The 72,089-nt window shown below is 42.9% G+C and overlaps 1 protein-coding gene and 1 non-coding gene across 2 annotated transcripts; one reads left to right on the top strand and one right to left on the bottom strand.

Annotated features, from left to right (window-relative positions):
- Positions 1 to 12,588: 12,588 nt before the first annotated feature.
- On the bottom strand, positions 12,589 to 50,717 carry Nampt (nicotinamide phosphoribosyltransferase). Its single transcript, XM_032907624.1, has 11 exons — positions 50,419 to 50,717; positions 40,434 to 40,590; positions 37,500 to 37,603; positions 35,664 to 35,792; positions 27,624 to 27,782; positions 26,798 to 26,934; positions 22,046 to 22,271; positions 20,555 to 20,674; positions 18,312 to 18,452; positions 17,041 to 17,175; positions 12,589 to 15,522 (listed from the first exon to the last, which is right to left on the bottom strand). Exons 1-11 carry the CDS (start codon positions 50,473 to 50,475, stop codon positions 15,412 to 15,414), a joined length of 1,476 nt encoding a protein of 491 aa, XP_032763515.1. The 5' UTR covers positions 50,476 to 50,717; the 3' UTR covers positions 12,589 to 15,411.
- An 11,322-nt stretch (positions 50,718 to 62,039) lies between these two features.
- LOC116906434 lies at positions 62,040 to 62,183 on the top strand. Its single transcript, XR_004388694.1, has one exon. It is a non-coding gene; the product is annotated as a small nucleolar RNA SNORA48 (small nucleolar RNA).
- The last annotated feature ends 9,906 nt before the right edge of the window (positions 62,184 to 72,089 follow it).

Genomic DNA, 72,089 nt, shown 5'->3' with positions numbered 1-72,089 from the left:
ATTTGCTTGGAAAGTTGTTTTCCAGCCTTTCACTCTGAGGTAGTGTCTGTCTTTGTCTCTGAGGTGTGTTTCCTGTAGGCAGCAGAATGCACGGTCCTCATTGCATATCCAGTTTGTTAATCTATGTCTTTTTATTGGGGAGTTGAGACCATTGATGTTCAGAGATATTAAGGAATAGTGATTGTTGCTGCCTGTTATATTCGTATTTGGATGTGAGATGTTTGTGTGCTTTTCTTCTCTGTTTTGTTGCCAAGATGATTAGTTTCTTGCTTTTTCTAGGGTGTAGCTTGCCTCCTTGTGTTGGGCTTTACTATTTATTATCCTTTGTAGGGCTAGATTTGTAGAATGATATTGTGTAAATTTGGTTTTGTCATGGAATATCTTGGTTTCTCCATCTATGTTAATTGAGAGTTTTGCAAGATACAGTAACCTGGGCTGGCATTTGTGTTCTCTTAGGGTCTGTATGACATCTGTCCAGGATCTTCTGGCTTTCATAGTCTCTGGTGAGAAGTCTCGTGTGATTCTGGTAGGTCTGCCTTTATATGTTACTTGACCTTTTTCCCTTACTGCTTTTAATATTCTTTCTTTGTTTTATGCATTTGGTGTTTTGACTATTATGTGATGGGAAGAGTTTCTTTTCTGGTCCAATCTATTTGGAGTTCTGTAGGCTTCTCGTATGTGTATCTCTTTCTTTAAGTTAGGGAAGTTTTCTTCTATGATTTTGTTGAAGATATTTACTGGTCCTTTGAGCTGGGAGTCTTCACTCTCTTCTATACCTATTATCCTTAGGTTTTATCTTCTCATTGAGTCCTGGATTTCCTGTATGTTTTGGACCAGTAGCTTTTTCCGTTTTACATTATCTTTGACAGTTGTGTTGATGATTTCTATGGAATCTTCTGCTCCTGAGATTCTCTCTTCTATCTCTTGTATTCTGTTGGTGATGCTTGTATCTACGGCTCCTTGTCTCTTCCTTTGTTTTTCTATATCCAAGATTGTCTCCCTTTGTGCTTTCTTTATTGCTTCTATTTCCATTTATAATTCCTTCACCTGTTTGATTGTGTTTTCCTAGAATTCTTTCAGGGATTTTTCTGATTCCTTTCTATAGCCTTCTACTTGTTTATTTATGTTTTCATGCATTTCTCTAAGGGAGTTCTTTATGTCTTTCTTGAAGTCCTCCATCATCATGATCAAATGTGATTTAAAATCAGGATCTTGCTTTTCTAGTATGTTTGGATATTCAGTGTTTGCTTTGGTGGGAGAATTGGGCTCCGATGATGCCATGTATTCTTGATTTCTGTTGCTTGGGTTCCTGTGCTTGCCTTTCGTTATCAGGTTGTCTGTGGTGTTACCTTGTTCTGCTATTTCTGACAGTGGTTAGACCGTCCTATAGGCCTGTGTGTCAGGAGTGCTGTAGACCTGTTTTCCTCTTTTCTTTCAGCCAATTATGGGAACACAGTGTTCTGCTTTCAGACGTGTAGTCTTTCCTGTCTACTGGTCTTCAGCTCTTCCTGTGGGCGTGTGTCCCGAGTCCACTAGGCAGGTCACTTGGAGCAGAAAAGTTGGTCTTAGCTGTGGTCCCAGGCTTGAAGTTGCTCCTAGGCGCCTGCGTTTGAGCTCTCCATGAGGGCGGCAACCAGAATGGCCTGCCCCGCCTTTCCCCGGGTCCCTGTGCACAGGGGTCCCAGATGGCGATAGGTCTTTTCCTCTGGAGTCCGAAATGTGGTTAGAGTGTAGTCTCTTCTGGCTTCCAAGGCGTGTCTGCCCCTCTGAAGGTTTAGTTCTCCCTCCCACGGGATTTGGGTGCAGGGACCTGTTGACAGGGTCCCTTCAGATCTGGGCGGTGTCTGGATTGCAGGGGACCTGCTGCTTGAGTGCCCCTATCTTCCTGTTCCCTGAGGCCCTATACAGTTTCCTCTTGGGCCAGGGATGTGGGCAGCGGTGGGCAGTATTGGTGGTCTCTCCCACCCTGCAGTCTCAGGAGTGCCCACCTGTCTGGGTGGTGAGCTCTCTCTCCCACTGGGTTTGGGAGCAGGGGGCTGTGGTAGGTCTCTGGATTTTTAAAACGTTTGTTTCTGTACTGTAGAAGTCAAAGGCTCTCCTGTGGCCAGTGGGCTGACTATAGCCATATCCTAGTTCTTGGTTCTCTGTGTAAAGAAGCAGAGGAATGATGGGTACTTCTGCAGACATCTTGGCCTCCTGTGATACAGCAATTACATGGTGTCAAATATCTTCTTCAAAACAATATGAGAGATTGTTAAATAAAATCAATGAGCTTGATATCAGCAAGATTAATTAAAAATCAAATATTTTAAACATTAATATAAAGTCTTGGTATATTAAAACTCTTTTATATATAGCATCTTGTCTTTATATAATGGTGATTTGACTTCTTTTCCTGTTTATCTCCTTCACTTGACTTTACTGCTCTAGCTAAAACTTCAAGGGCTATGTTGTAGAGGAGAGGAGAATGAGTATCCATGTCTTGTTCCTCATTCTGGCGGAAATACTGTTTTTCTAGGCCAGCAGGATGCTGACCGTGAGCTTGTGGTACATTGTCTTTGTTATGTTGAGGCTTGTCTCCTGCATCCCTAGACTTGCCAGGACTTTGTTCTCATGGTGGATTATATTTATTGATGTATGAACACTGAGCCATCTTTAGCAGCAGACTTTTTGTAAAGTTAGAAGATTCTCACGGCCTCGGGGATCTAGAGAGGTACTTAGGATCTCCCAGGCAGCAAGAGCTTGAGGGGTGGTCAGTGGGAGTCTCGGATCTCAGCCTTAGAGGGGGATGGATAGGGTTTGTAGCACTCGGATCTCTGCCTGATAAAGTGGAACCGAAGAGGGAGGCTGATGGAAGTCGTGAGATAGCTAGTCTTCAGACAGGTCTTGGGGCTGACCACATGAGCCCAGTGTCCCTACCTAGCAGGGGTTGAGGGAATGCCAGAGGGCAGTGGGAGGTGTGCGATCCACAGGCATGTTGAAGGAGTATGTAAAGACATATTTTTAATCAAGTTTCTAGAGTTACCATCATTTACAGAGAGCATATAAGGCATGGGTCATTTAACAACCACGGGAAGCAATCAACATGCTTGAGACTGTGAGAGTGTTCCCAAGAGAAGGGGCAGCTCTTTCACCACCATGAGTGCAGTGGCAGAGGAGGAAAGGACATGGGTACAGGGAACCCATGTGGTAGGTCAGACATAAGAGACATGCAGAGCCACTGCAACTTATAATCCCATTTGAACACTGGTTCTAAGGAGATTTTCCCACCCTCCACCCCCAGAAAAAGAAAAAAGAAAGAAAGAAAATGTATTAGTTACTTTTCTGTTGCTGTTCTAAAACACCACGGACAAGGCAACTCATAAAAGACAACAATTAATTGGGGCTCACAGTTCCAGAGGCAGAGCAAAGGCATAGCAGTAGGAATAGCTGAGAGCTCACACCCCAGTCCACAAGCAGAACGCTAACTTTTTAAAGCAGAGAGAGCAAACTTTTAAAGGCACAAGTCTTTTGGAACTTCAAAACCTACCCTTGTGACATACTTCCTTCAACAAGGTCACACTTCCTAAATCACCCCCAAACAGCCACCAACTGGGGACCAATTATTTAAATGCCATATATATATGGAGGGCATTTCATTCCAAGCACTTCAGAAAATAAGGGAAATGCATGTACAAATTAGATACTTGATATTAAAATTATAGTCTTTGGTGTGTGTCTTAGTTTGGGTTTCCATTGCTGAGAACAGACACCATGACCAAGGCAACTCTTATAAAGGAAAACATTTAATTGGGGCTGGTTTACAGATTCAGAGGTTCAGTCCATTATAATCAAGGCGGAAGCATGGCAGCATCCAGGCAGATGTGGTGCAGGAGGAGCTGAGAGTTCTACATCTTCATCTGAAGGCTGTTAAGAGAGGACTGACTCTGGCTAGACTTGAGCATATATGTGAGACCTCAAAGCCAACCCCCACAGTGACACATTTCCTCTAACAAGGCTACACCTCCTCCAATAAGGCCACACCTCCTAATAGTGCCACGCCCCATGGGCAAAGCATATGCAAACCACCACAGTGTGACAAACAATGAAATTAAGGTTTCATTTAGAATAGAATATCTTACCACAAGAATCAGCTAATACTTAAAAATAAAAACCTTGCCAGGCATGGTGGCACATGACTTTAATTCCAGGACTTGAGAAGCAGAGACAGGTGGATCTCTGATTTTGAGGCCAGCCGAGTCTACAGAGTGAGTTCCGAGACAGTGAGGGCTGCACAGAGAAACCCTGTCTCAGGAAAAAACAAGCAAAAACAAAACAATGAAAAACTTTAGTTCTCGCCAACTTGCCTGAGGAAATATGCTACCAGACGGATGAGTGACTTAGGTTTTCAATCTGTGAAAAGCCAAGGGAATAAAACCTAGCACAACAGAACAAAAAAAGTCCGTGCAGGAAGATGCCCAGAAAATGACTTCATAGTGATCTAATTCCTTTAGTTTTCTTACACAGGGACAAAAGTACTGGTTCAAATAAGTCATCTGCTCTTCCTGGCTAGCATGCCTCTGAGCAAATGGAACCGAAGGCAGCTTTTCTCTGAAGAACTTAGCAGTACAAACCTCTCTCTTAGACAGAAACTCTCAAGCATAACCTCTCCAGTTCTCTCCAGACATATTTCCTAGGTTGGGACCTAGGTAAAATATTAATGCCTAGGTAAAAGGTTGAGGCCTAGGTTAACAGTTACCTGGCTAGCCTGCCATTATAAGGAAACTTTCTCATGTTTCTGCTGTTCTAAGAAACTTTTTAATGCCAAGGTTGATTTCATATTCTGTTATAGCTTGTGCCCTTGGGAACCAATCACGATAGAAGTGAGTAGAACTGCTTTGTATAGTTACCCACAATAGCTTGGACCTGAGCCAATCACCCAACAGCACTTCCTGCACCTATGCATAAGCTTTTATGGTATTTGCCTCTATAAGCTGCCCCTAGGATGGACCCCAGCATAAGAGAAACACCTGCATCAATATAAGAAACTATTTGGAATAAGACTTCCATTTTGAGTTCCTGAGACCTCTCTAGAAATGGACACACTACTTGGTGGAAAGAGATATATGTATGTGGGTAACTGACATTCTGGTTGGCAAGTTAAGACATGAATGTTAGACAAGTCAAATCCTGGTAGACCAGAGAAGATGTGGATATTAGACAAGGCAAGTTCCCTGCCACAGTTGAATACCCAACCAATGGGGGGCAGGAAAAATGTACAACAAAGACATGCTCCCAGGGAAATCCCCCTATCCCTAAATCCTGATTGGTGAAATAACTTGACACAGATGTTTGTGGACTTTGGGCTTAAAAACCCCAGGTCTTAACTCTGCGTCTTGGTTCAGTTCCGGGATCTGTACCATGGCCCTGGTTGACCAGTCCTGTGGCATTAGCTCGATAAACTATCCCTATCTGACTGAGATCAGAGTTCACATGGTCTGTGAGGCAATTTTTGGACCCCAACAGTTTTGTCTATCTCTGTTTTGCAATCTTTAAGTAAATCCGGATCGGATGTGATGCTGACTGGATAGCCCAGCAGTAGTCACATGACTTCACGCATTCGACCTCAGAGGGCACAGTCCAATAGAGCTTGTGTGAGGCTGTCAGCATTGCCAGGAAGTGAGTATGGCAGCTTCCCCAAGCTCAGGACCTGAGTGAGTCCTCTGAGTTTCCCTGCAGTTCTCAGACACCAGAATGTCCCTGAGGGAGGGAAGCTTGTGAGGAAGCCACTGGCTGGTTCTTCTTATGCAGATGGCTTTGCTCTGAGTCCAGGCAGACTGGTTAAGATGCCCTTTCCCCACAAGCTCAGATGAACCAGGGACAGTCTGGTCCATTTTGCCCTCTTTGCCCATTTGGCCATCCTATGGTTCTATTTTCTGTCCTTGCTCAATGCTGTGGCCATCAACTGCCTGAGATGTGGCCTGAGAGAGACCAATCAAACCATCATATTGCCTCCTTCCAAACTGTCCAAGTCAGCAGCCAAAGAAACTAAAAATAACTGGAAATGCTTTGGCTAGTCTGTCTCAAGGGAGTGAGTCAGCTGAGGCTCCAGGAAAGGAAACATGGAGCCTGACAGTCAAGAAAGGCAGTTGCCTGCTCCCTGAAAGCTGTGTATGACTTTAGCAGAAGAGTAATAAACACGGACCCACCTATACATTCACGACTGTGTGATAATATGCAGACACAGCATGCAGTGGCCAGGAATCTCATATTACAGCAGAACCAAAGTGACATGTGTCTGTAGGTTCACAAACATGTTTCCTGGAAGGGACCTTCTGGAGGACTCATATCTGGACTGAGGTGCTATATGTGGAAAGACAGTGAGGAGGATGTTCTGTTTTGATCACGAGACCACAGGAGGCAGGCTAGGAGTCAAACAGCCCTTCCTGACAAAGCCTTTTCTAGGACAATAGGAGGAAATGTCAGTCTGGAATCTCCCTCAACATGCAGATGAATGGCTGACCAGTTGTTCTTCGTTGTTGTTGTTGTTGTTTTAAAAACCCGTTTTTGGCTTGATGAAATGAGGACTTGGGGTGTACCAGGCAGAACTGGAGAATGAATCATGCTGACAGTGCTAGATGGGGAGCCGTGGTGTGAGCAGAGTTGTGGACAATGGCCTCCTCCGTCCTACGGCAGCTGTGTGCTCTGTACGCCAGGCCCCGCTTCCACCCCGGACACACATTCTTCTTTTTTTCCCCCATTTTTATTAAATTGGGTATTTCTTATTTCCATTTCCCTTTCCTGGTTTCCTGTCCATCAGCCCCCTGATCCTTCCCCTTCTATAAGGGTGTTCCTCTCCCCATCCACCACCATTACCATCCCCCCCACAATCCCCTATATTGGGGGTCCAACCTTGGCAGGACCAAGGGCTTCCCCTTCCACTGGTGCCCAACAAGGCTACTGCCTGCTACCTCTGCAGCCAGAGCAGGGCACACGGTCTACCCTAGTGGGCAGAACCAGGCAGGGGCTGACCCAAGAAACAGTTCCAGCCAATGAGTCTGTCTCTTGGCTTAATGGCCCAGAAATCATCAACTATTCACAATGTCTGTTACATGTACAGATACAGTTTTCCAAAATTTTTTATAATTTTTTTCTGTCCTTTATTTCCAAACCACTTGAGAGGAATGAGGAGTCTCTACCTCCTCCCCTCCCTGTCCCGTCTCCTGCAGTCTCTACACACAAAGGACAAATTTCAGTTGTTTCGTTTGTTGCCTGTCCCCGCCCCACTCCCAAGGTGGGCAAGTAGCCCCAGACGATAGCAAGCCCTGCTCACCCACCACCAGTAATCAGACATTCCTCATTCCGGAAGAGGCCCTGGCATGCCACTTGCAATCGAGTTGTTCTGTTTTGCTTGATACTAAAAGCAATAGTTTTTTTTGATATTTTAGAGAATAAAAGTAACTCAGAAAAATCTAGATTGTTTTTAATACATGTAAATATTATGATATAACCGCCTTAGAGTCATTGTGTGCAAAACGCAGGAAAGGATGTGTTTGCACTAGCCGGTAACTCTGCGGTCTGGAAACCACTCGAGCTGTCTTTCTCAGTTAAGGAATCCTGCTCTTTGCTTCCTGTAGGAAAAACACAGTGGCCTTTCCATCCACAGACGGGCTAGGGTGATGACAGGTTTTATGAGCCTCAGAGGATCGTTCTTGGACATCTTGTGCTGAGCCTTGTTCCCTAAGCACAGCAGATAACACTGCTAACACAGGGGCAGATAGCCTTAGTCCCAGGGGTGAAGTCCTGCATCAGTGCCTGGGAAGCGGTACATACAGAACAGCGGTTCTCAAGCAGGTGTCGCAGCAAGTCCTCCCCACTGTCATATTCTGGCATGCATCAGAACTTCAGGAGTAAATGTGTGTGGTTCAGAGAAACCCACAGGTAATCTGATCATCCCCTTCCACCTATCAGTGAGAGACTAATATACTGAGACCCCACACAAGGGCAGAAAATGAACGTGCGAAGCATGAGAACCTAGAAGAACGGTGAAGATCAGGTGCTGTTTCTCAGAACACATCTTTTCCTGCATTAACTACCCTCTGACATTTCCGAGCATGGCTCATCTGAGAAGAGAGAGCATTGTCTGTCTAAGCTTTATTTTCCCCAAGGCTTGGTAAATAAGCCACAAAGCCTGGTGTTGGAATGCTCCGTTCCTTTTGGGCGCCACACTTTGCTGGCACACTGCTCTGGGGATGAGTTACGTCAGCAACCCCCGGACACATGAGCTTTTTGACCACAGGAAAAGTACAGCTATGACTGCCGCCAAGAGTTCCTTTAAAGATGTTTCCAACTCTGTTTCGGATGTGGCTTTCGTAAATGGCAAATAGATTTTTAAGATTTGTAATGGGTTTAGGATAATATGGTCCACATTACATATATTAAATCTGTGATTAATCTTGCTTATTTGGCTAATTGTTCCACTTGCTTTTCTTTCTCATTTGTTTTTAAAAAACATATATACATTTGGCCCTTTTCCTGTTAGTCTGAAAGCAATATGCTTATTTCCATGTCTACCTGGTCAATATGTACTTGTTCTTTATGTTCTAAACTGGACCAGTAGCTTTGGCCGCGCTTCCTGAGAACTGAAGCACTTCAGAATACCTCTAACCCTTCCTACTTTGCTTCTGATTTATGCTAGTTTATTTAAATTCAGGACACACTGCTATTCACTATTGTTTGACATAGTGTCTGCTGGGTTTAGGGTGTGCTCTCACTGCCCTCCCCTCCTCTCCCTGCTCCCTTAGAATTTTCTGAAATGGTGGCATGCAGAATTTCAGCTTTTGGCGTTGAAACAGAACTCAGTTTATCCTTATTCTTGAAACTGTTTTAGTGGGAACAAGGGTTATCTAAAGAATGACTTCCCTCTCAATGGCACTTACTGCATCTGCTGAGGGAGTCAAGATCTCGTTCCTTAGAACATACTTTGTCTTGGCTTTCCCCAACATTTCTATGAGCAGGTATATGAAATAAAGAGTTTCTACATTTCTGCATGCTAATCATTGTTTTACTCAGATCTGTGCACCCCATCCTGTGCCCTTCAAAGACAGCCTCTGCCCTTCCAGGCGCCCACTTTCACTTGTCTGGATGTAACTTTATTTTGCTGAAGATTTTTGAGATTTAACCTTTCCCAAGTTCAGATGAATCCTGAAGCCTTGTGAAAAACAAGGTATGGACTTTCAAGGCACGACCTCGCTCTGTATCCCATGCTGGCCCACTTTGTGATTCTACCTCAACCTTCACTAAGACATTTTCCCAGATGTATACAATGTACTTTTGATCCTGTTCAGCCATTACTATCCTCCTCCTGTTGGTCCCACTCCGCATCGTGTTGTATGTAAACAGCCTTCCCTCTGCATTCACACCTTAAAAAAGATTCTGTAAATGAGAAAGAACTTTCCTTATCTGTCCAAGCTGGATCTATCTTACTTCTCATAACACTTTCCGGTTACATCCATCTTCCTGCTTGATGCCTGTTGAGCTTTATGGCTGAATCACAAGCCACAGTGTATGCATACATACCACACCTGTTGTGACAGAACACCCAAGGTCATTCCATAACTGAGCTACTGTAAACTGTGCAGCAATAAACAGAAGTGTGCGAGTACCTTTTAATAAAGATGGTGACTTTGATTATATACCTGACTGGTATATAAAATAAAAAATCATGTGTAAAACTCCCACACTGCCTTGCACAGTGGCAGCATTAACTTATATTTCCTCCATCAGACTCCCCTCTCTCTGCCTCTCCCCCAGCCATCTGTTAATGAATCTTTGATAGTAACCATTCTTACTGGGATGAGACAGACTCTCACCGTGGCTCCATTTTGTATTTCCCCGATGGCTGAGAACCCTGACCTTCCCCCCATGCATTTACTTACTGGCGATTTCCACTTCTTTTGAAACGTCTGTTCAGTTCTTACTCTGGGAAGTTATGTTCTTGTTTATTATGTGAGCTCTTTGTATATTCTGGATACAACTCCTGTTAAGTGAATATCAGAGAGCTCCCGTCTGTGGGTCCCGTGCAACCCACGCTTTCTCTTGAGCTCTCAAGCCCTACTTAATGGCTGTGCCCACATCGTCTAGTGTTCCATTTCTACTCTCTCATGGAGGCCTTCACTAGTTTATTTCTACACAGGATGGGAAATATCATCCCAATTTCATTTTTCTACACTTGGGCATCCCATCCCCCAGTGCAATTTGTTGAAGGGAGGCTGTCTTTTCTTCACTGTAGAATCAAGTACTGCATGGATTTATTTCTGGACTTTCAACTTTGTCCCATTAATCTGCTGTGTCAGTATGTCTGCCTGTGTATGTATGTCTTCCTGTATGTATGGTTTGTGTATGTGTGTGTGTGTGTGTATGTATGTATGTATGTATGTATGTATGGTTTGTGTATGTGCCATCCTATTTTTTGCTGAAGTCTTAAGTTTTTAAAGTTTATCTTTTACTCTTCTTCCTGTTTCTAGAACATTCTTAAAACCAATGTTGGGTCTTTTTCAGTTCGTTTGCTTTTTAAAAAAACTTCTAAATTCCACTTCTTCCTAAGCTGAACAATTCCTTCAGATCCACGCTCCAAGTCATCGGTCTCTTCTGTAGCATCTGCATTTGAAAATTCTCCTTCTATCAACCCTCTTTTCAAATATTACATCACTTAAAATCTCATTCCTGGCATGTTTCTTTTTTTTTTTTTTTTTTTTTTTTTTTTAATTTTAAACAACATACCAGTCTGTCATAACTGTGTCTGAGGCTCCTGCTCTTTTGGTCATGGTGTTTTGAGCCTACTCTGTGAGCTCCTTATATTTTTTAGAACATTACTTTTACAACTCATGAGGTTATGCTTTTATTTCTACCATCACATAAGGGATTCTGCCCATCTAGTTCAGCCTGTGTTCCTAGACTGGTGTTCTCAAATGTGATTTGGACATTTGGACTCCAATGGCAGCTTAAGCTTATCCATCCATCCATCATCCATCCATCATCCATCCATCCATCCATCATCCATCCATCCATCCATCCATCCATCCATCCATCCATCCATCCATCCATATTCTCTGAGAATAAGCAGCTTTCCTTGGAGTGCCTCAGGGGCTGAAGGGTCTACTGGCTCATCTTCATCCTGAAGAGTAGGGGGCCTGCTTTAAAGCAGTATCATCTCTGTCTATCATATCCATCCTGGCCCTCAAGACTGAGTTCACAGTCCCCATTTTGGTGAACATCCCTAGGCAAAAGTGCCTTTGTTGTTGGATAACCTTTCACCCATACTTAGATTTTACCTGGTAATTTTCTTCCAGTTGAGTACTCAGAAAATCATGCAAAGCTTGGTGCAGCTTACTTACCTGCAGACAGGCCAGGTGAGTCTTCCTACCTTTGGGCAGACTTCTTTCCTTTCTGAAAGGGTTTCACTGGGTAGCCTTCCTGCTTCGCCTTTCTAGTGCTGAGACTCTAATGCACACTTCTGCTTCTGGATTTCGTTTTCAACTCTTGAGCGTGAGTTCCACCCTTAATGGCTATGACCTGAGGTACGCTGTCAGTGAAATCAGGAAATCTCAGAGTCTGTAAATTGTGTTTATTCACAAATAGGATTTTTTTATGAGAGTCCACAGCTTTCATCAAACCCCCACAGCTTTCATCAAACCCCAAGCTTGTGGCTTGAGAGAAGTTAAGACCTGCCGACATAATTCGAGTCTTAGTCTTCACCGGTATGCTCATGAAGCAACCATTTCAGGAGCTTAAGAATCTCTAACTGTGCCTGGGGCTTCTGACTATCCGGACTGGCTGGTTATCCAGGTGATGTCACAGGCACCTGCAAGCTTACTCAGTGCTTTCTGAGTGCTGAGGATTTGGGTCCCTAGGTTTGTTCAACAAGCCCTTTTACCTACTATCTTTTTACCTATCTCCCAAGGTAGCACTTTGGCATGGCTGTACTGACTTCCTTTCTCTTTAGTTGACGCTGAACAGTATCCTTTGCTTGCTTATGTCCTGCAGTCAACCTTCAAGGGTTCACCTCACAGGCCCTTCTTCATTGGCTTGATATTCCTTTTCTAGAAATGTAGATTAGTGGATTGTCTCACCTTTTTGGTAGCATGAAAACAATGGTGACTACTACCTAATGAATGGGTTCCAGTAAGACTATCTACAAACCAGATGGTGGGCTGGACTTGGCCGCAGTGGAGCTGGGTGTTGGCAACTAGAGCGGTCTCCTCCTGTGCGCCCCCAGTGTACACCCACACACCCACACACACACACACCCACACACACACACACACACACACACACACACACACACACACACACACACACAGTACACATGCCTGGAGGCCCTTCTGTATCCAGATACCTATTTATTCTCTGCATTTAAATGTCCCAAGTACCCTTAAGCCTGTTATTATCCTGGCGCTCTCAGTAGACAGGACTGCCATCCAGAACTGCTGAAGGCGGAAAACGGGAGCCATCACCACGCACGCCCTCCTCCCTCATCCTCCGACTCTTTGGAGATAGATAACCTGGAAGAGGTAGGTCTGAAAATGGCATTTGACACACACAGTCAAATTTAACATTTCACTAACAGAACTAAACTTTATTTCCATGTTTGTTACATGTTTGTCTTGGATGCTGAGTACATATTAGAATTGACGTAACATACAACCTGGGAGAAAGTCTGATATTCTCCACTGAATGAGTTAAAAAGGAATGTAAAACTACAAAATACTAGTTTACGTGTGAGTTCTAAGGTATGATTAATACAACAACAAACATCTTGCTATTTTTCTCTAATTTTCCGAGGTGGATTTCACTATAAAAGCTTTTTTCATTTCAAGAAAGAAAGGGCTACTCATAAAAAATCTTTAAATATAGGGTACAAATTAGTCTCAACACAAAATTCTACTGCCTACTTAAAAGTTATGAATTGAGGGGACTAATGTCAACTGCAAATCTAGTGTCTGAAAGGTTAGTCTAATCTAAGGATGACACGCAAATACAACTCCATTTGCCATTTATGTTAACCACTTGGTACTCAGAACGGGGTGGCCAGACACTGCTTAGTGACAGAGATCCAACATGAATCTGTTCCAAGGGGACCAGAGCCAAGAGGGATGACTCATTCTATCTCTGGACCCACACTGTACACAAACGGAAACTACTAGTTTACACTACATGTTTCAAGACAAAATTGGCATGTGTAGCTGGTGGAATTCACGTAACACGTGACACCAATGAGTTTTGTGTAGTACTCTACGAGCCTTTGTGAAGCAGTACCTGTCCTTTCTGGGAGGAGACACAAGGGTCTATAGCTCAGGCTGGTTTTGAACGTAACCTCCTGTGTATATACTCTCAAGTACTGACTACGCTTACACGCACTCAGGACAGGTCTTTGCAGTACTACTATTCTTAGGTACATTTACTTTTGAGCCAGGTAGTATGGGATAGCCTAAAATTTGCTGTGTACTCAAGGATGATGTTGGTTTTTGATCTTTCTGTGTCCCCTCATTTCTGGGATTATAGGCATGTAGTACACCATGACAACACTACTCAAGTTCCAATTTTTTTAAACTCAGCTTAAATATGTTTTTTTCCATGTATTACAGAATTAAGTAGTTACTATAAATGGGTAATGCTTACTGTTCTAAGCTTTAGGATCACCTGCAAACCTCTCTAATTCACCTCATGTTTCCTCAGGAAATTGTTTTACATGATTTATGGCTTTTAATATTCTATCTTAATGGCAAGTTGTTAAAACTTTTCTAAATTCAGTGTTCTAGTATCAGATTCTTAAATGAGAAAGAACAAGAGAAACTCCATAAAATTCAACTTCCTCCCTTCCCAGAAAAACCAACATCTGTCTTAAAATGCCAAAGCACGTTCCTTTTCTTAGAACACGGGCTAGTGAGCTCTCTGTGACTGTGTTTCGTGAACATTCCAGGCTCTGAGGACTATTCGGTCTCTATTGCAACTACTCAATTTCTGCCACTGAAGTGAGAAGCAGCCTTAGACAGTGTGTAACTAAAAATGAAGAAGCAGTGTGAAGTCGGCCTGCAGGAGAGGCTGGCCAACCCTGGCTTAGAACTGTGTAGTGTCACCTACAAGTGACCAAGGAGTCACCTCAGAGACTTGTGTCTTGCTGAGTGCAATGGCTGACTCGGGACCTAGCAGTAAATCAGTATAAGCACCCTGAGGACGAGTGCTTTAGCTAAGTCTCTGCACTGAGAAAGATTCCTCCTCTCAGAATCATGCTCTCCACTGGGGAAGACAACATCGAGAACTTGCTTTAGTTACCGAGGGTTCAATCTAAAATTAATAAATGATGTCCGTACAGTTTAATATCCAATTTAATTTTTTAAAAAACTTAATGAAAATATAACAGAATCAAAACATTTAAAATAAGTACACTCACTACCCACTCCAGCAGTTCATTTAAGTCATACCAACTATAGAATATGAAAAATAAATTCAGAAGTGTAATTACTTTAAAATACACTGCTTCCACTTTCAATATTTTACATTTATGTATATATTCTATAGTGGAAGCAGAAATTCTCTCTAAAAACATTATCTTCTTAAAATCTTGAGGTGCATATTAGAGCCACAGGCAATATCCGACATATAAAATCGCAGAACAGGCCTTCGGGATTTGGCATCACTGGTACAATACAATGACCAGGCTACAGAACTGTACAATGCCTAAACATCGCGGAAGAACCATTATTCTCTTCAGTGGACAATGATTACTGCATATTCTACAAGGGCAGTGATGTTAGTAATTCTGTTGGGTATATGTCCTGACATAATTTCCAAATGTACAACAACACAAACAACTCTGTTAAGGCCATGTTTTATTTGCTGATTAATGGACAAAAGGCAATGTAATTTATTTCAAGTATTTTCTTGAAAGTCTGTGCTCATAAAAATCATGAAAAGTTGGAAACAGACTGTTAAATCACGGAAACTTTAAATATATCTTACACAATCTCGTTTGTACAAAAATACAAGTTAAATATAAACATAAAGCAGGCATGGTAATTTATGCAAATCTGTTTTATGTGATCATAGTTATATAGAAAAGTTTCTTGGTTCTGTTACTTGTGAAAAGATCAACACCGGATTGAGTTACTATCTATTAGCAAAGGCCCTAAGAAGCTTACTTAGCATTAATCTTGTACATGGTTATAAGTGTTTTCTAATTTGAGATCATCTAAACACTGGGAAAAATAAAAAGGGCAGTATGTCCATAAACCAACAAATAACCTGGCTGCAGTGTATCATAAACAAACCCACACATCTGTACAATGACTGTTAGTACACACGCACAGGCGCACACATACGCGCACGTATGTACACACACACTGCACACACAACCACCCGCTCACACAAAGCCTAGTGAGGCGCCACGTCCTGCTCCATGTTCAGCTGTGCATTTTTTCTGACTTCGTCAAATGAGTAGCTTTTTGTCACCTTCCCATTCTTGAAAACCGTATGGAGAAGATCCTGCAGAATGTAAATTTTGTTATTAAAAAGACCTCATCTACTAAATATTCGAATCATGCTTTGACCAATTTACTTAAGAGGTCAAATACACAAAGCTGTCGGGGTGTCAGCTTATACAGTGACATTATAATAAACACTCTTACACTGGTTTGCTTAAAGAGAGAAGCAAAACACCAGATGCCTATCTTTTCTACTGCTGAGGAAACAAACACGTTTGCTGGGAGAACTGCAAGAGTCCTGGTAACTATTACTCGGGGCCTGGCCAAGAGCCTCACTTTTGCTTACACCTGTCAATCTAAAGTTTAATAAATTGTTAGCCATTACATTTTGGCCTTAAAAACGGATAAAATCTAAAAACCCAACCCAAAACAGAAACACAGGTGTTGATTTTGGTCTCCTTTATAGTGCCCGAGTCACATAAAGACTGTAATTAGAGTCACAGGCAACTATCAACAGAGGGGGAGGACTCACTTCCCTAAGGCCCTGTACAGTCTAGCTTCTATAGGAAAATTCCACTTTAATTCATCTTAATTTTCTTCTAGTACACACGATGTTAGCTGGCATCTTGTGTGCTCCGAATTAGTGTTCTAGATGTAGCATTTTCTTTTCTAAGTTTCAATATAAACTACCGGAAAATCCTGGGTCTATGTGCTAACCAAACGTGTAGCCGAGCACAGAGGCGAGGTCAAGCTTGTGACTGGACACTGTCAATCACTGCTTCCTCAGTCTCAACTGGCTTTGCTTCATTTGAGATGATCCAGTACAGCAGAGCCTTGGTAGCTCCAACTGCTTTGGGAAATGAAGAACCGCTGGTGGGTTATACGAAGAGATTTAATTCTAAAAGCCTGTATACCAGTTCACATGGTCCTCATAGGATTATTTTATCCCAGCCCCCCCAAATCTTAAAAGACAGAATGAAATAAAAGTAACTGTTGTAAGCAGTCAGATTTGCACAGTATTAAAGCATCATATTAGCAGTAAATGTGTACTTGTGAGTTTTTCCTCTCAAACTGAAGCCCTTCCTCTCATCTATTGGCTTAGAGATCAGTGAAGTGAATCTATGCTGAAAACCGTCCGATCACATGGCCTACGTCAGCACACACTGCATGCTCTTCCCAGCGGGGTTACCCAGAATCAGAAAGCTCAGTTGTGTAATCTGAGTGACCCACTCCATTTCTATGATGCTAAGACAATTTGCTTTCTCGCTTTCCTTCAAAATGTCTGGAATTTGGCTAGTTTGTCTATTATGAAATTACAATGTTTTACTGTAATACAGATAGTTATGTGAAGTCCAAAGGCAACATCTAATATCATTCTTTGCTTCTCCAGAATTTAGTCACTGCTGACAGTAAGATTAAGATCAAATACACAGAAGTCCATTAAAGGCCATCACTATCTATCATGCTGGTCACTGGGGGAAAAACTCTTAAACAGTTTGAAAGAATTACACAAAAACCCCTTTTCTTAATTCGTAAAGCCAGCTCACTGGTTTACAAACCCCAGTAAACCGATACTCACATGGCCATATTCTTCAAGGTCTCCTTTTCCTTCTTCAAGGGTGACAAAGGTCCCTGCTGGTGTCCTATGTAAAGACAGCCGGCCCTTTTTCGACCTTTTGTTGGGATCAGCAACTGGGTCCTTAAAGACATTAACCTGAGAAACCCAAGTTAAGAGAAAAATGATCAATCATCTCCCACTGAGTATCTCTAAAGACATGTATACAGCTCAATGCCAGAGCTCTCGCCTGCACACTTAAGGCCTTAGGTTGGACCACTGGCTAGACAAGTGCTTTTTGGTTTTAAAGTGTACTATATATACAAGTTTTAAGTCTGTAGTGTTGAATGTGTAACTACGTCAGTCTGCAACTGGCTTTGAGAAACAACTCATCAGCCTGTCTCCTTCAAGAGTCATGCTGGGGAAACCCAAATCCTCGCTGTCTTTTATAGTACAATTTAGAGAAATTGATGGAGTTGCCCTTACCTAACAAACGTGTTTACAAACTAGAGAGAACTAGGGTGTTTAAGATAAAGACACTCTTGTTGTATAACCTTCCTCCTTCATTACTTCTTACCTTTATCTCAGTAAGAGGCTCAGAGGGCGGGAGCTGGCCTAACATGAATGAGGCAATGTACACCAGCAGTGGACGAGCAAGAAGACAGACAGGACGCTCCAAACGAAGGTGGACACAGCACACAGGGCCTCTTCAGGGTTTATTTATAATTACTGTTTACGTGTGTAAAGGTGGTCAGAGCACAACTCTGGAGCTGGTTTTCTCTTCCACCTCTAGGTGGGTTCTGGGAATTGAACTTGTATGGGAGGAAGAGCCTTTGTCTGCTGAGCCATGGATTCTGCTCTGTTCCTCAGGGCTCTTACTTTCCCTAACCCCCACTCTACAGACTCCTCACTCAGCCTCTAAGAGGCAAAGAAGGATGAAAGGGGAGGCTGCCCTGCTACACTACGGCCACTAAACATGACCCTTGGAACAGGGTCTTGACAGGGACATACTTGATCGTCTTAGTACGTCATGGCCAGGTGAGCTGACCATCTTAATCTTAGCCAAATAGAAGGAACTTCTTCATACAAAGGCACGCACAATACACTGAACACCCTTTCCTTGAAATGGTTCAGTTTAGTGGCTCCTATGTCTATCTCTTGATACTAGCTGACACCTTTCTTCTGTTTCTAAGATAGGTAGCGAGAGCCCAGCAGCACACTGCCCTCTGACTTCGGCACTCACGTCCTCTTCCTAGATACACGAAAGAAAGGAGAAGAAAAGCTGAAGGACCTACCCCAAGGCCATTGGTTACAACATAGCTGCACTTGAAGGAGCAATTCAAGAGGTCTCTGGTTAACTTCTGGAGCAAAGCACCACCAGAGCCGAAGGAGACGTTCTCAATACTCCACTTTTTCTGTTTCATTCCCTCGACAATCTACAAGATCAAAAACAAAGACGATGGAGGTTATTTTCAAAGGATAATATTCTGAAACTACTACAGCTGTTTTGTATCATTCAATACTTAAAACTTAGAGGCCTAGGCAGATAATAGAACACGTTTTCTTTCTAAAATCCCAGTCAAGATGAGAAAAGCAGGGTGAATGGAAGGAGGGATTTCACCTGTAGTAGCCACTGTGGTTGGGATGCGGGAGTGAAGAGGCCTAACACTTAAGGATTTGTAAGCTCTCTTTCCTGGCCACCTCAAAAATCACTGCCCAATGCCGTAAACAAGGCCAAAATATTTGCCCCAAATTACCACACACTAGGGATTTGTAATCATCACAGATGAGTCAGTGCACTGTGTCACTATGTGTGACCATCAGAAGCCACAGGTAAGTTTGAAGGCTCAAACTTATCTTTTCTCTTGATTTTCAACATTGTAAAAGGAATGGAAATACCACATAGCATTACGTGTTACTAACAGAACACCAAGAAGCGCAATCATTTTTAAAATTTCAACCATCTATTTTTTTTGTGTGGGTGCTTTTAAACTGATTTTACCTTAATTCTTACGGGAAAACAAACAGTTTATTTTACTAAAGTGGTGATTCCTTTAGCTTTTATACAAGTTAGGTCTATGTCTATTGATTACTGCATGCTGTGGAAGGCATGGAGATCGTCCTGCTCACAGATAAGCAGTAAGGGAACCAGGCACGCAAGCACACAGGGCTGTCTCTTCAAGGGAGCGAGTACATCCGCTGATTTCTGCCCAGAAGGCTGGGAGCAGAAGGTTCATAGCCTAGTGACCTCTGCACTTCCTGAAGGGCTAAGACCACACCGGATCCTTCCCCAGACTGGTATAAACTCAACAATCTACAGCACTGAGGAAAACCTACAGATCCCATCTTTATGGAAGAGGTCACAGGGGCTTTACAGAGAGTCTTAAGCTTTATTGTACACACAAGATTGAGTTAGTATCACCAGAAAAAATTCCCCCAAATTGTGTTGTATTTAAATAAGGCCTAAAATACTCAGAGTCAGACTCTGAATCAACAACTCCTGAGTTGTATTGAACTGAACTTGCTTCTTGTCTCCTGAGTTACTGTAAGCTGTGGTGGTCACAAATTCTACCCTACTCCCCCCACCCCTAAACCCAAAGGTATCCAAGGCCCCGAAACACAGAGTTTTCACTGAGATGACTGTGAAAGAAGTGAATTTCAATACAAAAGAAATGCAAGTACAAGAGAAAAGGGAGAAGACTGTTTTCCGCAGAGGCAGGAGGAGAGTAAATGGCTTCACTCACCACCCTGTGTACAGACCTGAAAAGGAGAACTTAATTTCACATCACTGTATGCCAGCTAAAGTTTCTCCACTCAAAGTTATAAAAAGTCAAAATACACCCACAAAGAAATCAGAAGGAAAAAAAAAAAAATCAAAGGGAGTAAATGGGAAAATTATTGCTCTTATTTCATTGCCCATTTTCGTATTTCATACAGAACTTCCATACATATTTATTTACTATTTAGGCTGGCTCAGGAGCCCTTAGGATTTAGTTATGTTAATATCATTCACACGAGTTTGGCTCCAGTGTGTACGCGCTTTTCACATGTTAGGTATTTATGTATGTTCTTAGCATTTATATCAAAGTTGTAATTCCGCACAGGACCCAGGGAATTGCTTGCAATGGGTAGGTCTTCACACCTTAATCAATGTGATCAAAATACCACCCCACCAGCTCATACACCAACCTGATCTGATAATCCCTCCTTGGGACTCTGTTCCCAAGTGAACCTAGCTGGGCTCTGTCATTCTACCAATGAGCACCGATTCTCATACACACTCTGGGCTCTTCAAACCTAAGCCTGCCTTTCTTCCTGTTTAGAATCCTGTCAGAAGGGAGCTAGTGAGGCCTGGAGAAACGCTTTGGCTGCCATTTCAGCATTTTAAGCTATTATTTCTAAACTAAGTACTACACCAAAAGTACTTACCATCATAAATACTTTAAATAAGACTCACAATTGCATTTAAATCTTAATGGGCTGTTTATGAATATAAAAGAGCTGTCTCAGGAATGTGAACTTTCTTATTGAGACCTACCTCCTGTAGAGTATTGATATCCACTCCGTCTCCTTGAATGACTCTAAGGTAAGGTGGCAGCAACTTGTAGCCTTTGGAGTTCTCAGAGACAGGGAACTTCTTGCCTAATATATCTAAGACCTGTGTGAGACAATCACATGCCATAAGTAACTAAAACTGGGGCGCGCTACTGGTTGCTCCCTGAGCTAAAAAAGAATTTTTCCTTGTTAAACAATTTTGAGAAGTAAAAAATTCAATTACATAGTCTTAAACCACATATAAAATTATAAAAAGTTTGTTTCCAATACCTTTTAACCATATTAGAAACAGGTGTGCTCTCTCCTAGTTCAGTTAATTTATGTCCTTGAAGTCGCACCAAACGTGCTTGCTTTCCTTTACATCTTTCAAATGACCAGATTCAAGAAAAAAAAATCCATACTATGAAACCGACGCATATTTAAAGAAGAATGTAGGACCTATTCTGCTCGGTGTATGTGTCTGACACTTGGTCACAATGCTGAGAGAAATGCAACCGTCACATTAAGAAGGATCAAAGTGTATATAACATGTAGTTGCCCAAGGCTTCGGCTCCCAGTGCTAACCTATGTATTACTCCAGCCACTCTGTCCAACACTGCTGCTGAGATGGCACAGCAGCCCAAATGCGACAGAGTTTAACTTGTTCAGGAAAACGTGGTCAGACACAACCCTTAAGACGATAACTCCTCCAAGATCCCAATGAAAAAGTCCATGTGAATGGCTTTCTTTATTCTCAGAACTATCATCACAGAGATGTTTGTCAACAGTGAAACACTTCAGGCCAAGGTATTGAGATGGGGCTGTTTACAGAATAAAAAAGACGTCCTGTAATCTATGTTCCCACTTCCTACAAGTGAACAGTGAGCTGGGCAGTCTCACTGGATGCTAGGACTCCATTTCCATGTTTCTCAACCTTGGCAGAGCAGGTCATTTCCTCCTTTACAACCAACAGGGTTTGTTTTTGATAAGATTGAAGCAAACACTGGTGCAAAGCAGCACACAGCAGTTCTCTAGTAGAAGGCATCAATGAACTCCTGCTGTGACAAATACTTGTAAAAAAGGCAAATCAGGCCCTGAACACCAAAAAGGCCTTCCTCTGCTTATTAAGAAGTGGTGTTATCTCCAGTCAGACATGACTTGAAAAGCAAGTTTGGATTATCTGTATTCCTTATTACCCTGAACACGTGCTTCTATCCTAACTACCTCAAAGCTGTAACAATGACTTCTAAGAAATGGACCAAGCCTCGAGTAGTCTGAAGGCACATAAGGAGCATTAAGCAGTCCTCAGCTGTCTACGTGACAATACATAAATAAGCCTTGACATCCTTTCTCTGCAGTGCATGTGTGACCGTGTGCAAATCTACTATGGCCCCTCTCTGAGGGAGACTTTCCCAGAGTGCCCTGGAATGGTGTGTGTACATGAGCAGTGAAGTAGCTGCAGCCAGCCATCCTAACAATGTGCGTGACAACACACCTTCAGGACAGTGTCGAGCGGATTTCCAGAATCAGGTCTGATGATCAGTGGTGCCTCTGTACTTCTCGACACTATCAGGTGTCTCAGGTCTTCACCCCATATTTTCTCACACGCGTTATAGATGTCATAGCTATCGCTGACCACAGACACAGGCACTGAGGAGAACTGCGTTACTATGTGTTCAAACGCATCTTTTTCATGGTCTTTCCCCCACGCTGTTATGGTACTAGAAGACAAAACGAAGAGACAGACTTACTAAGGTGGACACATGACCCATCTCTGCAGCATCACTAAGCACCTGCTCACTATACCACATCTTCAGTGTTGCAGGGAAAGGGATCCAGTTTAACAAGTGGACATCAGAAAGCAAACGAATTGTTGGGCCAAACCACTCCTTGGCCAATTTGTTTTTACCTCTACAAGTTGATTATATTCAGTTTAGTAGTTATTATTACTTAGCACTAAAATCAATAGTTATCCAATAATAAACTGGTTTTTGTTTCAGTATTCCTCAATCTACTCAGTCAGTGAGCTAAAGAAGTGCGTGCAGCCAGCCTTCCATACTTCCATATCTCATGTTAAAAAGGGAGAAAACATACTTCCGTTTTTGCTTGGCAACTCTAGCACTCGGTTTTTTTTTTTAATGAATTTCTGAAACTGTACAACATATCTGCCTTTTTTACCTTGCAAAATCTTTTATCATAGTATATACAGTCAAATAACTATAACTATACCTGTTATATCTTCAGTAACAGGCAGCGATGTAATTTACCCATAGGTTCTTTACTTATTGGTATGTGATCAAGGGACAGGAATCTTAACAGTTAGTTTGAACATAATGTAATTTAAGATAGAAAGCAAACTGTAAAAGTTTCTACTAGGAAACCATATTTTGTTCATCCTCTAAGTTGATTTTCTCAGCCACTCCTTGATGAGGATAGAAAGCCAACTACAGACCTAACTATATTCATTTAACTCAGAAGTTGCTATTTTATATTCTTCTTTTTATCCTAAAGGGCTAACTAAGGTAAATACCTTTTTCCTGTCCATGGCTGTTAGGAGTAGCTGGTGTGCACTTGAGGACTGTAAGCCTACACTCACTGAAACGGAGAAAGGCCTGTATGTACGAAACAAGGCATAATGAATGCTCTTCTTACAAACCAGGAGCCGTCTCACGGCTCTCCTTCACAGTGTCTGCCTGCTAGAGGAAAGATACAGATAAGAAGCCCACTTTCATCAGAACTGCTTCTGTCCTAGAGAGGACATTTAAGTCAGAGAATTTGGCTCAGTGATCACCAACCCTGGAGAGATTCACAATGCGAGAATCAACTCCTACAGTCACTGCTTATGCGGCTCAAACCGACTGCCTCAGTCTCAACAAGACTGCTATGCCTGCTGCCCGGCCAGTCCCAGTCTTCAGGAGGAGCTGGGGATTTCTTCATGTCCCTGCTGCTCTCCTGTCTCCTTCATCTACTCAGGAACCTGGCTCTGTTACAGACTGAAACTCTTTATCTTCTCCACAGACGTGCTGTGTGGACAGCACTCCTATGATCACAGCCCTGAGAATAATGGCATTTCCCCAGACTCCAGTCATCAGATTAGGCTGACACCTTCCAGAATCCGAGGGGAGAAGGTGAGGAACTGAGTCACTTTTTATTTCCAGAGTCAAACTCTCTAAGGAAGTATTTACAACAGCAGTAATGCTTTAGAGCTATTTTAGATGTTAGCATTTATTCTAACGGCCTTCTGTTGGGAAACAGTAGCTTCTCCTTGTGTGGTTGAATAGAGGACTGGGAGAGAGATAAATTATTTGCCTAAGGCTACTCACTGTGTCAGCTGTTAAGTCAAGCAGGCTTTTAGTCAAACACAGGATCATAAAACACACCAGACTTCCACCCTGTGCATGCACACAGTGTCCTTTTCATTTAGCCCAGAACCCTAGAGACTCTCCTTGTCTTTAGACTCGTGGTATACTCATGTGCTTATTCCTTCAAAACTTATTTAGTTGACAGCCTACTATGTGATTACTATATTAAAAATATAAAAGACATGGGTACAGACTAATAAAAACACAAATAACTTTCATCAGCTAACACTCATACTCAAGGTGCCTTCTTATATAGCAGTGTCCTTAATGTTAGCTGACTATTCTGTATCACAATTCAAATAATCTATTTTAGCAATTGTATCATGTTTATCAACTTCTTTGCATTCATTTAACCACCTAGCTGCAAACCCAACATCCTTAGGACAGTTTCCTACGCTACTTCCTAGAAAGCCTAGCTTCCGGTTTTCCTGCTATCCTGCTATCCACATGACCCACAATCGATCTCTAACATATCATTTGCTCAGAACTTCGGATCTACTTTTTGAAAATGTCTAATTAATAGTAAGCTAGAACTGAATATAGTCACAGCACTTTGGAAATGGAGGCAGGAAATTTGGGAGCTCAAGTGAAGGAAATTTGGGAGCTCAAGTGACATAACAAGTTCAAGGCCAGCCTGGGCTACAGGAATCTGCATTCAAAAACAAAAAGACAGACATGCATGATATGCAGAGTTAACACTCAACATGAAGGTGCTTAATAATAACTAGCCCTAACCCGACTTTCAATTACTTTTAACATACCTGTTTCAGCCCTTAGTCTCTAGAGCACGCATACACTCGATCATAATGCTTGGTAGACAGTAAACATGAAAAAGTATTACTCTCAAAATGTTTAACCAGATTTTATTATTCCCTTATAAAGTCAAGATTATTGTCCCTATAAAAGCTTTTTTGATCTAGCCAATAAATATGACCCCTTTTCAACTTGTTTGAGACTGCTACACTCTAATTGTGCTTCTTTAAATAAAAATGCTTAGCAAACAGAGCCGACTGCTACTAGTGTACTATTTTTATCAGGAGGGTCAGCTCTGGATCTTTCTGACTCTTGCAGCTCCAAGCAGACTGCCTTGTACACGAAGGCTGGGGAGTTAGTGTCTCAGTGATGAAGCTCAGACCCAGACCTACACAGAATGTTAAGCACTCCTGAACGACTACAGTGAAGGAAGCGAAGAACCAGAGCCACATACTCCCTATTGATGGCGTTTACTTCCCGTGAAGGGAAACTCTAGATAAGACTGAGACTGGTGCGACCTGGACTGTAATTTCCTAGTACACCTTCAGTTTAGTAAGAGCAAACAAGCAAGCACGAGAGAACAAGAACTTCTTTTTAAATTATGACTATTAAAATGGCTTTCTATCTGGAATTGAAGATAACAGTTTCCTGGGCAGAGATGGGTGAGATCACATAGAGAAGCAGGGAAAGTAATCAGTACTTACTGCATTCCCAGCTTAATGAAGAAAAATCTACCTGCCTATGCAGTGTAGCAAATGAAAAGCCATTCCTTAAAATAAAACCAATACACTCCTGGGCACATACCCAAAAGATGCTCCAACATATAACAAGGACACATGCTCCACTATGTTCATAGCAGCCTTATTTATAATAGCCAGAAGCTGGAAAGAACCCAGATGTTTTCAACAGAGGAATGGATACAGAAAATGTGATACATTTACACAATGGAGTACTACTCAGCTATAAAAACAATGACTCCATGAAATTCATAGGCAAATGGATGGAACTAGAAAATATCCTGAGTAAGGTAACCCAATCACACAAAAACACACATGGTATGCACTCACTGATAAGTGGATATCAGCTGAAAAGCTCGAATTACCCAAGATACAATCCACAGACCACATGAAGCTCAAGAAGGAAAACTGAAGTATGGATACTTCAGATCTTCTTAGAAAAAGAAACAAAATACAGGAGGAAATACAGGGACAAAGTGTGACTGAAGAAAAGGCCATCCAGAGACTGCCCTACCTGGGGATCCATCCCATATACAGACACTAAACCCAGACACTATTGCTGATGCCAAGAAGTGCTTGCTGACAGGAGCCTGATATAGCTGTCTCCTGAGAGGCTCTGCTAGAGCATGACAAATACAGAGGCAGATGCTAGCAGCCAACCACTGGACTGAGAATGAGGTCCCGAATGGAGGAGTTAGAGAAAGGACTGAAGGGGTTTGCAACACCATAGGAAGAACAACAATATCAACCAACCAGATACCTCAGAGCTCCCAGGGACTAAACCACCAACCAAAGAGTACACATGGAGCCACCCATGGCTCCAATCCATGTAGCAGAGGATGGCATTGTCTGACATCAATATGAGGAGAGGTCCTTGGTCCTGTGAGGGCTCGATGCCCCATTGTAGGAGAATGCCAGGGCAGGGAGGCAGGAGGTAGTGGGTGGGGGAGCACCCTCATGGAGGTAGGGGGAGAGGGGATGAGATAGGGAGTTTTTGGAGGGGAAGCTGGGAAAGAGGATAACATTTGAAATGTAAAAAGAAAATATCCAATAAAAATAAATAAATGAATACATAAAAATAAAATAAGACCAATATGGCAACTGTTAAGTGTTAGGAAGTCTCCAATGCTTTTATAAGAAAAGTTTGGAAATCCTCGTCCTGCTGGACACTAATCTTTGTAAAAAGTGTGCGTATCCAATTTGTACGTCCATGAAAGTTTATTTAGCATCTGGCTCTGTTGTTAGGTAAGCTGTTGCTGAGTTACAAATAACAAGTTCAAACAAGTTTTAGAAAGCAATTCTGTTTGTAGGGCCAGAGATAGAACCCTGGGCCTTGTGCATGTAAGGCAAGTGTTTAAATAGCAAACACAAGGATGAGAACAAACTCAATTTTACCTGTGCTCTGCCGCTGGAACAGAATAGCCTGGAACAGGATCTTTTGTCCCATAGTATTTTTTAATTAGAGCAATTCCCGCCACAGTATCTGTTCCTTTGAAGTTAACCAAATGAGCAGATGCCCCTATGCCGGCAGTCTGGAAGATCAACCACGAACAGAAATTCAGAAGAGGAACGTAACACTCCATTTGCCTCATCCCACCTCTGGGCCTCATCCCAGTGTCTTTACCCTGGAGCTGTGCTGTTCTGCATCAGCATCTGCTGCCTGTCTGTCTACCCCTCCGTCTAACATCAGAGCTGGAACGTGTGCTGAGAGGTCTATCCCATGTACTGGGAACAGGATGACACACAATAGATACTCAAGTTATCTGTTGCTATGTCCCCAGAATTGCAAGAAATGGCCTACTTAAAAGCAAGTCCCATCTCTGTGATAATTCTAGAAGTTGAGAGTGGCCTCTCACTGCAGTGGTTTAGATAAGAATGGTCCGTATAGGCTCAGAGAGTTGAACACTGGGTCTCCGATTGGTGGTGCTGATCGGGCAGGTTAAGGAGGTACAGCCTTCTGGAGGAAGTGCATCACTGCAGGAGGCTTCAAGGATTTCAAGCCTCATGGCATCTCCAGTTTTCTCACTCTGCTTCACGCTTGTATTTGAAGCCATAAGCTCTTGGCTTCCTGTCCTGCTGTTACACCTCCTGCCGCCACAGGCTCTCCTGCCTTCCCTCCATCTGTTGCTTTTGGTTATGGTGCTTCCCCATAGCAACAGAAGTGAGTAATACACCACTGACAATCCACACTGTAGCCTACGAGGCTCAGCCAGTTCCTTACCTCTTGTGAAGAGACTCCTCTGTAGCCAAAGTCATGTAACTTATATTCCAGACCGTCTAAGTTACCAGAAGTTTCTAACAAATATTTGGCCAGGATTTTCTTCTGCTCTCTTGAATTTGTGGCCACTGTAATTGGATACCAGGACTGGACAAGAATAGTCTGTAATGAAAAATAACCACATTATTACCATAAAATATTGGGTTCCTTCTAGGGAAATCATAGTTTTCTTAGAAGAAACATCCTGTACATCTTGACTCTTAGAAACTTCAGTAGGCTCTCTGAGGCAATAGATAGGATGTGCACTACAGAAATAGTCCACCACTACAGATGGAGTCCACCTGAGGAGTTAGGATGTGCACTACAGATGGGGTTCACCTGAGGAGATAGGATGTGCACTACAGATGGAGTCCACCTGAGTAGTTAGATAAGATGTGCACTACAGATGGAGTCCACCTGAGGAGATAGATAGGATGTGCACTACAGATGGAGTCTACTTGAGGAGTTAGGATGTGCACTACAGATGGAGTCCACCTGAGGAGATAGGAAGGGCGCGACAGATAGAGAGAACCTGACGACAGAGATAGGATGTGCACTACAGATGGAGATGGAGTTCACCTGAGGAGACCTGAGATAGGGATGTGCACTACAGATGGAGTCCACCTGAGGAGAGATAGGATGTGCACTACAGATGGAGTCCACCTGAGGAGATAGATAGGATGTGCACTACAGATGGAGTCCACCTGAGGAGATAGATAGGATATGCACTACAGATGGAGTCCACCTGAGGAGTTAGGGATGCACTACAGATGGAGTCCACACTACTGATGGAGACCTGAGGAGATAGAGATAGATGTGCACTACAGATGGAGTCACCTGAGGAGATAGGAGGATGCACTACAGATGGAGTCCACCTGAGGAGATAGATAGGATATGCACTACAGATGGAGTCCACCTGAGGAGAGATAGGATGTGCACTACAGATGGAGTCCACCTGAGGAGTTAGGATGTGCACTACAGATGGAGTCCACCTGAGGAGTTAGGATGTGCACTACAGATGGAGTCCACCTGAGGAGTTAGGATGTGCACTACAGATGGAGTCCACCTGAGGAGTTAGGATGTGCACTACAGATGGAGTCCACCTGAGGAGATAGATAGGATGTGCACTACAGATGGAGTCCACCTGAGGAGTTAGAATGTGCACTACAGATGGAGTCCACCTGAGGAGATTGGGATGTGCACTACAGATGGAGTCCACCTTGAGGGAGATAGATAGGATGTCCACTCTGAGGAGATAGGACTACAGATGGAGTCCACTTGAGGAGATAGAGGATGTGCACTACAGATGGAGTCCACCTGAGGAGTTAGGATGTGCACTACAGATGGAGTCCACCTGAGGAGATAGAGAGGATGTGCACTACAGATGGAGTCCACCTGAGGAGTTAGGATGTGCACTACAGATGGAGTCCACCTGAGGAGTTAGGATGTGCACTACAGATGGAGTCCACCTGAGGAGATAGATAGGATGTGCACTACAGATGGAGTCCACCTGAGGAGATAGATAGGATGTGCACTACAGATGGAGTCCACCTGAGGAGATAGGATGTGCACTACAGATGGAGTCCACCTGAGGAGTTAGGATGTGCACTACAGATGGAGTCCACCTGAGGAGTTAGGATGTGCACTACAGATGGAGTCCACCCGAGGAGATAGATAGGATGTGCACTACAGATGGAGTCCACCTGAGGAGTTAGGATGTGCACTACAGATGGAGGAGTGTGCACCTGGAGTCCACCTGAGGAGTTAGGATGTGCACTACAGATGGAGTCCACCTGAGGAGATTAGGATGTGCACTACAGATGGAGTCCACCTGAGGAGTTGGATGTGCACTACAGATGGAGTCCACCTGAGGAGATAGATAGGATGTGCACTACAGATGGAGTCCACCTGAGGAGTTAGATAGGATGTGCACTACAGATGGAGTCCACCTGAGGAGATAGATAGGATGTGCACTACAGATGGAGTCCACCTGAGGAGATAGATAGGATGTGCACTACAGATGGAGTCTATCGCTCACTATAAGCAGAGATTCACACTGTCCTAAGTCTCTAATGCTTGTTCTGATTCCTTTACTTGTGTGGACCTGCACCAAACAGCCCACAAAGCAGCTCTGACTTATGCACTAAACTCTACTAAGTAATTACTTAAAGTAGTCACGCCTTTACTCCTTTAGACTGATTTGATTCTAGTCGGGCTACTGATATTCAAGAATTCTACTTAGAGACCCATGCTTACCTTTTACCAAAGCTTGTTATAAGAAAGTTGTGTGAAGTATTTATGTGAGGAAGTGTTAGAATTGTTAGGTTCTTACTGAACTATTCTTTATTTCACTTTTTTCTTGACTGCCGGTAAACTAACTCCAAATTCAGGCTGATATGTAACCACTGGAATCACACTAGTGAATTTGGCTTGGGAATTTATTAGACTTCATTCTGGAATGATAAATTTCCATTTTAATGTTCTAAGCCTGATAGTATACTGTCAGATGCAGCTTCCAATCTACTTTAGAAAAAGTTAGAAGATATTACTAAAATGGTAATGAGTACTGAGCTGGATGAAAAAGATAATTCATTTCTGATTTAAATTTTATAAACCAAACTTACTAAAAATAAGCTAAGTGATCAGTAAATAAAACAAGTAGAAAGAGATCATCTTAGACGTGAAAATCTGCTCATCTAAGTGGGGAAAAAACTACTGTGGCTTTACAGACTCCTGTGGTTGAATCAACATGGTCCTCTGTGATTGTTTGCATATGCCTGTCCCAGGGAGGGATACTATTAGAAAGTGGCCTTGTTGGAGGAAGTGTGTCACTAGACCCTCCTCCTAGCTGCCTGAGGATGTTCAGTTTGTTCCTGGCTTCCTTTGGGTGAAGATGTAGAGCTCAGCTCCTCCTGCACCATGCCTGCCTGGATGCTGCCATGCTCCCACCTTGATGATAATGGACTGAACCTCTGAACCTGTAAGCCAGCCCCAATTAAATGTTGTCCTTTATAAAACTTACATTGGTCATGGTGTCTGTTCACAGCAATAAAACCCTAACTAAGACACCCTCCAAGCTCTTCTCATTTGAAGCTCTAGTCCTCAGTCCTTGATTCAGGGCTATATACGTCATCATGTCTATCTCTTTGTCTCTGTCTGTCCATCTGTCCATCTCTCCCTCCCTTCCCCAGGCCTGTCTGCCTGAGAGGCTGCCTGGCTTAGCTGAATGCAGGTGTTAAATCCAAGGAACATCTGTGGATCATGAAACCACATGGAACAGAAGTTGTGTAAAACTACTAATTCTGGGAATAGTTTGCTAGACAGCAAAGCTGATGCAACTCTCACCTCTGACCCATCTGCTTTCAGAACTGCTCTTCTGATCCCATTACCAATCATGATCTTTTTAACTCCAAGTGCTAGCCTCTGTGACCTGTGCTTCATACTGTCACAGGATATCATTCTATTGTGAGCTTTAGGCAGGTTCTATCATTCTTCACTCTTATGTTAGGTATGACTGCCCCTGTCAAGCCCAATACCTGTAGCCATTTTGTTCCATGCCTGCCAACTATTTCATATTGTTGTTGTAACATGACTGCCAGTCATTGACACAGAGAAGTGTCTTGGCCTAAAGCAAGGGTGCCCTGACCACATACCCTGTTTTATTCTGTATGACTGTTCTATGAGGTTTGCTAATCCTGAAAAATTCCACAAAGCTTTATGTAAGACCTATCAAATCAAAGGACAGTATGAACCATTATGTCTAAATATCTTGAGTCAGGGCTGACCACCAGGCAGCACTTCCTACACCTACGCGTGAGCTCACTCCGGTTTCTGTGGCTGACACTGATGAATACTACTAATGAGCCAGAAAGTTATGATTATAATGCTCATGCTCCGTTATCTCAGTGTTCTGAAATTCCTGGTCACCACCCACCACCGCCCCTTACCAGTCAGCTTAAAGGTCAGCTGAGAGCACTGTAAGCCAACTGCTCCCCTCCTTGCCCTGTAAACTTGTGAACCTGTTTTTTCCTATAAAAAGCTTACTCAGAGGGGGTTGGGGATTTAGCTCAGTGGTAGAGCGGGCCCTGGGTTCGGTCCCCAGCTCCGAGAGAGAAAAAAAAAAAAAGCTTACTCAGAGTAGACTTGGACCACATTTAGGCTTCCGAGTCCTTTCTGAGTTCCTGAACATTCAGGATCAAGGTGTGTGTTCAATAAACTAATTTTGTTTAACCGAGATCAGTGTTTGTATGGTTTTTGAGTGGCGGCTCTTGAATACCAACATTTATTAGTTGGTTATTTTCAACTAAGACAGAATCTCGCTGTGTTGTCTTGGCCTTGAGTCTGTTATGTCCCCGCTTCTGCCACCACATCTAGCTTCTCACAAGGTTTAATTCCCATTTGCCTGCTTTCTACGAGGTATGGGAAGGAATGACAATTCAAATGGACGGAAGTCTCCGATCCTGGCATTTTACCACCGTAAACATTCCTCTCCCTGAAGCTTTCATTTCACACCGCAGCCTTTGCTGAACCATGTCCCTCAGCTCTGCCACCCCCTACTTCTATGATTCCTAGGACAGAATTACCCACTCTTCTACTACTAACTCAGCAGATATGTTCCACGGTATTCATGTTCATGGTTAGCTAATGAGCAGCAACTCTCCAGTAAAGGACCTTAATAAGGCATAGCTTACTCTAATTTTTGTGCCAAGCATTGTGTTGAATGATAGATAAATATTTAGTTTACTTGTTGAATCAAATTCAATCAGCTCTACATTTGTTTGTTTTCCTGTAGTGTTGTGATGTAGTCCTGGCTGGTCTTGAACTCACAGGCCTGAGTGCTGGGATCAAAGGCACACCTGGCTCACCTCTCTGTTTTAATTAAGCTCAGTAGTCAGTTCTCTCCAGGAGTATGACAGAGATAAATAAAACACAACCTGAAAAACTCTGGCTGTGTTATACCACAGAAGACTGACCTCACCCCTGAAAGGAGAGAAATTACTATCATATAGTGCTCCTACACAACACCAACAAAAGCAGCTAACACTAAACACCCCTCTTGGGGTTGGGTATTTAGTTCAGTGGTAGAGCGCTTGCCTAGGAAGCGCAAGGCCCTGGGTTCGGTCCCCAGCTCCGAAAAAAAAGAAAAGAAAAGAAAAGAAAAGAAAAGAGAAAAAAAAACCCACCCCTCTTTATAAGACACTGTAGGGAAGAGGCCAAGGGGGGCCGAGGAAGGCTAATCCAAGGTCTACTAAGTAGGCAGGCCTTGATGGCAACTTCTCCAAACAGCAACATCCCCACACAGATCAAGACTGTTTCTGGAAGAAAACTGACAACTCTGCTCTCATAAGCGCTTATTACAGTAGGCAGGCCTTGATGGCAACTTCTCCAAACAGCAACATCCCCACACAGATCAAGACTGTTTCTGGAAGAAAACCGACAACTCTGCTCTCATAAGCGCTTATTACAATGTCACAGAACTGAAATAGTGTGGCTGTTCTATCTGCTCGCCTGGCAGGCCTCAGTCTCTCCTATCTTTGAAATGGCATTTTATGTGTCATCTTTTTAAAATCGCCTTTTAGCAGCAGAAAGATTTCACTCTGGTTTTTCAGTCAGAAGGGAGTCTATGGTCTCATGTGTTTGTTCCTCAGCCCCTGTGTATGCCTGAGGCGGCCTGCAGAGCTCCTGGCCTCTCTTAAACTCAGCTGGAAGTCTGGTTGGAAAGGACTAAGGCTTCTCCTGGCACCAAAGCTCATGCAGGTGAGTAGCAGTCAATGAGGTTACTCATTACTTCAGACACACACTCCAAAACGGGACCGAACCATGTTGGTGTCATCTCAAATCTTTTAAAGGAAGAACATGCTCAAGTTTATAAGTAGTGTTGCCGTGTCTGGCAACGGACTTTAAGTACACGGTGGGAAGGGAACTGAGGACTGGTGAGAGTAGGGATGGTTTCTTCAAAGACACAGTGACTGTGCATTTATGTTTAGCAATGTGTGTATGTGCCTTTTCAGAGGCAACGGTGGGGGCTGGCTGCCCTCTTCCCTCCTCTGTCCTGCTCCCTTGAGGAGATAGATGGACACTTCTCTTTTGAAGTCTGCCTATCTGATTTTTGGTGAGGCTGACTGCCAGCAAGCTCCAGCAATTTCCCTGTCCGTCCCCCACCCTTTCCGAACACAGCCTTGGCAGCTTCCTGTGTGACTGCTGGACAATGGGATTTAGATTCTCACACTGGCGCAGCAGCAAATACTCTTACTCCTGGGCCATCTTCATAGCCTCACATATTGAATAATCTTTATTAAAATTGGTATTTACCAAAGGAGGGAGAGGAATTATGTATTGCTAACCACCATTCTAAGCTGCCTGATAGATTTTTTCTTCACGTTGAGGTTTCTGAGTAAAATCCACCAAATAGTCCCTCTCAGAAAATGGCAAAGAAAAGCTCTAAAGGGCAAGGAGAACTATTCAGTCCCCCCCTTTTTCCCCCATTCATCTTCCAAGGATGTGGAGTGTGTGTGTGCATGCAGGCTCCTAAGCTTCATGTTGGGAGTCATCCAGGATTGCTATTCCAGCTCATTCACTGAGACCAGGGTCTCTCAAAAAAACCTGGAGTTAGTCTCCTGGCCAACTTGCTCTGCGGATTCCCTGTGTGTGCCTTCCAAGGTTGACATGACAGGTGGGCTCTCAATCCCACCTAGCATCCACCTAGCATTTGCACAGGTTCTTGCTAGCTGGACTCCCATGTTTTATGACTGTCAGACGACCACTTTAACCACTAAGCCCCTTCAACTCGCATTTCTCTAAGCCTTGTCTGCCTTTTGGGAAGTCCACCTACTCATAGCACTGATGGGACCACTCGGCAGCAAACTGAAAGTGATCCATGTGCTCGGTTGGGTTTGGAGACGAAATGCTAGTTTGACTGCACTAGCTGAGACAGTGTGGTTAGGAATCATTCTACTACAAGTTGGGGGTACAGCTCAGTGCAACATGTATGTGGTTAGCATGTATGTGGTTAGCATGTACGAGGTCCTGTGCTCCGGTTCCATCTCTGGTACCACCAAAACCAAATCCCCCAAACCTTTCTCCTACTTTTGTTGTTTTATAGTTATAGCCTGCCATTAGTTGATGGGCCATCAAGAGTATAACAACATTTTAAATTCTCTGTCAACTTAGTAAAATATATTTTAAACATATTCTTGGGTCTTAGTTTTTCAGAATCTTACATTATGCAGCGTAACAAATTACTTTCATGGATACTGAAATGCTGATGTTAACTCTGTAAGGAACATCTATCGCCCCAACCTCCCCACCCGCTGAGCAGCTCAGACTGCATATATGCCCCTCTCTTGGATTTAGAAATTAAACAGTATGAACACAGAACCACGTCTATATTTAGAAGTTGAAAACATCTCCAAGAGAAAAAGACGTGAGTGAATGAACTGACTCGAATTGGAATATAATGGCCAGCAGAGGTCTGTAGTTATTAAACACGAACTTGGGCACTTTCTATTTTTCTCTAAGCTAATATACATGGAGAATGACAAGGAACTGGCGGGCCTGGTGTAGCCGCTGCTCATGTGGCAGAGGGAGGAGCACCGTCAACTCAAGGCCTGCCTTAATTGTGACTTAAGGGAACTTAGTGAAACCTTGCAGGAGATGTAGTTTACTGGGAGTCGCCTAGTGCACACTGCGCCCTGGATTCCAGCCCTAGCAGTGCCAAAAGAAACACACAAATTTGTAAGCAGATGTTAACTGAGCTTTCGGTAACCGCTATCAGCCATCTGATTTAGACAGAATCTCTGAAGATCAGATTCCATTAAAGGACCTAAGTGTCGTTCAGTGCTAAGGAAGCTTGAGACAGGAGTTAACGGTAGATTTCAGCTTTACTAGCAGTAGCAACTCGGCATACTCCTAGTCCAAAGATCTCTTACCTTCAGTCTCACACACGAAGCCAACAACCAAACCGAACCCCAGCCCCCCCACCCCCCAAGCACAAACTCTGCTTACCTCAATCCAGTTGGTGAGCCAGTAGCACTCTGGGTCTGTGTTTTCCACTGTGAACAGCACGTTCCCTCTGGGGATGACAGAGCCCTCAGGAACAGCCTTTACTTCAATTGGGAGATGACCGTCATATTTCTGGCATGAGACAACAATACATTCATTCATTCAACAGGCGATATTCAGTTGCCTGTTGTATTGAGGTTTTTTTTTTTTTTTTACATTTTATGGAAACTAAATTTTGGCACTGCAGAAAGTATAGATGTTGTTAAATCATTAGCAATAATCTAGTTAGTGAGTGTATCCCGTAGCTTCTAAAGTGAGTTAAAATGTTTAACAACTTAGGCTGCAATCCAGATCTTTAAATTCATGCTGTTTCTGCTAAGAACACCTACCATTTACGATCAACAATGGATCAAAACAGCATTCCCCCCGACTTGTTCAGAAAAGTGAGAATATGTTCACTCTAACATACTCTAAAATATGCTATAAAACAACTTGCTTGACATAGGTTCTTTGCATAGATGAAAAAAGAAGGAAAGATTACAGACTAGTGTTAGAGAACACATACATTAGAGGAAGTCACTAACTATAGAAGAATTTTAAGGAAGCTTATCTATTCTCTGGCAAACTTTTGAACCATAAAGACCCTGACATTCAATGCCTACGTCTAAGTTATAGTCCCCTGTTTGGGAAGGATCAGGAGGTGTGTCACGGGGTGGGCATTTTCTCTGCCTGGTGGAGAAGGATGTAAGTAAGCTCTTAGCCCCTGCTCTATCAGTTCCCTACTATGATGGTCATACACTCAACTTTTGAAACTGTATGCTGTGATAAACTCTACTGTAAGTTGCCTTGGTCATGGTGTCTTAGCACAACAATAGAAAAATACCTAGGCCATTGTCCCCTTTGCATCCTTTCTAGAGCTGAAAGCTTTAGTTAATCCTTGTATAGAAGGCAAGAGTTTATGTGATTCAAGCTGCTTGGCACATCCTGGTTTATCTCAAACTCATCTGCAAGACCTTGGGGAGTCATTTAACAGCTCTAGACTTGACTGTAAATTGAGCCAGACTAGATTATGTCTAGTGAACCCTAAGACTTCCTGCATGCATAATCAAGACTGGCCACTAGAAATTACAGACTCATCTCTGCATGCTATCTTTAGAGACCCTCCCTAGAAGGGAGTGAGGGCAAACGAAGTTAGCTCAGCTGGCACCCTTACTTTGATAAAGGTTCTGACTTTATCAAAGACCAACAGGTACCTCACTTTAGCATAAAACTCACTTTACTACAAGCTACAAGTATTTCCAATACTATGGGTTTGCTCTGCTGTGCAGCATATTCTAATTTTAGTGTAGTGTAGTAATACTGAAAACACTAGGCTAAGACTTGCTCTTATAATTAGTTCAATTCCTAGTGTTGGAACTCCAGGACATTACGGTAAAGTGAAGAACAAACATCAACTCCAAGAAGCCACAGCAAACGATTCTGACTACTCGGTGAGAGACAGTTCCCAGAATTAAGTTGTAATAATTTACAGCATCTATTCTGAAACTTCCAAGTAACCATACCCTTTAAAAATTATTGGTCTATTCCCACTTCTAAGGTATGTTTTCCAGAAGTCATACAGCATATCACTTAAACTACTATAAACTAACAGTTAATGATCCACACAACAGGAGAGAACCAAATGTTACTTATAGATTTTGGTAAGTATATCTAAAAATAACCATTATATTGATATCATCAACGAAAACCTTTAGTTGAATTTTCTATTCAAATTCCATGGCAAGAAATTTTTGATTAAACCAACACCAAAAACAGATAAACACTGATGGCCATTTTTACCTCAAGGATGTAGTTCCATCCTCTTTCATTAAAGACATCATCTTGGAAATGTTCTCTGTACACTTCTTTGGCCTCCTGGATTTTCTCTTTGGTCACTACTTTACCTGGAAGCATACAAAGGTCATGTTTATGTTCTGAGTTGCTGAGTCACCACAGCAACGTTTAACTCTCTCACCCTGTTCATGACTAAAAGGCACAGGCAGGATGAAACCACTCCACAGGTCACCAGCAGAAAAGGAACCTGTCCTTCTAGGAGTTCACCCTAAGCATAAGCGCTCATCTATTTTAAAAGCACAGGAGCAGTCAAGCATAGCGACTCAGGCTCATAAGTGAAGTACGCAGGAAGCCAAGGCAGGAGGACCATGAATTCTGAAGCCAGCTTGGGTTACTTGGTGAGATTATGTCTTGAAAAACTAAAACAAACAAGCAAGAACAAAAAACTGCTTATGTAGTATCAAAACAAAATAAACAATGCTTTTAGAGATCCTTAAACTTAAGAAAAGCAATAGCTTATTTTCTGAACTTTGTTCAGAGATGTCTCTGGGGCTGGGAAATCAGTAATTTTCGCAATTTGTGAATTTCTACCCACTCTTCTTTTTAACTAGAGTTTCCGTCTGTACGACAAGGATAGGGGTGCAGTAGCTGCTTCCAGGACAGTGAGAAGAAATACATGGCTTAAGACACACAGCTACTTAGAACACATTGCCCTATAGCAATTCCTTAAAGTACGGATAGGGATGGGACACTAACGGGTAGGTAGGTGGTTCTATAAAGATCTGACAACAGTAAAAGCTTCTGAGTGTACAAGCACCAAAAGTTAACTCTAACCAAACGTACTGAGGTCAAGGTGGATTTGGCAGTGTTCACCTGTGTTGGATCATGCAGCTTCATCCAGTGGGGTCTGAACACACACATGTGCACCTCGCAGTGTGCATGCTGTCACACCATACAAGGTCAATAAATGTTGCCTGAAATATCTTGCTCAGCTTTGAAACAAACTGCAATATTTTTACTGTATATACAAATTCTCTGTTCTTACAGAAACACAACGGTTCAAGCACAGAAAATAGACTTTTAGTGTTTTCCTATTGCCTCTTCTAAGTATGTAGTTTAAGCTAGTGAATGTTTATACTGTATTGTGTTACAGTGTTTGATTTTAAAACTGCTGTTTAAGTTGCTGATCTGAGAGGGCTGGAGAGGTGGTTCAGTGGTTAAGGGCACTGACTGCTCTTCCAGAGGTCCTGAGTTCAAATCCCAGCAACCACATGGTAGCTCACAGCCATCTGTAATGAGATCTGATGCCCTCTTCTGGTGTGTCTGAAGACAGCTACAGTGTTCTCATATATGATAAATAAATAGATGAATATTAAAAAAAAAGTTGCTGATCTGAGTTTCATAAAAAATTCTTTATGCATTTCGCTTGGGATTAGGATGGAACTCACATCAATTTATAAAATGGCCCTAAACACACTTCTGTCACTTGTACTACATATTTATATGATGTGGCAGTCTTAGTACTGGTGATTAGAAAATCAAAATATTGACTTTAAAAAATGTTGAAGATTCCCTATATTCTTCAGTATCAACTATTCAGCTAAGATTGAATTCTTTAGGTAAAAATAAGCACAGATACATTAGTGTTTAGTTCTTAATAAAGGGTAACATTAGATGTGTTATGAAGTTTTTGTTTTGTTTTCAATCAGCTAATGCTTGCGTTGTATATGTTTCATATACTTACATATTCAGGATTGTGTAAACATTCCTTGGGTTAAGAAGGAACTGCCAGTGGAGGAAGTTTAAGAAGCAGCACTCTAACGTAGGCAACTAAGGTAGCGCCTGTGCACATGCATATGTGCATGTGTATGTGTGTGTCTGTGTACACATGCAAAGTAGGCAATGAATGGAGCACAAGTACACGTGTGCAGAGCAGGCAATCGATGCAGTATGTGTGCATGTGTGTATTCACAGTAGGCAATGAATGCAGCACACGTATGAATACTACTTACATATAATAACTCACGAAGTTACGGAATTGAATAAAAATGTGTGACCTATCTTAATCTGTACTCAATTAAAATTATTTTATTTCAGAAAGTTCTAGATGGGTAAGGTCTTGGGATCTGATTCTCTGCCTAGAAACTCCATTACACAATATGCTGTAAATGGCCTCGACAGACAAACAACCCACCCTGAAAATTACTTGGGGGATTTTTCTGTTTTAAAATGCACTTAGAAATAAACCCACTATTATAAATAGTTTTGAAAAAATGAAACTTTAGGGTATATCTGAAGCAATATAAAAATATTCTAGTTAAACCTACTGCAATTCAAAATGAGTTTCTGGATTAATAGTAAACCCTTAGTTTACTAAGGCTAAGTCTATGAATAAACAAGAAGGACCTATGAATATTACCGACTGCACTAAATTTCCTTTGGAAACGTTATAGAAAACCTTTCTCCATCTTAAGACATCTCTCTCTCTCTCTCTCTCTCTCTCTCTCTCTCTCTCTCTCTCTCTCTCTCTCTCTCTCTCTCACACACACACACACACACACACACTAAATTCTAAGCTTTTCTTTAATGCATTTAAATAAACAGATCAAAAATATTTTACAAAAGAAGTTAAGCATGACAACAGCTCCTCACTATAATGTTAACATTTGGTTGGCTGAGCCAGGAGGCTGCTGTGAATTTGAGGACAGCTACTTACCAAGTTTAAGACCAGCCTAGGATACAGAGTAAGGTGTTGTAATAAAACAAACAAACAAGCCAGAACCAAACCTTCCAAAACAACACCTAAAGTAGTAATCAAATATAATTAAATATCAAAATTAGATTACTCAAAAAGTTACTTTAAATAACAGAGCACAGCAATATAGAAAGATATGAAGTCACATAAAAGCAGTGTTTTAAATGTACTGGGAAAAGCAATACCTTTTAAGTACTTATTAAGAATGTACTGCAACCCATAAAATACTGTTTCCTCGTATTTCACCTTCCTTACTTTGGAGTTTTCTGTCTTCTTTTCACGGCATTCAAAGTAGGAATAAACTTTGCTTGTGTTGGGTGGGTATTGTTTATAGTGAGTAACCTACATAAAGAAAAATACTTTCATTAGGAAACACCGAGAGTAGAATTAAAGCACAACAGACAAGTCTTCAAATTATTTCCCAATCAGAAACTCTGTTTTTCACTTGCTACTGGTCAATCTCCCACCCTGGTGACACAGAGCAAGACACGAGTACATCTCCAAAACCCTCCTAACACCTTACCTTACAGTCAAACGAGTAACTGAGCGATTACACCTAAGTGGGCTTTTAAAACCCTTTGGGTAGAAAGGACCTCATTTGGTCTTAGGTGCACAACCATTATCAAATGGACCAGGGCAGCCAACTCAGACAGCTGTGTACTTGTTTGTTTTCAGTGAAACGCTTGAGACAGGGCACTTCCGATCTGGGGCTTTGGAACACTTGACTGTACTTGTATTTGGGAGTAAGACCTGCCTCCATAAAAAATGCTTTTATCATTTTTGTGTGCATGTCTGTGTGCTGTGTGCATGTGCATGCAGGTGTGAGGGGGCCGGAGGTGTTTTCAGGTCTCTCAGTCACTCACTGCTTTACTTTGAAGACGGTATCTCTCATCAAACCTAGAGCTCATCAATTCATCTGCACAGCTGGCCAGCAAGCCCAGGCTCTCCTTTCTCTGCTTTTCCAGCACTGGTATTGTAGGCACATGCCAGCATGCCTGGCTTTTCATGTCAGGTGCTGGAGATCACACTCAGGTCCTCAGGCCTGTGCAGCAAGCACTTTACTCACTGGGCCATCTTCCTGACCTCTATTTTTTTTTTTCTTTTATTGGATATTTTTTACATTTCAAATGTTATTCCCTTTCCTGAACATAAGGCCCCCTATCCAATCCCCCCTCTTCTATAAAGGTGTTCCCCTCCCCATCCACCCCCCGTTTCTGCCCCCTCCTCTGACATTCCCCCTACACTGGGTTGGGGGGGTAGTCCAACCAAAGACCAAGGTTTCTCCTTCCACTGCTACAAAAAGGCCATCCTCTGCTACATATGCAGCTGGAGCCATGGGTCTGTCCATGTATAGTCTTTGGGTAGTGGTTTAGTCCCTGGGAGCTCTGGTTGGTTGGCATTGTTGTTCTTATGGGGTTGCAAGCCCCTTCAGCTCTTTCAACCCTTTCTCTAATTCCTCCAATGGGGATCCCATTCTCAGTTCAATGGTTGGCTGCTAGCATTTGCCTCTAGCTGTGTCTCTCAGGAGAGATCTACATCCAGTTCCTGTTAGCATGCATTTCTTAGCTTCATCAATCTTATCTAGTTTTGGTGGCTGTGTACGTATGGGCCACATGTGGGGCAGGCTCTGAATGGCCATTCCTTTAGTCTCTGCTCAAAACTTTGCCTCCATATCCCCCCCTATTAAGTTTTTTTTGTTCCCCCTTTTAAGGAGTGAAGCATCTGCACTTGGTTATCCTTCTTCTTGAGCTTCATGTGGTCTGTGGACTGCATCTTGGGTAAGTTGAGCTGACCTCTATATTTTGACTGTGACTTGTCAAGTTTGGAATTTTGCCCCTGGACATCCATGCTCAAGATGTTTGAGTTTTGGATCAAGAATGTCCAACTTATACCATTACTATGTAATGTGTCAAGTCAATGTCTCCTTGTGACCCACCCACCTCTTTATGCAACTGTGAGGCACCAAGGATGCTCTTGACTGCCACAATGTTCTACAGAAACCTGGATGAAAGCAAGGGCAGCAGCAAACATAATGCAAAGCAGATAGAAAGCCTGCTTCAGAGTTGTTGAGACGGCTCAGTACATAAAGTACTCGATGTAAGAAACCTGATGGCCTTAGGTCAATCCCTGGAACCATGTGGTAGGAGGCGAGAACAGACTCCGGCAGGTCATCCTCTGACCTCCACGGCACACGTGCCCCTACACACACACACACACACACACACACACACACACACACACTGTAGTAAAACATCTAAAACCAAACACAGAACCTCCTATTTTGCTATTTCTCAAATTGTTTTGGAAAAGTGAGTTTCTATATGATCTTAACCTCCATGAGTTTAAAAACATGAAAGCTTTTAACAGTTTCTGCTCTATGAATTTGGTAAAGGCCACTGTTAAAAAACTTAGCAACTTCCATTTGAAGAAAAGTTATCCACTAGACTTTCAGTTTTATTTTAGTGTTTTTGTCACACTAAGACAATTAATTGTATAAATAAGGCATTTATTTGTAAATGTACAAAGTTACTTACAAATAAATAACTAGAGTAGTGTGTGTTTGCGCGGTGGTAAGAACAGAAAGAGGAACTTTAAAATTTAAGGTACGAGTAAGCCACAGCCATGGCAGACCAAGTTTCATGGGTGAACACAGTTCACACCTAATTCCTCGTTGAGCTATGGTTTCAGGTTTAGCAAAGCCATTGTTTCTTTGCTGCACAATCTCAATCGCAGTGAAGCTTGACTATTCTAAAGAACCTTTGTAAGTCAGCAGTGGCCTCTAAAAGTGCATTTCCACTGTCATTTCTGACAACCGTCCTCTGTGCTGCCTCCCAGCCAGGCATGCTGGCAGCTTCCCTTCTGCAGCATCCAGACAGAGGTGTGGGGGTAAATCTCTACAGTAACGTGGACTTGAGAGCCTGGGTCCCGCAGCTCCATCCTGTTCAGGCAAGCAGGAAACCATAACAAAAGGCACAGGAGCCTATGGCCCTATACCACCATCAGTTTAAGGAAAACTACAAAACCTAAGTGAGAAAGCTAATACAGAACCACAGTAATTAAACCCATTAATCTAGCGCCATGCAAGCAAACCACCCAACCAACCAACCACCCAACCAACCGACCAACCGACCGACCGACCGACCAACCGACCAACCGACTGACCCACCCACCCAAGGTAAGTACATTTATAAACGACCTTTCAGTAACAGTTAGGCTCACTAGGGAAAAAGAGAAGCCACACTTAAAATATACCCGAGATACATGTAAACCACAATTTCTCCTAGTTTCAACCTTGCAACTCTGATTTTTTTCAGAGGAACTTATGTACTGAAGTAGGAGAAAAGGAAAAGGAAATGAAGGTCTGGATCACACAGTACCTGCTTTATAAAACCTCAGGTTCATAGCAGTCCATCTACCCTGACTGGAGTTATGACTTCTACAGTAGTCCATCTACTTAACAGTACACACAGAATAGCCCAGACCCTCACCTCTGGCCGCCACACAATCACACACCACGTCTGTACACACAGAATAGCCCAGAAACACGCAAACACGCAAGCACACACGGCACGTAAAGCAAGTTAATTTACTTCCCTGCTAAGTCAAAAGAGACAAAAGCTGAATGGAAATATCTCTAACTCATTTAGCCCCACCAGGGTCTAAGAGTATAATAAAACTTCTCATCATAGTTATACTTCTGTAAAACAACTAAAGCCCTTAATTAAAAAAAAAAATGCATTTATTTTATGTGTATGAGTGCTACCACATTCATGCAGTGCCTGAGGAGGCCAGGAGAGGGCATCAGACCCGTGGGCTGAGTCACCACGTGGATGCTGGGCACTTAATCTTTCCAGGAGCAGCCAGTGCTCTTAACTGCTGAGCCATGTCTTCATCCATAAGCATCTAATTTTTAAAGCTTTGTTTAGGATACTTTTTTATAGTGCTTTATAACCCACTTTTGCCTAAATATACGGAATGTTTCCTATGTTAAAAAAAGATGCCATTATTTCAAAGTTGCATAGGCTGTTGGAAGTAGAAATGACTCATACTTTACAATCTTAAGAGAACTTTGAAAGATTTTAGAGAATGCAGGTTAAGAATTTAAAACGTCTATGCAAATTGACAGGTAATTAGCCATGAAAGAGATCTGTTAAGCCATTAACACTCAACACAGTGTTATTAGAATAATACAGTGATGATTAGGTCTAGTTATATGGGAATACACGATGGTTGAAGGGTACTATCTTTTAAGAGCAGAGTTTCTCAGTAAATATTACTCCAAGAGTACAGTCAATAGGCAGCAACTCTAGCTTTACTAGTTTGGTGGCCTCTTTACTTTCAGCCAAAGTGGTCACTGAACGTCATTGCAAACAGGGATACGACCTAACTAGTTAGTGCACTCACGAACGCCTAACCTGTTTGTTCTGTGTGCCAGGCCTTACAGTTTCACGCTGAGGGGAGGAAGGAAAATGGGCTGACATGCTAATGAGAAGGGTGAGAGAAAAAACCAATACTAGACATAGTAACTCCAGATTAAGATGGATGCTATAAACAATTTAGGACAGGACAGAAGGACCTGGCAATTATCTTTAAGGGGACCTAGGGAGATTTCTCTACGGTGGGGACATGTGAACAAGACTCAAATGGCAAGAAAGGAAACTCTTTGGCATAAGGGCCAGTGTTATTGTTCCTTGGAACTGGTAAGGCTGGTATAGGTAAGATCATACACAGGCACAGGTGTGGAGAAGGAGCTCCCATTGTGTTTTAAGTGCAATGGAAGCCACTATGTCTTAAGCTGGGGTAACTGTAACCTGGATTCACATTTTTTTTTTTAATGCTGGGGAATTGAATCTAGGCTCTTACATATGGTAAGTACATGCTCTAACACTGAACTACAACTCGTAGCCCCTCCTCACAATTTACCAGTCTGGGGTTGGGGGAAGAGAGCAGAACTGCAAGTGTGTGAGACACACACACACACACACACACACACCACCACCACCACCACCACCACCACCACCAGCAGCAAAAACCAGTCAATCTTGCAGAAAGAGAAACATGGATGACAGGCTGCTCAGAGCAGAGTCAGGAATTAAGAAGTTACTGCCCACAACTAAGTCAGATAAGGAAAAGACCCTCCTAGTATTTGGAGGTAAAGAAGGGTTAGAAGTGGATGGGGAGAGTAACGGGACATTACAGAGACCTCCTAAAGTTTGGCTTGAGCAACTGGGTTAACAATGGTGCCATTTAAACCAAGAGTAGTGGCACACACCTGAAATCCCAGCACTCAGGTAAGGCAGGAAGGGTGCCTTGAGTGGGAAGGCTAGCCTGGGCTACCTAGGACGCTCGAGACCAACCACAGGTTCATAGCTTCAGCTATGACCAGACTTCAGCTTCTTCTCAAAGAAAGGGTTCATTTACTGAGTCAATGAAGACTATGGGAGAGATAAGTGGGGAAATCAAGAGCTCAGTCTTCAACATAAAGCACTATTAATCAGTTTCATGTGCTCAGAATTAATGTGCTCAGAATTAAGTGTATGAAAAGCTCTTACTCCTGCTCATTTCTGCACTGCCTTGATTTCTATTGCTAGGTAAAATGATTCTATAAAATTCTTCACATTCCTAGGCAACCTTACTAGTACATGTTCCCTGAACTGGCAGGGCCCTCCCGTGGCTAACAGCTTTGTGAAGACCTTAGGAGCCTGTGAACGTAGCCTTTAACAGAACTTCATTGCACTGGCTCTCCAGACCAAAAGATAAGCTCAGGGCCCGGGGAGATGGCTCAGTGACTAGGGGCACTGGATTTCAATTCCTGGCACCCACATGGCAGCTCACAACCGTCTGTAATTCCAGTTCCAGGGAATCTAGAGGCACCTAGCACACGTGTGGTACAAGGACATGCATAGAGGCAGCATATCCACACACAGTTGGTTTTTTTTTTAGTTAAAAAAAAAAAGCTCCTATAATGATTCTAAAAAGATTGCTAGACAGTAACTTTCAATGCCTAGAATAAAAAGATTCTAGCTCCATGTTTTAAGAGGGGGAACTTTCTTCAATGTGGGTTCTTAGCCAAGCAACTACATGAATAGACTCCATTCCCAAGGGTTTCTTCCCTTGCCCCATTATGACAGTGGGGACCGAGGATAAAGGCAGAATCCTCCTGGGGGAATGTGGTGGTTTGAATAAGAATGGTCCCCATAGGCTCCTGAGTTTGGATGCTTGCTCATAGGGAGTGGCAGTGTTAGGAAGTATTGGAGGAAATGTGTTGATTGTGGGTGTGGGTTTTTGGATCTCCAGTGCTCAAGCTACATCCAGTGTGACACAGTCTCCTTTTGCTGCCTTTGGATCAAGATGTAGAGCTCTCAGCTCCTCCAGCCCCATGTCTGCCTGTGTGTTGCCACTTCCCACCATATTCATGTGAACTGGAAGACACCCCAATTAAACGTTTTCAGAGGTTGACCTGAATTAATCTCTCAAGGTCTTTCTTCTTAAACTGATATCATATCACCAAAGGCAACTGGTACTTGCACACTTTTTCAGTATTTTTAATTGGTAAGAAATCATTAAGAGCCAAAGTTTAAAATACAATGGGCTCACATATTCAAGGCCAGAGTAAGTTAAATTATATGGGCAATACCTACAGCATCAGAATAGGTTCTACTATCCACCCTGGCCTCACTACTGCTAATGTGTGAAAAGAGAAACAGCAAAGATTATATGCTTTTCGGGAGTTTTTACAGTTTGTGAGGCCCCGGAAATTTGCTGCCACAGAAGGGAATTTGCTACTATTTAGCTCTGAAGCGTAAACTACTTGCATCAGTTGGTTCTTTCCTTCCACCACACGGGTCCCCGCCAGACAGCAAGCAACTTTCTTTACCAGTTTTACAGTCTTATTTCAGTTGTCCAAACTTTCCCTACAACTTATAAAACTTACTTGAAGAAATATATTTAAAATATCACCCTCTTTTTTAAGACAAGGTCTCATGTAGCCCAGGCTGGCCCACACTTCCTATGTAACCCAGGGTGGCCTCCCACCTCTACTTTCTCAATGCTAGGATTACAGAGGTACCTCAATGCTACATACATGTCTTTAAGAGCATGGGAAAAAAGCTGCAGAGTCCTAGAGGTGCCCTCCTCATTGATAAATGCTGGTGCCACGGGTCCATGTTCCTAACCCTGTAGTGTTTACTCAGAAGAACTCTAGCCGCAATTACAGAATAGGAGCTGGTGAGAGGAAAAGATTGGAAATTCCAATCAGAAGTAACCTGGTCATATGATTCTCATGTCTCCAAACTCTTCTGCAATAATTCTCAACTTCCTGTGTTCCTTAGCCATTGGAGAACACAATGTCTGACTGCTTCATCGCTACAAGGAAGTGAAGCGGCTCCTGGAAGTGTCCCTGAAACCACCCTTTCTCCACTCTGGATTGTGGCTCTGTTGTTCCCCTCTGGGCCCCTAACTACTACGTATTAAGGAATGATGACCCAGCCCCACTTCGACCGCCTGTGAAGCCTCTGAGAAGCGAGTTACCCTGGCGGCACATTTCTCAGTGGTGTGATGAGACCTGAACACTGCTGGAGGACTCTTGGGTAGCCTGTCTTTTCCAGCCATAGCACAATGACAGTGTCTTCTGCTAATCTGCTAGAGATAAAATGTTGAAAAATGTTAAAACTACTCTCTGCTGTAGGCACTTATTTTAAAAAAATGTATGCAGTTTTGTGGAATCCAAAGAAAATCATCTTCGACTGCTTTCTTGTTATTTGGAAATTGATTATCCCAGAGGTAAGCTAAAAAGAAAAGCCACGTCTCCTTTACAGCAAAGTCCTGAATGCAACCCAACCACCGCAATGGCTGGAGTGCCTCGCGCCCATCTTCCCGAGCTGGGTTAGTGCCCTGTCACTAAAGCTGGGTAGGAAATGTGCCCAAAGCTATTCTGAAAATATAAATGATTGAAGAGGTAAAAGCAGGCCCTTTTTATTTGGAAAATGAACTCAAGATGAAACTGAAGAGCTTCATCTGCCTGCGTTCTCAGCTCCTTACTACACATAATGAAATACGAGATCCCAGAAGTGGAAGTGTTTCAAATGCTCCTCCACCAGCCCCGAGTGTCCTGCCCTTTCTTAAGGACACTGTGAAAATGTATCCCACATGTTGCTATATGCTTGGCCACCACCTTATCTACTCTGTGTAGTTTAGGAAACAATTTTCCCTTTTAATTTGGGAAGAGATCTCTTCACCATCCACCCGTTCTCTTCTAAACAGCCATGAATTTTTGAGAACTGGCAAGAACGTGTAATTGCCAAATGAAAGAATTTTCATCACTGTACTCTCGTGTTTAGCATTCTTGCTACCTCTCTACCTAGGCTTAAAAAAGACAAAAAGTAAGGGACAAATACTTTACATTAGCCAGATGAGACTGGTCAGGAATAAAATCTATTATATGCAAATTAAATTCATGCAAATAAGCATGACTTGCCAGGACACTAGAAAGCTTTAAGATTACTTATTAACTAGAAGCCATCTCCAGAACACCAGCACGACCCGCTGCTCCAGCATCTTCACATTTGGCATTCACAAGGGCCAGAGGAGCGACTGCTTTCTTTCTGGATAAACCAAGCAGTTCCAGCTGCCTGCTATCTGCTTCGTAGAGCACGCTAGCCTGGACCTCACAGAAGCCGGCCTCTCTGGTTTCTGAGTGTTGGGATTAAAACAAAGATGTTGTCTCCTAAGCCTGGCCTTTTACATCTGTTTATATTTCCCGTTTATATTCATAACTCAGTAAAATAGCTGGAAATTACTTGGGGATGTTTACTTATATTTTACAAAACTATGAACGAGACTTTTCTAACATCACCAAGGATACCCAAAGCACCTCAACTGAACTAAATCAAGCAGAGATTTTAGAGTCTCCAGTACCACAACGGAAGTGATAATCATCTTGCAAAGGTGATTTCCACTTTAAAATCCCGTCTGAAGTAGGAATGTGGGGGGCATATACCTAAAATTCCAGGACTCGGGAGGCAGAGGCAGGCAGATCTCTGAGTTCAGAGTCAGCCTGGTCTACAAAGCAAGTTCTAGGACAGCCAAGGCCGCTACACAGACACTCTGCCTCGAAATCACTGAAATGAAATAAAATAAAATTTCATATGAAAGACCACCTGTTGATAAATTTGGATCTTTTAAAATGAAAACTCACCTACTTACAATAGTTTACAAAAAAAAAAAAGGGGCAAAATAGTATGTAAGCAAAATGAGACTCTGAAACATTCAGACTACAGGGTTAAAAAAGTAAAAAGCAAAGAACCAAAACAAAAGCACGAGAGTACTACGCCTAAATCGCTACACTCAAAACCACCACGATGTTCAAGTAAACGCTAAACTTGAAAACTAAAATTTAATCTGTTCTAGTGAGGGTACCTAGTCTGACATTTTACCTTTCGAGCGTCTTGGCTAACAAACTTAGCTCAAGATCAGTGCGGTTCATTTCTCGTAGTTGGGGGGCAATGCTTTCTTTATCACTCCTCTCTTTGCTTAGGTGCACTTCAATTAATGCAAGAGTCAAATCAATAGGCACCTTAAAGCAACGTGCCATTTCACTCTCCCTACAAGTTCTCCCGGGGCGGGGGAGCGGTCAGAACTCCAGTTCCTTAACCTCTTGGTGTTTCACTTTCCTTTTCACAGAAATCACATAGCCAGAGCACACTAGCCTGGGCAACCAGGGGCCAGGCACGTGAATGATCCCTAGGTGCAAGGGAGTTTGAAATGCAGACCCAGCGTGGGACGGCTGAATCAGACACCGCTCCTGGGGCCGGGTTTATCCTCGGAGCTGGGACCACTAGCTGGGTGAGGGGCACACAGCCAGGACCTCTCCCCGAGCTCCCCTGGGCAGGACCATACCTGCCGACCCAGGGGCCGTTACCTAACCAACCCGATCGTCCCGTGATCTCATCCAGTTCATCCTGTCCGGGAGCCAGGGCCGCCGGCGGCGACCGTAGCTGCAGCGTGCACCCATCCCGCCGAGCCTCCGGCCGCGCCCCCGCCGCGGCGCAGGCCCCGCCTCCGGCCCGCGCCTCCATCCTTCAGCCGCCGCGTTGCGGCTTCTCCACCTGCCCTATCCCGCCGCCCTAGCTCCCGCTGCTCCCGGCCCTGAGACCCCCATCCCAACTCCACCTTGTACGAGTCGGTGGCCAGCAGGATGTTGAACTCGGCTTCTGCCGCAGCATTCATCTCGGGCCGGAGCAGAGGCGCCGCGCCACGAGCTGCCCGGCGCGGCTGCGAGCAAGGAGAAAAATGGGCTTCGCTGCGCTCCGTTGCTTAAGTCACCGCTCGCTCGCAGGGGGGCGGGAGAGCAGGGAACCGAGCGCGGGGAGGGGCCGGGAGGGCGGGCAGGTCCGTGACGCGGCGGCGGAGGAAAGCGCGCTACCCGACCCAGCGCGCTCCGGCGGCTTTCCCGGCGGCTCCGCGCCCCGCCCATCCCGGGGATAAGGGGCGGGGCACGGCTGCGCGTGCGCAACGCAGGGGCGGGGGTTGCGGAGGAGGACGTGAGGCACGCGCTCTGCCTCGGCGGCGCCCGCCCCAGGCCTAAAGCCGACAGTCACCCCAGCGCGTGACCTGGGCGCCTGCCTCTGGGGGCGTGGTTTGTTGTAGGGGCGTGGCTTGGGCGTTCCGAGCCTCGCCCCTCCTGTCGTGAACCTCTTTGCCCGCCCTAGCCCGGACCTTCCTCTTGTCCTACCCAGTCCCTGCTCGTCCTGAGAGTCTTGTTGGAGTCACGCCACCTAGCTAAGGCCAAGGAGCCACCCACTGTCGTCTCTTAGTTCCCGCACGCGCTGAATTACCTTTGTCTTTCGTTTGGACCGTGGATGGATCCTTTGGTCACCATCCGTCTTGTCGATCCTGATCCTCTAGATTTTCCTTTAAAATAAGAGGAGCTGCTTGAGGTCTGAGATCCCCTGGTGCACGGCCTTGCTTTCCTCCCTGCTCTGTCTGTAGCTGAGCTCTCTGATCCTTTGAAGACTGACTTTTCCTGGAGAAAGTCTTAACAGTCCTTTGCACCTTGAGGGGAAGGTTAAATTCAACCCTCTCCGACAATGAAAGGACAAGACCAATTGAATCCAGTATTGTTGGGAAGTAAAAGGCATCCAGCCAAGTCTTAGACAGAGGATCTGTTTTTTCCTTTAAATCATTAAATCCTGGGGAAAGAGCTAGCAACCTTCCAAATAAGCGAAATGACGTCTGATGACATCATCCAACTTTCATGAGCCAGTCCTCTTGTTTCATTTTCACATACATAGTTGCAATTTTTTTTTGGCATAAAACTAAAATTCCCTTTGCATGTTTAATAGCATTTAAGAGTTCTAAGATTTAGGTTTTGTTGTTTTGTTTTTATAGAATAAAAGTAGTTGATATAACTAAACTGGCACAAACTGCATCAAATTAGCAGTCTCTTTTTGCCTTTTACTTCCCAACAATATTATATTCAGCTTGGTCGTGTCCCTTCGTTGTCTGAGAGGGTTGAATTTAACCTTCCCCTTAAGACACAAAACACTGTTTAGACTTTTCTCCAGGAAAAGTCAAACAGCTTTCAAAGGATCAAAGAGTTCAGCTACAGAATCATCTACGATTGACCGCTATTTTGGGCTGTTTTGTGCAGAAAAAAAAAATTAAGATTCTAATTAGAAAGTAGCCTTTGTTCGCGGTACCGTTTTTTAAAAAACAAAATCTGATCTTACAATCTTTGAGGTTTTTTTTTTTTCCTGTATAAAAAGGAAAAAGCCCAAAATGTAAGAAATGCTAACATTGCTAAGGTAAGTTGGAGAATAGTCTGCAGCAGTATCACTGGCTCAAGCCGCAGCAATCTTTAGAGGAAACGGCACCAACTGAAGTCGTGAGGGTTCGGATCTATCAGCTTTTAAGAGCTGGGGTCTGAGTAGAGTTAGTTCCTTAACTGAGGAGATGGGGGCTATTGGAGCATTTATCTCGTTCCCTTCTCTTTCTCTTCGGACAAGATGTGCCAAGCCACCCCAAGCACAAAGCAACTGGGAACTGAAACTCTGAGCCAGAAGCAACCTTTCCCTTTCTCAGAGTTGATTTTATCAGGTATTTTGTTGAAGTGATGAAAGCTGACTAATGCACAAATTATGCTACCAACAGAAAACCACATTGCCAAAGGTAGAATTTGGCATGTTCTTGCACAACTATATCTCAAAACCAGGCTGGTTGTGAATGAATTGGGGGCATAGAACCATGACATGGAATTATCACTAGATATAACACCAAGATTTCATTTTGAAATATCTCCTGAAAAATAACTTGAAAGAAGAGTAGCAGGTAAAAGATCTAACAAACTGTTTTCTCATGGAATACCACATCACAAATAATAACTACCCAGATTCAAGTAGGTCCCGTCTACTTTTTCAGAGCACTGGACCATTCTATCAGTCTACAGGTCAGTCATGTAGAGGAGATTGGGAATCAGGTTCTTACTATGATCAGAGTGGGTGCTGCTGACTTCCTGTTGTTTTTCAGTCAACCTGTGGGTATACTTTTGTATTTCAAGATATTCCAACCTAATGTGATTCCAGTTCATTAAACCAACAGTGGAGAAGGAGTAGGTATAGACCTGTCTCATCTCCAGCCCCTGACAGTGGTTGCTCTCCTCTCCCTCCATCATCTCCAGATTCATCAGTTAGCAACAATCTCACAGAGGCAGAGGTACAGTGGGGGAATCAGGAATACAACTTAGATCTTTCCCTTATTTAAGTTGCTAAGGTCCCTGAGTAAAAGTTTTGGACTAATTTCTTTGGCAGAGATTTCAAGATGGCCCGACGTTGACTCCATTGCGTGGTTATTGGTGATCACCATTATGCAAAGCTATATAAAAAAAAAAAAAAGAAAGAGAGCACACAGGGCAAAAAGAAACACAAGATGTAGGGTTTGAAAGCTGAGTGTGGTAGTGCAAGTCTTTAATCCTAACACTCAGGAGGCAGAAGCAAGCAGACCTCTGAGTTGAAGGCCAGACTAATCTATAAAGTGAGTTCCGAGACAGCCAGAACTACATGGAGAAACCCTGTTTGGGGAGGAGAAGTGGGGGTACAGTTTGAAGAGGAAAGGAGCAAGAGGAAATGTAATATTTGAGTCATAATTTATTCTGAGTTTGGGAGAAATGGAATAAACCAAATGGTGCCCTCAGGGAGAAAGACCCTGCCCCCAGCTAATCCTGCAGTTTGTGAAAAGGCCTAACAAATTATCTGGTTCTAAAAAGCTTCAACAAATCAAAAGTTAGGTAAACGTATTTCATGGAGGGGCTCAGGTTCTATCCCAAATAGGCAGAGGGATTTGGCAGCATCAGTCGCATGGTCCTGGTTTTCATCTTGAAGGATATAGGAGCAAAGGGGATGTGGGATCTTCTTCTGAGGTTAAAGAAAGCTGCTGAGGCCAGATGTGTGGCCAGGGTAACCTTGTATGGAGGCCTCAGGAGGCCATTTCATGAAACTGTGAAAGTAAAGCCTGGGTTGTGTTAGAGACCCCATGATATTGGAGATGCCAGATGTCTTAGGGTTTTACTACTGTGAGCAGACACCATGACCAAGACAAGTCTTATAAAGGACAACATTTCATTGGGGCTGGCTTACAGGTTCACAGGTCAGTCCATTATCATCAAGGTGGGAGCATGGCAGCATCCAGGCAGTCATGGTGCAGGGTGCACTCTGAGAGTTCTACATCTTCATCTGAAGGCTGCTAGCAGAATACTGACTTCCAGGCAGCTAGAATGAGGGTTTTAAAGCCCACGCCCATAGCGACACACCTACTCCAACAGGGCCACACCCTCTAAATAGTACCACTCCCTGGGCCAAGCATATTCAACCCATCACACCAGAGTAGTGGGATATCTGCCATGAAGAGCTGCAGACAAGGAGTAGAACCAGCCCAAAAGGGAGAAGTGTGCAGTCAGCCAAGCTGGAAGCCAGGAGTCATTTAAGGCCTTTGACATCAGATGTGGAGCTACAGGATTTAGAGTTTGCCCTGACGGGTTTCTGTGGCGTTCAGTCCCAGTATTTCCTCACTGTGCTTACTATCCCTCCGTTTTGGAATGGTAATGTATATTCCGTGTGGCTGAATGTTGGAAGTAGGTAGTTTACCTTTTTATTTTGATTGTATAGGAGGCTATAAATAAGAGATGACCCCGAGTCTCAAGATAGACTTTGGACTTTTAAACTACATGGAATCTTCGAAAGATTATCTGAAGTTGGACTACGGGGGCCTCTGACGTTGGACTAAACACATTTTGCATTTCCTTGGTCATGGCATTCAGTCACTACAATAATAAAGTAACTAAGGCAACAGGAACATATGTAGCACAGCTAAAACGTTTAGGCTCACCTTTAAAAGAAAGGTAAGCATGCACACGCTGCAATGCTATATGGTGTTCAGTTGTCATCACTGCTTATACATTTTGCTGATAGCTACTTGTCTACGATTCTCAGGTCCAAACCAATGGCTGAGAAAACAAACCTGTTGGGATTGTGAGGGGATGCCAAGATCTTTTTAACTCAGTATTTTCCTTCACGAGATATGGTCATCACTTATGCTATAGAAGATGCACGTTAATGGTGTCTAGAGAGACAGTCTTAATTTTAATAATTATTTTAAGGGGTTGTAGAGAAAAAATGACTTGCACATAGACTCTGATTTTTCTTTAGGAGTTTTTACTTAGGACAAATTCAAATGAAGGACACTCAGATGGCGAGGTGTATTTTCTTTGATGTTTTCTAGCTTATGTTTGACATATGAAAGAGAGTTTTGAGGAAACTGAACATGACAGATTACATGCTATCTGAATTCTATATGAGAGTCTAGAGAGGGTAAAACTGTGGCGAAAGAAGGCAGATTGATGGCTGCACAGGCTGAGGCTAAGGGAAGTGGAGTCGCTAGATTCGACACTAAAATTTGTGAATCATAAATAAAATTCTATGTCTAAAACGGAACTAAGAACGCCTTCTGTTTTGAAATGATTCTGAGTTCTGTCTCCTCTTCTCTTGTCCTGGGATTTTATGTATCCATTTTCACGTCGGATTGTTTCCAGCTTAGTTTGCATGATTAGGCAGTGAACACCATTTTCCCCTGAACATATAAAAGATATTCTTGAATATTTATAATATCCCAATACCAAAAGAGTGAATTTTCCTGCTATTAAAAGAGACCAGGACAACAACAACAAAACAAAAACAAAAACAAAAACAAAAACATGAGTCCTAATACGGTCAACCCAAAAGGAACGAGTCAGCACCTGGCAGATACCATGTTGTACACTGAAGCACCGAGAGCTTCAAAAGCAGACCTATTGACTTGAACTCTATTAGTTAGCAGCTATAAAGTAGTTGGGGTCTGCAGTGGAGGGAGACAGAATCAGAGGTAGTTCATGATCCCCAGCAAGCTCAGCATTTGATTATAAGATCAATATAAAACTGCACATGAATATAACCCTTCTCTGCAGGAACAACTTCTGAGGAATGATTAAGGCCTGGATAATGTTCATTTAATCAGTTTCTATGTTCTCCACTTTTCCAGACAAAAGGCTTCCCACCAGTGAAACCATAAACTTCAGTAGTCTGGCTTTTGATCACTAAATCCTTGCTTTGTGTCTCACTCATTCCCTTCTCAGTACACTAGCTCTGGTTCTCAAGGCCTTTGCCCCAGACCCCAATTTGCCCAATATGACTTGCTATTTATTCTTACAACAAGTGTTAGACTTTTGGCAATGTGGAAATACCTTCAAGAAACAGTTTAAAAAGAGGAAACACTATTTGGCTTATAGTTTCAGAGTTTAGACCACATCACCTGGTCTCACACTTTTGGATTGAGTTGGGGAGTGAATCATGGCAGAATGTGTGAGAGGAAAGGTTTTTACTTCATGGAAGTCAGAAATGGGGTGGTGAGGAGAGGGAGGGAAGGAATAGAGACAAAGTATAGCCCAAGAACATGCCCTGGTTACATTCTTCTAGCGAGGTTCCAAATCATAACATTTCTACCATCTCACAAACTATTACCACTAGCTGACAAGCTTTCAACACACAAACAGGTAGAGGACATTTCATATTCAAACTGTAACGTTCAACTCCTCCTGTTCTCAAAGATTCATGACCATCTGATGTGTAAAATGCATTTAGTCCATCTTCAACCCTTAATATCTGAAAACTTCAAGTCCATGTTCCCTGCAGAGCTCAAAACAAAACTTTAGCTTTCAAGACACAACGGCACAGAGTAAGCATTCCTGTTCTGCAAAGGAGAAACCAGAACAGAGATGAGGGCTAGAAACAAAGCAAATCAGAAACAGGGCAGGACACAAATCAAATCCTCCAGCTGCACAACTTCATGTCTGGCAATTGGGGTTGCATGCGGACAGGATGTAAACTCTGAGGCTCGGACAGCCATTCTTGTTGTGGACCATATCTTTTCTCTCTCTCTCTCTCTCTCTCTCTCTCTCTCTCTCTCTCTCTCTCTCTCTCTCTCTCTCTCGGGCTGGCTGTACTCTTTGCCTGCAGCTTTTCAGGAACTGTCTCATGTACATCTCTCTACTACATCTTCAGTTGTACTCTTACTGTGTCGCATGTCATCCTCACAGGATTACCTGTGGGATCCCAACCAAAGGATACATTGCCTGACTTCGCAGGCTCCACTTGGTGGGAGCCTCTGGATGTTGTGATTGATGCATTCTGCACACTTATAAAAACAGCATCATGTGAACAATGCCAAGGTACTCTACTGCCCCTGCTTTCCTTTGACCATGGAAGTAGCAGCCTCTAAATACATGGAGAACTAAGCAAGGTGAAGGGAAGCCAAGGAAAACAACTTCCTATATGAGAAGTGAGTAGGGTGCCCAGTGGTGCTCCCTCTTGAGTGAGACTTTTAAAACGATTTTACATGTTTATACCCTGGAACTCAGGTGGGATGGATGAATCCCTATTCCTGAGATGTCCTCAAGAGTTAGTCCTATTGCCCCAATGCAGAATTTTTGGCTTCTTTATAATTTCATAATTCCTTTAACAATCACATCTTCCTGTCCACAGCTTTGAATTTGTTCCCTTTCTTGAAAAAGTGCATGTCTTTAAACATTTCTGTTCTACTTTATGCTTCTTATTCTCAGTGTAAATGTTGCTAAAAGTGTCCAGTAGCAACCACACTAAGAATGTTAATGCTGGACTAACATGTCAGTTCCGCCATCGCATTAATTACTGTATCATTCTTAAGCTTAGCTTTATACAGGTCTTGTTACACTGTGGACAAAATGTTGAGGAATTCCTTGTCACAATGTAACATTAGTGCCTCTAATTCAAATCCTAATAGATTTCTTATTCCCATATGAAACTATGTAAGTCTGTGCTATTTGTCCTTTTTTTTTTTTTTTTTTTTTTTTTTTTTAGCAGCATTCAGGTCTCTTTAGCAGATAGAATGGCTCATTGTCAGTCTTGAAACTTTTCCAAATTCCTTTCACAAAGTAATTCCAAACACCTGTGAACTGTCTTGGCAGTAGAAGTCTCAGTGTTCAGTAGCTTTGGAGACCTCTGAGGATGGATATTAAGACTTCATTGAGACACATGAAGGGAAAACTATTTCTTCCTGGTCAAAAGAATGGAATCTATCTCTGGACCTGGATGGAGACATGACATTCTGAACTGCTCCAAAACCCTGAAATGTTACCTATGACTGTCTCTTTTCATAAGAGTTAATCTAATTGGATCTGTCAATCCCTAACTAAGAGATCATCCCACCCTACCCCAGAAAGGCTGATCCACCTAAAGCCAGACTAAGAAGTGGAAGAATAATTATTTCCTTAATGAAAATACTGTACATATCCCCCCTAGGAACCCTGGCCCTGTGCAGTGGCTGGCAGTCACCACCAAGCGGCTCTGCATAGCCTGTCTGATTTTTCTGAGTTATTCAGAACCATTCCTTTTCCTTCTTTTTTCTAAACCTGAGCATGCTTTCTATGATACCCATGGTCCTCCTCACTCTTTCTGTGAAGCTATCCCTACACTTTCACTGCCAGGATGCTTACAAAAGGCATATGAACTCTGTCTCTGCCTTCCGACTGCCAAGAGTTTCAGTGTTCCTGTCCTGTGTTTGTGGTGTGCCCCTCCCCCAAACTCTGATAGGTTGTTTTCAAGCTTTACTTTTGATTCTGGGTTTTATAGATGAGACTACGAATCTACAAAAGGGAGCCCCAGATTCCCCAGTAATATGTGGTACCCAAAGTGGGACTCCCTAAAGTTTCTGATAACAACAACGATCCTATCATCAAATAAACAAATATATATATATATATATACATATACATATATACACACACACATATATACATACATACATACATACATACATACATACATACATGCAACACTTCATCACGGTTGAAGAGCAAGGTAGAGCAAAGCTTGCCCCATATGAAGGATAGGAAGCAGAAAGAGGCAGAAGGAACCAGTTGGGGACAAGATACAGGATAGAGATTTAATAAACCACTGTTAATGACTTGTTTTCTCTACACCAGCCCCATTTCATAGTTTCCAGGACCTCCCAACATTGTCCCAGCAATTGTGGACCAAACCTTTAGCACACAAGCCTTCGGGCACATTTCTATTCAACATATGATATCACCTTCTTGGACTCTATCCTATATAGTTTAGAGATCATCTTTTTCTGGTTTTCCTCAAAGCCCTCCAGTCTCCAGAACTTTACTATAGAGCATTTTAAAGTAGGCAGGCTATTATACACTAATAGAGAACACCACATAGGTTATTATGAGCTAGCCATCCACAGCAGGAACGTGACATCTGGAAATCCAGAGTCTGCACTACACAAGCTTCTTTTCTCATTTTGCTTAGCAGTCATTAAAATGGAAATGACCCTTTCCCTCAAATCCTTACCTCTAAACCATCCATTCCCTTCTCTTGGAAGGTGATGTAGTTGCCTATAGTTTAAGTAAAACTAAGGCTACATCAGGTAGGAACTCCCTAAATATCTATGAGAGCAGAGGTATAGCCTACGTACAGATCTGTTCCCAGAGGAAAGTGTAGTACTAGACAGATATTAGGGGGTTAGTAAATGTTCACTGAGTCAACAAAGATGGCTCTGTGGCACACGGTGCTGTTCTCCCAGATCAGGTGTCCCTTTTTGTTCCTTTGCTCATCTATCTACAACAGCCCCTCATCTACGGTCCTGCTGAACTTGGATTCGATCCTGTGAGAGGCTTTAGCCAAAAACTGTGGCCCAAGATGACGTGTGAGAGGAACATGAGGAGCTGGAGCATGCGTGTGAGAGGAACATGAGGAGCTGGAGCATGAATTCCCATCTTCTCTTCCTTCTGCCACAGAGCCTTTGGCATCCCAGACAGGGGCTGATGGAATCACCTAAGTCCTGCCACAGGAAGGGCAGAGACGAGCCAGAGCCACCGACATCGGATATGTAGTGAGGGAAAGAAGCCTCCCTAGAAGCCACAGAGACTCCTCAGATGCCTCTGCAGTGCAACTGCTGAATCCCAGCAGACTCCACACACGTTCTTTCTCCTCTAGGCTCAGAAAAGTAGATTCAGTCCCAGGTTAATCCCCTGCTCCTTCAATTTATCTTAACTCGCCACCTCTTGTTGCCTCTGGGCTTTCAAATGCCCAGGTACTGTAGAGATCTTATTTGTTCATTTGCTTGTTTGTTTATTTGACAGGGGAGGCTTAAAGACAGGGCTTCTCTATGTAACAGCCCTGGATGTTCTAGAACTTACTTTGTAGACTGGGTTGGCTTTGAAATCACAGAGATACACTTGCCTTTGCTTCAGTTTTTGTTTTTGTTTTGTTTTGTTTTTTTTGACCAAGAATTATACACCTGAGCCACTGCGCCTGAATAACTGGATAGGGAGTGAGAGAGCTTCTGTTCAGTAGATTTTTATGGCCACCACCTGAGAGCATTAATTATTCTCTTAATGTCATATAGTATTATAGTAGCAGACATAAACAATGCAATGCAACTAATTTGGCAAAATATTTGGCTTAGTTAGGGTTTCTATTGCTATGAAGAGACACCATGAACATGGCAACTCTTATAAAGGAAAACATTTAGTTAGGGCTGCCTTACGGTTCAGAAGTATAGTTCATTATCACATGGCCAGAGGCATGCAAGCAGACATGGTACTTGAGAGTTTTGTATCTGGAGTAGAAGGCAGCAGGATATGGCAGTGGGACACTAGGTCTTGCTTGAGTTACTAGACCTGAAAGCCTGCCCCCAATGACACACCTCCTAATAGTGCCGCTCCCTATGGGCCTATGGGAGTCAGTTTTTTTTTTTTAACAGACCAACACATTTTACTCCCTGGCCTCCATAGGTTTATAGTTGTAATATAAAATGAATTTAGTTCAGCTTAAAAAATCCTCATAGTCTGTCTGTAAGTCTTAAACTTGGTTTAAAAGTCCAAAGTTCAAAGCCACTTCTGAGACTCATGCAGTCTCTTAACTGCAATCCTCTGTAAAACCAAAATAAAAGAGCAGTTCACATACCAATGAGCAATGGCATAGGAGATATATCTCCATTCTAAAGGGGAGCGTAGTGAGGAAATACTGGACCAAAGCAAGACAGAAAACCAGCTGGGCAAACTGCAAACTCTGCATCTCCCTGTCTGATGTCAAAATGCTCTTCAGATCTCTTCAAGGTGATCCAGGATTCACCTTTGCAGCCTCACACAATGGCCTCTCTGGGCCTCCATGCAAGGCCAACCCTGACATCCCTGCCCTGGTGGCTTTCTTTAGTAGTGGTGAAAGATTTTATAACCCCTTTCTTCTATCCCTGACTCCAAAGCCAGAACCATGAGGCAGAAGCTGCCACATTTTGCTGATTGCTGGAGTTGGAATATCTCTCTCTCACTGCTGGAGCTGGAATATCATTCTCTCACTGCTGGAGCTGGAATATCACTCTCTCCTTCACTTTCATCTTCACAGTGTTCTGGTTTCGATGGTTTCAGTGCCTATGCTCAGCTGTCCGGGACCTCAATCTCTAGACCCAATCCAATGAATCCAAAGCTCTTCAATTTAAGGCAGAATTTTTGGACAAGGGCAAAAGAACCGTCTCTAGGCCACATACTAACATTCTTCTCCGAAACATCTTGAACCAGGTACTCACAGTTCAAATCACCCTCAGCACCAGTGTCTTCCATGCTCCTACAAGGATAATTCATTAAGTCCCACTTAATGCATTCAACTGCTTTTCTAATCCAAAGTCACCAAGTCTACATTCCTCAAACAAAAGCATGGTAAGGCCTATCACAGCAATACCACAGTCTGTGGTGCCAACTTCTGTCTTAGCGTTTTATTGTTAACCATGGCCATGGCAACTCTTATAAAGGAAAACACATAACTGAGGCTAATTAACAGTTCAAAGATTTAGTCCATTATCATCATGGCAGGAAGCATGGCAGCGTGCAGGCAGACGTGGTGCTGGAGAAGGAGCTGAGATTTCTACATCTGGATCTGCAGGCAGCAGAAGTGAATGCCACAGTAGGCATAGCTTAAGCTTCTGAGACCTCAAAGTCTGCCTCAGTGACACAGTTCCTCTAAGAAGGACACACTCACTCCAACAAGGCCATAGATCCTAGTAGTGCCACTCCCAAAGGTTCCACAGCATCCCCAAACAGTTTATCTAAGTCTTTGGGGGCCATTTCTCCTGCAAACCACTATACAGGTCCTAAAAGTTGCTTCTCAATTGTGCATCAATGTGGTATGTACAGAGTACAATGTGAGCATTACAAAACAAGCATGGACCCCTGGCAACAGGCAAAGAGACAGCTAATTGTTGGTGGTGTTCTTATATCAGTCAAGGACAGAGCAGATGGCAGTCCTTTGTTTATCCTAGCTTGATGCCTGGCTTGGTGGCCAAAGCTGTCTTATGCCTAGGACTCATAAAATTCATATCACATCAAGTCCAGACAGTGCGGTGGCCGAAGGAGTAAGACAGAGACCTACGTTCCTCTAGCCACGCCCACAGACCTGCCCACTGTCCCAAGGCACAGTCAGGCTGTAGACACACAGAGCACCCCGACCACCAAGTAGTGCCGCAGCAGAGGAGGAGGAAGACGGAGACCTTCAGAAGGCCATGCCACCCATAAACCTGCCCTCTCCCATCCGGGAGATATAGGACAGAGGACGTCACCTAGGGTCTGTCTGTTCAGCAGTATGGCAATTCTGTAGTAGGAGCCACCACAACGTGCTAGTATATAGTGGTCGTAGTGGTCGGAAGGGAGAGAAAGAAAAGGGGAGGAGCTTGAGTCTTATGAAGAGAGACGGAACAGGAGACTCCAGGGTGGAAAGGAGTAGCCAGCCCTGCCTTTTGGGGCCATGGTGAGGTTCCAGACAATAAGGGCCACGTCTGGGTTCATGTCTATGTAGTGGCAGAGGTCAGCATCAATGTCTGCGGCTCATATTACTACTAGAGAACGTGGGGATATCTTTGGTCAGGGGAGCTACTGGGGACCATGTGAACGTCCAGGGGCTGTGCAGAATTGGCTCCGCCCCATCCCCCCGCCCCCCCACTGGCGGTGGCATTCACCTGTGGCACACTAGGGAAAGCAGACCCTGCAACTCGCCTGGATAAGGGGTCTTGAGTGAACCAGCTCTGAGGGTGAGAGTGATGGTAAGCTGGCCCCATCATGCTCCTCTGCTGTAAGAGCTATGGATGCAAGAGGTGATTCCCCTCCCCCTTCACCAGCTGAGGCAGTCTGAAGAGCTGGCTCTGGGGTTGTGAGTAGGGGATGAGCTGGCCCTGCTCCTTGCCAGCTGACCAGCTCAGCCCACCCACACCCAGAAGGGCTCTGAGTTGGCCAGTCCTGCTCATCCAAAGCTGCAGAATCTCCATGTCACAGGGCAACAACAGGATCACTAGGAGGAGTCCTGGAGAGAATCCAATATTAATGGTGTCACAGAAGGCAGAAACCTCAAACCAGACCAATGATTCATTGCAATGAATACTTGCAAGTGAAGATGTGTGGACAGAGAGATACACTGTGGGATGGCACAGTGAAATGTTTTTCTATGCTTTTTTAAAAATTTATTTTTACACTCCAGATTTTATTCCCCTCCCGGTCCACCCCCTGAGAGTTCCACAACATCTCCCACCCTGTCTCCACAAGAATGTCCCCAGCCCATGCACCCCACCAGACCTCTAAACTTCCTGGGGCCTCCAGTCTTGAGGATTAGGTGTATCTTCTCTGACTGAACCCAGACCAGGGAGTCCTCTGCTGTATATGAGGTGGGCACCTCATATCAGCTGGTGTATGCTGCCTGGTTGGTGACCCAGTGTCTGAGAGATCTCAGGGGTCCAGGTTAATTGAGACTGCTGGTCCTCCTACAGGGTTGCCCTCCTCCTCAGCTTCCTCCAGCTTTTCCCTAATTCAGCCAGAGGGATCAGCAGCTTCTATTCATTGGTTGGGTGCACTGCATTTGACTCAGCTGCTTGTTGGGTCTTTTGGAGGGCAGTCAGGATAGGTCCCTTTGTGTGAATGCCCCATAGCTTCAGTAATGGTGTCAGATCTTGGGGCCTCCCCTTGAGCTGGATCCCACATTAGACCTGTCACTGGATCTTCTTTTCCTCAGGCTCTTCTCCATTTCCATTCCTGCATTTCTTTCAGACAGGAAGAATTATGAGTCAGCGCTCTGACTGTGGGATAACAACCCCATCCCTCACTTGATGCCCTGTCTTTCTGCTGGAGATGGATTCCCCACTCTAGGGTCTTTCATCTAGGATCTCCCACCCTTTGAATCCTGAGAGTCTCTCACTTTCCTGGTCTCTGGTACATTCTAAAGGGTCCTTCCAACCTCCTTCCTCCCAACGTCGCCTGTTCCCATTCTTTCTGCTGGCCCTCAGGGCTTCAGTCCTTTCCCCCACCCAATACCAGATCATGTTCCCCTCTCCCCTCTCCCATTCCCTTCCCCTCCACTGACATTCCCTCCTTCCTTAGGGTTGCTTGTTGCTTTCTTCTCCCTCCCAAGTGGAACTGAGGTGTCCTCACTTGGGCTCTTAGCTTGTTGACCTTTTTGCATTCTGTGGACTGTATCTTGGGTGTTCTCTACTTTTTTTTTTTTTTTTTTTTTTTGCTAATATCCACTTATTGCGCACATACCATGCCTGTCCTTTTGGTTCTGAGTTACCTCACTCTGGATGACATTTTCTAGTTCCATCCATTTGCCTGCAAAACTCAGGATGTCCTCATTCTTAATAGCTGATTACTATTCCACTGTGTAAATGAACCACATTTTTTGTATCCATTCTTCTGTCATGGGACATCTGAATTTTTTCTAGCTTCTGACTATCACAGATAAGGCCTCTATGGACATAGTGGAACATGTGCCTCTGTGGCATTATGGGGCATCTTCGGGGTATATTCCCAAGAGTAGTATTTCTGGTTCTGTAGGTAGGTCTATTTCCAATTTTCTGAGGAATGTCCAAATTGATTTCCAGAGTGGTTGTACCAGTTTGCAATCCCTCCAGCAATGGAGGAGTGTTCCTCTTTCTCCACATCCTTGCCAACATGTGTTGTCACCCGAGGTTTTGATCTTTGCTGTTGTGACTGGTGTAAGGTGGAATCTCAGGGTTGTTTTGATATGTATTTCTCTGATCATTAAGGACTTTGAACATTTCTGTAGGTGCTTCTTAGCCATTCAAAATTCCTCTATTGTGAATTCTCAGTTTAGTTTATACCCCATTTTTTGACTGGGTTGTTTGGGTTTTTGGTGGTAAGCTTTTTCAGTTCTTATATATTTTGGATACTAGCCCCCTATCAGAAGTGGAGTTAGTGAAGTTTTTTTTTTTTCCAATCTGTCGGATGCCGATTTGTCTTATTGACTATGTCCTTTACCTTACAGAAGCTTTCTAGTTTCATGAGGTCCCATTTATTAATTCTTGATCTTAGAGCTTGAGCCATTTGAGTTCCGTTTAGGAAATTTCTGCCTGTGCCCATGTGTTCAAGGCTCTTTCCTACTTTCTCTTCTATTAGATTGAGTGTATCTGGTTTTATGTTGAGATCCTTGATTCACTTGGACTTAAGCTTTGTGCATGGTGACAAATATGGGTCTATTTTAACTTTTCTACCTACAAACATCCAGTTAGACCAGCACCATTTATTTATTGAAGATGCTTTCTTTTTTTCCACTGTATATTTTGGCTTCTTTGTCAAAGATGAAGTGTGTGTAAGTGTGTGGTTTCATTTCTGGGTCTTCAATTCTATTCCATTGATCAACCTGTCTGTCTCTGTACCAATACCATGCAGTTTTTAATCACTATTGCTCTATAGTAGAGCTTGAGGTCAGGAATGGTGATTCCCCCAGTTGTTCTTTTATTGTTAAGAATTGTTTTTGCTATTCTGGGTTTTTTGAATTTGAGAATTGCTCTTTCTATGTTTTTGAAGAATTGTGTTGGGATTTTGATGGAGATTGAATTGAATCTGTAGATTGCCTTTGGAAGGATGGACATTTTTACTATGTTAATTCTGCCTATCTATGAGCATGGGAGATCTCTCCATTTTTCAAGATCTTTGATTTTCTTCTTGAAAGACTTGAAGTTCTTATAAAGATATTTCACTTGTTTGGTTAGAGTTACCCCAAGATAGTTTATATTATCTATGGCTATTGTGAAGGAAATTTTCCCCTAATTTCTTTCTCAGCCTGTTTATCACTTGTGTAAAGGCTATTGATTTATTTGAGTTAATTTTATATCCGGCCACTTTGCTGAAGGTGTTTATCAGGTGGAGAAATTCTCTGGTAGAATTTTTGGGGTCACTTATCATTTCATCTTCAAATAGTGATACTTTTAATTCTTCTTTGCTAATATGTATCCCCTTGAACTCTTTTTGTTGTCTTATTATTCTAGCTAGACTTTGAGTACTATATTGGATAGATATGGGGAGAATGGGCTTCCTTGTTTTGTTTTCCCAGAATTTAGTGGAATTGCTTCAAGTATCTCTCTATTTAATTTGATATTGGCTGTTGGTTTACGGTAAATTGCTTTTATTATGCTTAGGTATAGGCCTTGAATTTCTGATCTCTCCAACACTTTTAACATGAAGGGGTATTGTATTTTGTCAAATGCTTTTTCTGCCTCTAAGGAGATGATCATGTGATTTTTTTCTTTGAATTTGTTTATATAGTGTATTATGTTAATGAATTTTCATTTACTGAACCAACCTTGCATCCCTGGGATAAAGCCTACTTGATCATGGTGAATGATGGTTTTGATGTGTTCTTGGTTTCGGTTTGCGAGAATTTTATTGAGTATTTTTGCATCAATATTCATAAATGACAGTGGTCTGAATTTCTCTTTTTTGGTAGGGTCCTTGTGTGGTTTAGATTGAGTAATTGTGACTTCATAGAATAGATTAGGTAGTGCTCCTTCTATTTCTATTTTATGGAATAGTTTGAGGAATATTGGTATCAGGTCTTCTTTGAAGGTCTGGTAGAATTCTGTACTAAATCCATCTGGCCCTGGGCTTTCTTTGGTTGGGAGGTTTTTAATGACTTTTTGATTTCCTTATGGGTTATAGGCCTATTAGAAAGTTTACCTGGATTTAACTTCGGTATGTGGTATCTGTCTAGAAAATTATCCATTTCAGCTAGATTTTCCTGTTTTGTTGAGTATAGGCTTTTGTAGTAGGATCTGATGATTTTTTTTAATTTCCTCCATTTCTGTTGTTATGTCTCCCTTTTCATTTCTGATTTTGTGAATTTGGATACTGCCTCTGGGCCCTTTAGTTGGTTTGGCTATGGGATTATCTATCTTGTTGATTCTCTCAAAGAACCAGCTTTTAGTTTTGCTGATTCTTTGTATTGTTCTCTTTGTTTCTATTTGGTTGATTTCAGCCCTGAGTTTTACTATTTCCTGCCTTCTATTCCTCTTGGGTCAGTTTGCTTCTTTTCATTCTAGAGCTCAGATGTGCTGTTAAGTTGCTAGTGTAAGACCTCTCCAGTTTCTTTACCAGGGCACTTAGTGCTATGAATTTTCCTCTTGGCAATGCTTTCATTGTGTCCCATAAGTTTGGGTATGATGTGTCAACATTTTCATTCCAGGAAGTCTTTAATTTCTTTCTTTATTTCATCCTTGAACAAATTATCATTCAGTGGAGAGTTTCCACATGTATGTGGGTTTTCTGTTGCTTTTGTTGTTATTGAAGGCCATGGTGGTCTGATAGGGTGCATGGGATTATTTCAATCTTCTTGTATCTGTTGAAGGTTGTTTTGTGACCAATTATGTGGTTGATTTTGGAGAAGGTACCATGATGTGCTGAAAAGAAGATGAATTCTTTTGTTTTAGGGTGAAATTTTCTGTAGATCTCTGTTAAATCCATTTGGCTCATAACCTCTGTTAGTTTCACTGTGTTTCTGTTTAAGTTTCTGTTTCAATGACCTATTCATTGGTAAGAGTTGGGTGTTGAATTATCCCACTATTACTGTGTGGGGTCCAATGTATGTTTTGAGTTTTACTAAAGTTTCTTTTGTGAATATGGGTGCCCTTGCATTTGGGGCATAGTTGTTCAGAATTGAGACTTTATCTTGGTAGATTTTCCCTTTGATGAATATGAAGTGTCCTTCCTCATCACATTTGATAACTTTTGGTTGAAAGTCTATTTTATTGGATATTAGGATGACAACTCCAGCTTGTTTCTTGGGATAATTTGCTTGGTAGACCTTTTTCCATCCTTTTACTATGAGATACTGCCTGTCTTTGTTAATGAGGTGTGTTTCTTGTATGCAGCAAAACACTGGATCTTGTTTGCGTATCCAGTCTGTTAGCTTATATCTTTTTATAGGTGAGTTGAGTCCATTAATATTGAGGGATATTAAAGACAGATGGTTGGTTCCTGTTATATTTGCTTTTGTAGGTAACTTTATGTGCTCATGATTTTCTCCTTTTGGCTTTGTTGTGAGATGCTTAATATCTATCTTTTCTTTGGTATAGCTATCTTCCTTGTATTGGAGTTTTTCTTCTAGGATCCTCTGTAGGACTGGATTGGTAGATACTGTTTGAATTCGGTTATGTCCTGGAATATTTTGGTTTCTTCATCTATGTCAATTGAGAGTTTTGCTTGGTATTGTAGCCTGGGCTGGCATTTATGTTCTTTTAGAGTCTGAATGACCTCTGACCAGGCTCATTTGACTTTCATAGTCTCTGTTGAGAAGTCTGGTGTAATTCTGATAAGTCTGCCTTTGTATGCTACTTGGCCCTTTTCCCTTGCAGTTTTTAATATCCTTTCTTTATTCTGTGCATTTAGTGTTTTGACTATTATGTGATGAGAGGATTTTCTTTTCTGGTCCCATTTATTTGGTGTTCTGTAGGCTTCTTGTACCATTATGGCCATCACTTGTTTTAGGTTGGGGAAGTTTTCTTCTATGATTTTGTTGGAGACATTTTCAGGTCCTTTGAGCTGGAAATCTTCATTCTCCTATATTCTCCAATTATTCCTAGATCTGGTCTTTACATTGTGTCCTGAATTTCCTGGACATTTTGGGCTACAGTTTTTTATGTTTTGAATTTTCTTTGACTGTTGTGTCAATCTCTTCTACCATATCTTCTATACCTGAAATTCTCTCTTCTATCTCTTGTATTCTGTTGGTGATACTTACATCTGTAATTTCTGACCTCTTTCCTAGGTTTTCCATTTCCTGGTTTGCCTCCATTTGTATTTTATTTATTGTTTCTACTTCCACTTTAGGTCTTGGACCACTCTATGCAATTCCTTCACCTGTTTGATTGTGTTTTCCTGTATTTCTTTAAGGGATTTATTTGTTTCCTTTCTAAGAGCTTCTACCTATTTACCTGTGTTTTCCTGTACTTCATTGAGTTATTTATATCTTCCTTAAAAACTCTATTATCTTCATGAGATAGGGTTTTTAAGTTAGCTTCCTGATTTTCAGCTGTGTTGGTATATTTAGGGCTTGCTGTGGTGAGAGAACTGGGTTCTGATGATGCCTACATATATTGGCTTCTGTTGCTTATGGTCTTGCGCTTGCTTCTTGCCAGCTGGTTATCCCTAGTGTTTGCTGGTCTGGGTGACTCTGTCTGGAGTCTGCCTCTTTTGTCTGTGGGTTACAACAGGTCTCCTAGTAGGCCTGTGGCCCTCCTGTGGGGCCTTCCAACTGGGGGATATTCAGAAGGGCAGAGAAGCTGCTGATTTGTTGCCCTGGCTACAGTAGATCTCCTTAGATATTAGGCCTTCAGACTATTGGGTCTTCAGAGGAGAAGTAACCCTGTTGTTCTGTGAGAAGCTGTTCTGGGGCATGGGGCATGGGGCATGGGGTTGCGGTTGAATGAACTGTGGTTTCTGCTTCTTTGTGTGCAACCATATTCCAGGGAGGCTTTCAGTCTTTTAGGTCAGTTGTCCTGCATGCCTCAGAGCCCTGAGGAGGTCTTCAGACTGTGGTGTTTATTGCCCAGCTGCCCTGTGTACAGAGAAACTCCTGGGATGCCTTCAAGCTGTGGTGTCCTGGGTGCAGTAGATATTCTGGGATGTCTCCAGTTGTGTCAGATGCCTTGGGTGCAACAGATCTCCTGGGATGCCTCAGGGTGTGGTATCAAATGTTTTGAGTACAGCAGTTCTTCTGGTATGTTTCAGGATATGATGTCAAATGTTCTGAATGCAGCGGAGGATCCTTTGGTATGCCTCAGGATATAGCCTTTTCCAGGGAGCAGACTAGCTATCAGTCTGTCCCAGTAGAAAGGACCAGGTAGAAGGGGATTGGTATTCGGTGGGTGGTTTTTTTGGGGGATGGTGGTTCCCTGAGTCCACTGGCCCCCAGAAGCTGCTATGGGACATGTGGGGGGTGGTTCTTACCAAATGCTGAGTGCAGTGGATCCTCTGGTATGTCTAAAGATATAGCCTCTTCCAGGGAGCAGACTAGTTAGCAGTCTGTCAAGCAGAAAGGACCTGGCAGAAGGGCTCTATGCTTTTTTTGTTTATTTGCTTGTATGTTTTATTTTGGGGGTGAGGTTGAGTGAAGGGTAGATATGAGGGAATAGAGAGATCAGAGGGAACAGATTGGATGAAGTGAAACTCACAAAGAATCAATAAAAAGTTAAAAAAAATCCTAAGATAAAACAAAAACAAAAAGAAAAGCAGTTCAGTGCTGTGTACGAAATAATGTGGCTTGGACCAAGGGAGTGTGATTGGGAAGAGTGAAGGGTATTTGGAAGCAGAGGAAACAGGATACATTGGGAAGAGAGGTGTGTGTGGTGGAGGAATGGGAGATTCCTGGAGGGATATCTGGAGGGAGGTGATGATTCTCAGGCTCTGGCTTTAAATATTGCATGGTTCCCTTAAGAGAGTTACAGATAATGTGATTAGAGGTGCTAACCAGACGTTTAGTTTGTACAGTATAAACTTGAGGTTCCTACTAGACATATGTGAGATTTCCTCTTTCCTTATAGGGTTTTAGATGATTTTTCTGGATTTTGTCCTTCTCCACCTGATGTCTAAATGGGTACCCAGCCTCCAAAGCTTCTACATTAATACCTAGGAATATCGGTACTCCTTCCAAAGCTTCTACATTAATATTTAGGAATATCGGTACTCCTTCCAAAGCTTCTACATTAATACTTAGGAATATCGGTACTCCTTCCAAAGCTTCTACATTAATACTTAGGAATATCGGTACTCCTTCCAGTCTCATTTCTGGAATGTCATGGCCATTTGTTTCTTCAGTAGCATTTGTAACACTCAGTTCTCCAGTTCCATTCTGCCTGGTGCTGACAACATTGTGGTTCCTTCCCATGTTTCTGAAATCATAGGATACCTTGGGACAAGCCAAGCTTTGGGTGATAGACCAATGGGCTTCTTTCAGATGAATGACTTCTGGAGAAATTTATCATATGCAACTTTCTTCCTTTGCTATTATCCATTTATTGAGGAATTATGCACAGAAATAAATACTTTTTTATTAAACAAACACAAAATAAGTGTTAACTTAAACAGGGTGTCTATTGCTGATCTTTTCTATGTGGTAAATAGGGTTAGGATGTGTATTAGTTGGTAGTGTGCTTGCCTAACATATATAAAAACCCTGAGTATGAGTCCAGCACTGTATAGGTTCATAGTGGTACTTGTCTGTTATCCTGGGGTTTGGGAGGAAGCTATAGGAGGATCAGGAGTTCAAGGCCACTGTCTTAGGGTTTTATTGCAATGAAGAAACACAATAACCATGGCAACTTTTATAAAGGAAAATATTTAATTGGGGCTGGCTTACATTTTAGAGGTTTAGTTCCTTATTTTTACAGTGCTAAGTATGGTGGCATGCAGGACAACATGGTGCTGGAGAGGTGGCTGAAAGTTCTACATCTTGATCCACAAGCAGCAGGAAAAGACTGAGTCACTAGGCCTTGCATGAGCTAAAACCTCAAAGCCTACCCCCACAGTGACATACTTCTTCCCACAAGGCCACACCTCCTTTAATAAGGCCAAACCTCCTAATAGTGCTGTTCCCTATGGGTCAAGCATTCAAACACATGAATCTGTAGGGACCATTCCTATTCAAACCATTACAACTATCTTTGGCTACTTATGAAGTTCTAGGTTTGCCTGGGATATATGTGGCTCTGCCAAACAAACAAACAAACAAACAAACAAATAAATAAATAAAGGAACAAAAAGTGGAAGAGAAGAAGGGGAGGAAGAAGAAGAGGGAGAAGAGGATGAAGAAGAGAAGGAGGAGAAGCAGAGGAAAAAAAGCTCAATAAATAATATGCATGGAAAATGAAGATAGAAAATGAACAAAAATGCCACCATATTTTTTCTTATGCAAAGGTAGCTCAAGAGCACCTCATGGCACTAG

The sequence above is a fragment of the Rattus rattus genome, chromosome 7, assembly GCF_011064425.1.
Source record: "Rattus rattus isolate New Zealand chromosome 7, Rrattus_CSIRO_v1, whole genome shotgun sequence".
In the NCBI taxonomy this organism is placed as follows: Eukaryota; Metazoa; Chordata; class Mammalia; order Rodentia; family Muridae; genus Rattus; species Rattus rattus.
Note: the sequence above shows the minus strand (reverse complement) of the source record. Positions and strands in the feature narration are given on the sequence as shown.

Excerpts from the sequence above, each read along its gene's own strand:
- Nampt (XM_032907624.1), bottom strand. The coding sequence starts at position 50,475 with ATGAATGCTGCGGCAGAAGCCGAGTTCAACATCCTGCTGGCCACCGAC. Across the intron at positions 26,935-27,623 it reads GAGGAGTCTCTTCACAAGAG|ACTGCCGGCATAGGGGCATC; the intron begins GTAAGGAACTGG and ends TTGATCTTCCAG. Across the intron at positions 18,453-20,554 it reads ATATCAATACTCTACAGGAG|ATTGTCGAGGGAATGAAACA; the intron begins GTAGGTCTCAAT and ends TTGATCTTGTAG.